Source organism: Acomys russatus, chromosome 11, assembly GCF_903995435.1.
Source record: "Acomys russatus chromosome 11, mAcoRus1.1, whole genome shotgun sequence".
Taxonomy (NCBI): Eukaryota; Metazoa; Chordata; class Mammalia; order Rodentia; family Muridae; genus Acomys; species Acomys russatus.
This window is the reverse complement of record NC_067147.1, coordinates 9,353,143-9,416,476: the sequence shown is the minus strand read 5'-3', so window position 1 is coordinate 9,416,476 and position 63,334 is coordinate 9,353,143. Positions and strand designations below refer to the sequence as shown.

Below are 63,334 nucleotides of genomic sequence, written 5' to 3'. Positions count from 1 at the left end.
CAGAAACAGGTAAGGAAACTAAATGTATCTCTGATACTTTTGGTTCCTGTGATAAAATACCAGGACCATAAGCAACTGGTGGAAGAATTTATTTTGGCTTACGGTTCTAGAAGGCTAGAGTCTATGATGTGAGCAGTGGGGATGGGGTATGGCACAGCCCCTCCTAGGGGTGGGGGCAAGCGGGGAAGGGCTGTAGCAGGGAGCTGAGAGATCCCATCTCTAACTGCAAACACAAAACAGAGAGGGTGGGTGAACTGGCCCGGGGTTAGGCTATAAACACTCCAGGCCAGTCCCCAGTGCTGTAGTCCCTCCAGCCAAGCTGAACCTCCTAAATGTTCCATACCTTTCTCAAACAGTGTCACCAAGGGATCAAGTGTTCAAATACCTGAGCCCGAGGGACATTTACGCCACTGCACTGGGATAGATCCCCATCGGATGTTCCACCTGATGAGAGCTACCTAACAACCAGAGCACCACCATTGTGGAAATACTACATGCCCGCCTGCACAAACCCTGCCTCTCCTTAAATGTAGCCCTACAGAGTGCCTATAGGCAGACAGTTTGTTTCGTTTTGCCTGCCGTAGCAATGCTGTGTGTCTTACATTCTCCCCACCTTTGACACCTTCTGTCTTGGTGAATTCTTTCACTAGCCTGTCGATCTCATCCTGCTAGCACAAACAACCCCAGTGCCCATTACTAGGGGTATGGTTTGATACAGCCCAGTTCATCCATATTGTAAGAATTCTAACTAAAACAAGAAAGAAAGAAAAAGAAAACAACAAGGAAGCATCTCTAAACACACCATTCACAGGAGAAAAGTAAGAGATAGGACTAAGCTAAAGGATATTGGTGAAAAAGAGAAATGCATACAATTACAAGCGTTGTGAAATTGAAAAAGCACCCAAAACCAAATAGCATCAATTGATTGCCTGTGGTGAGGCAGGGATGGAGTGGGAGGAATCAGGAGAAAGATAATATTCATGAAGGTTTTCTTTACAGGTTTGAATCTTGTCAATGTATCTAAAATTAGATGCAAAATAAAAATATTATTTTTCCCCTGAAAGTACAAAAAGTGCCATAATCCCTTCAGAAAAAAAAAAAAAACAGTCTGGCTGTCTCATAAAACTAAACATACATCTATCTATACAATCAACCCACAAATTGTGCTGCAGAGAAAGGGAACCACGTATTGTTGACATTTTAATAACTGAAAACATATATTTCACTCATTTTAATTGTATTTTTTAGATTATATTATATTTGTAGCATGTTGGCTGCAAGTGCACTTTCCCTTCTGTTAATGACTTACTTATGAATTCATTGCTCATTTTTTTAGAGTTTTAATGTTTTCTTAGTCAATTCATTTGTTGTATAGAGGTTTAATAGAAAAATCTGATTTGTTTTTCTCCTTTGATGTTTCCTCTTCCCAGACCCTAGTTTGTGTCAAGTTGACAAAACTAATCAATACAGCAGCTGTAGTTCCACTGATGTAGGCGAGCGTAGGGCTGCTTGCTGACCTGCAGGCAGCTCCTCTTGGTCTCCTTCCCCATGTGTCAACACCTAGCATCTTCTCTCCTGTAGGGGATTCGGAGACAGGCATTTTCTGGTAGAAGGGCGTATACACAAGTCCATCTTAAACCAGCATTGGGTGTAAGTGCTGTAAGGGCAAGTTTTTCCTTGAAGTGAACTATTACAGGAAAATTGTTTATTGTCTCATGTATAAACACAAGGGGGCTATGTATAAAGTCAAAGAATGTGTGACCCACCAACTCAAAGATGGTCCAAAGCTATTGAACAGCCTATCTGTCCTTCAGGGCAAAGAGTCGACCTAATTTCTACCCAGGGAATCTGCTCTACCTAAGCTAATAAAAAGAACACTCCAAAAGGTCATGGGGGTCTTGGGTCTTATGCTTACTCAGGCCCAGCCCCATTCTAGGGAATCTATGCCACGAATGAATTTTTTTTTTAAATATTGTACACTTTGACTACTTCTATTCTGTGTCTTGTCTAAGTTATTGTTTGAGGCACTAAGAACCTAGGAACATATGAGATACACAAGGTGCTGACATTCAAATAGCAATTATTTTATTTTATTTTATTTTTGAAACAGGATCTCAAGAATTCCCAGACTATGTAACCACAGATGACCTTGGGCTTTTTTATCCTTCTAACGCATTTCCCAAGTGCTGAGATTACAGTTGTGTACCGCCGTGCCCTCTGGGTATTTGGGTTTTTGAGACTGTGGCTATGTAGCTCAGGTTGGCCTCAAGCTTGCTATCCTGTCTCAGCCTCCCCAGCTCTGGGTCCTTTCCTAACACCCGCAGCTCTGTCCTCTTTTATTTATTTATTTTTAATCGTTATATTTTATATTCTAAGCTATAACAATTCTATGTGACTTATTGCTAAGACTTCCAGGTTTGTTGTTTGCTTGCTGTTTCTATTTTGACATCCTCGTTTTCCTGTGTTTCAGCACCCAAGTTTCTGGCTCTGGGATGTTCCAGGCTGAGTTTGGCGTTGGATTGCCCTAGTCTCAAAGTCATGTACTTCTCTACGAAGCTCTATGTTCAGAGGCCAAGATCAGGATAGTTAGAACTGCCTTTGAGCAGGTAGGTAACTAAGACCCTGTTAAAACAAATTCTCAGGCCCCGGGCTCCGGTCCTGCGCTACACCGGGCCTGCCTCTCGCGCATGCGCGCGAGGGGCTGACGCAGGACCCGGACTTGGGCGTCCAGCAAAGAGAAGGAAGCCGGCGACCTTGCGCTCTCAGCCTGATCCGTCTCAGGCGGCCTGAACTTTCGCAGGTGACTGTGCCCGCGGTGCTCCCACTGCGCCCCATGCGAGCCCTTCCCGGGACCTCCCCAGCTGGAGTACCCCGTCCGGCCCTGCTCACGCCCCTCCGTGGTAACCCGCTTCGCCAACACCCCTCTTTAAGCCTGGCTCCAGGGAACTCCAACCTTGCTTGCCGCGCCCACTTCCTCAGCCCCTTGTCTCTGTCTTCCTTGGTGAACCCCCTCAGTCCCTGTTCCTTCCCCAATGTTCCTCCTCTTGCTCTTGCCCTCTACCCTTTCCCGAGTGTCTCCATTCTGACCCACGCCCCTCCCGCTCCCGAACGTCGCCGGTCCTAATCGCTTCTCCCGTTCCCCCAAGCCCCACCCCAGCTCCTGCCTCTCCCCCAGTATCCCCATCCTGGTTGTGTTACCCCAGCCTCCACCTCCTTCCCACTTTCCCTGTGTATTCTATCTTGGTTGTATCCCCCCCTCCCCCGCCCCTCACAGCTCCTTCCTCCGCCATCCCCAGTGTCCCTATCCTGGTTGCAGTCTCTTCCGGCTCCGCTTCCTCCTCACTCCCCCAGTGTTCCCCATTCTGACTACACACCCCCAGCTCCTGCCTCCTCTTCCTTCTTTCCCAGCGTCCCCATCCCGGCTGTACTCCCCTCCAGCTCCTGTCTCCTCCCCTGTCCCCAGTGTCCCACATTCTGGTTGTGCTCCCCTTCCAAGACTCTGTCTTTTCCCCGTCCTGACCCACCCTCCCCAGCCCTTCATGGTCTTCCTTAGTATCCTGTCTAGCCCAGCGCCCCTCTTTCCCAGCCCGAGAGTTTTGACTCCGGCTGGTGAGCTGGATTTGGTTAGGGCAGCTGGTTTGAGAAGGGACCCTCTAAGCCAGCTTTCCCAGGGTCTCTGCGGGGTTCTCCAGTGTTCCCTGCCACAATCTTATCTTCTCCTGTCCTAGGGTCTGGTCCAATCTCGGGCCCCTCCTCTTTCTCCAGGGTCCTTTCCAGGTTCCCCAAAGGCCCACATCTTGATTGTATTCTCCCCAGCCCTGCGTATCCCTTCCTTAGTGTCCCCTATCCTAATGGAATCTTCCATAGAGCAGCTTAGGCCTGACCCTCCCTCCCCCTTCCCCACCCAAGGCGGGCAAGGGTGGGGTGGGGGTGCTTCCAAGGAGGAGACTTCTCTGGCTCCTTCTGATAGCTCCTGTGTCCAGGCGAGGGACAAACACCCCACACCCCATCTCCCAGGGGCCCTGTTGCCCTGCTCTGCTGGGTCTTCCTGTTTCCCTTGCACTATCATGGTCTGTAGTTAAAATGCCTTTAGTTTAAGGTGTTGGATTGTACAAACCGCAACTCCTTTTAGTTACATTTTATTGTTATCCAGCTAGAGTGAGACCTTGGGAGGTCAGGGGCTTTTATTTGGGGTAAGTGTAAATTGTTTTTGTGTCTAGCTCTTGAGTGCAGAGTGGTTTTCAAAGAGACTTCATAAAGGCGTCATGTAATTCCCAGTGTTTTAGAAAGGTGGAAAGTCACAGATTCTAGAGACTAATTCAGAATACACTGGTTAATTCCTCCAAAGAAATTGTGTGTGTGTGTGTGTATGTGTATGTGTGTGTGTGTGTGTGTGTGTGTGTGTGTGTGTGTGTGTGTCAGTTGACTAGGGTAGGGAGGTGGCTCTCTTGTGGTAACCTGTTCAGGAAGTGACGTGACTTGTTCCACTTTACAGGAAGTGGTAGGGTGGCAACTGGGATTTATTGCTACTTACTTAGGGCAATGACTGTTGAACAATCATTGACCAAACATGGCTGTGTGTCTGCCTGGCCTGTGCTGTGGGCTTGCCTTCTGGAGTGAGGAAGGTCAGGTGGCTGGGCCTACGGTTGCTGCAGGTTCCTTTTTAAGGATGCTTGAGTGTTTCCTTGGCCCCCAAGAGTTTTGACTCTGGATGGTCAGCTGGGTTCGGTTAGGGCAAGCTGGCTTAAGAAGTGACCCTCTAGCCAGGCAGGTGCTTGCTTGGGTTTATCTGGTGTCTGGTGTTTATTCTGTAAATGAGAGATTCCCCACCGATCTTCCCCAGGGCAGCCACCAAAATTCTGTTAAGGTGTTATCTTGTCAGACACACAGTAGGTGTTCAGTAAATTAAGGGTCTTAGCACACTTTTGTAAGTAAATTTCCTGATAATAAAGTCTGTATTTATGAAATCAATTTCTCTATCACACACACCATGTCTGTCTGTCTGTCTGCCCCAACCCCTTTTTATCTCCTATCTCTCTAGCTGGAAACTAAACCTTTAAGTTGTAGTTTGCGCAGAGAACCAGTGATCTGAGAGGGAGGCATGCTCACACTGTTGAATGCCCTCTTGTAAGTCAGCTGCAGGCGGAGGAGTTACAGGAAAGGGCAAACAGAGGCAGCCCACCATTCCGACTCAGTCTTGCCCCTCTGGTCAGGTCAGGAGGTCAGCATTGTCCCTGAGGCTTATGGAACCTGTGCACCTCTCCTTATAGTCCACACTTCGCCATTGTGGCCTCTCTGTTTAGCTTGGTTTGGACACTTTTTCCCCACCCCGAGACAGGGTCTCTCCTTGTAGCCTTGGCTGTCCTGGACTTGCTTTGTAGACCAGGCAGGCCTTGAACTCACAGTGATCCTCCTGCCTCTTCCTCCTGATGCTGGAATTAAAGGTGTGCGCCACCACACTTGGCTATGGTTTGGACACTCTTATGAATGCCGAACTCTGAGTTCCTCCCTGTCCCACCAGGGCCAGGGGTTAACTCAGAGCTACATACCGTGGTTAAGGTGTCAGTACAGTTCCTTTCTACAACATGGATGGCAAATGTGTCCCTGTGTCCTTAAAATATAAAGTATACATGGCGCAGGGCTTGTCTGCCCTTCCTGACTCTTTTCTCTCCCTATCATCTGTACTACGCCTTACTATGAGCACTGTATCATATGGTCCGTGGCATTCTGCTGCCATGCATTTCGCTAATGCTCAATAGGGTTTCAGACCTGCAAGGAACTTCCTAGAATAAGGCTGTTTGCTACAGTAAGCAGTTATGCTGATGAGATGGATAAAGAAAAGCCAGTAGTTTCCCTGAGGCCTGCGGGGCTGCAGGGCTGTGGGGCTGGAGGCGAGAAGACTGGGTCAGAGCCGAAGGAACTTGTGGGTGTTTTTGGTTCTTATACGAGAGACAGTTTGATAAACTGCCTTAGCCTTCTGTGAAAGCTGAACTGGTTTTCTTTAATTTAGCACAGCCTATAAAAGCAGCAGATTCTTTGGCAGAGTCTGTCTCGTGGTCTCCTATCAGAGTGGCTGCACAGATACTTGCTCCTGTAGCACTAGCTAGAGATGGGGTGGAGGGGTAGGTTCTCCTTGACGCCTGAGAGCTTGACTGTGCTTTTGGTTTGTAGTCATATGTGGCTTCCTTGTTTTTTCCAGCCTTTCTTCTGCATTAGTGGATGCCCCACAGATTAAAGAATTGATTAGTGTCAGCAACTACCCGCACCTGCATAGGACAAACTGAGGGAGGAAAGATGTAATTAGACTGATATTTCTTCAACAACCCAGGACCACCTGCTCAGGGGCGGCTACACCCACATTGGTCTGAACCCTCCTACATTAATTTGTTTGTTTGTTTGGTTTGGCTTTTCGAGACAGGGTTTCTCTGTGTAGCCTTGGCTGTCCTAGACTCACTTTGTAGATCAGGCTGGCCTCGAACTCACAGTGATCCATCTGCCTCTGCCTCCCCAAGTGCTGGGATTAAAGCCATGTGCCACCACCACCTGGCTATTTGTTTGTTTTTTGAGATAGGGTTTCTCTATGTAGTCTTGGCTGTCCTGGACTTGCATTGTAGACCAGGCTGGCTCAAACTCACAGAGGCCTGCCTGCCTTTGCCTCCTGAGTGCTGGGATCACAGGCGTATGTTAGTACGCCTGGCTCCCACATCAGTTATTAAAAACAAAAAACAAAAAACTCCTGACAGACTTGCCTACAGGCAATTTGATAGCGGCTTTTTCTCAATAGAGGTTCTTCTTCTTCCCAGGTAACTGTAGCTTGTGTCAAGTTGAAAAAATGAGACAAAACAAAAACAAGACATACACCAAAACAAAAAAGCCAATTTAGATAAAAATCTATCTACTTTATTTTCTAATAATCCTCTTTGCTTTCAAATTGAAAGGAAGAATTTTAGTGACTGTATTATGTCGCGCGCACCTTTCGCCGATAAAGGAGACGCGGCAACTCAGGATTCTTCTGACAGCATTTTATTGTACAGCTCTCTGCAGACTGATGGAGAAGGCCCCACTCCCCGTAAAATCCCTGGCTTATATAGGAAATATCAAGGCGTAGAGGGACGTGTCCTCCCGTCATTGGTGCTCTAGAGAATACCTAATTAGCATACCGCCCGCGTAAGCGGGTTATGTAAGGGTGACGTGTTTGTGCATGCGCACTGGCCATAAGGGCCTCCGTGAAGAATCAGGAAACAGGAAGCCAGCGCCATCTTGTAATGGCGGACCGGCTCCCGACAGTATTATAGCAACTGAAAATCAGGAGACATGACTATGGTCATATATTTTTAGATTCATAAAGACCAATGTTTTTAAGTATAGACTTTGGACCTAAAAGGCTTGTGTTCAAATTCTGCCTTAAATTAGTCATCTTGGGGGCAACTTACTTGACTTTCCAAGCTTTTTTTTTTTTTTTTTTTTTTAATCTACAAAATGAAAATATACCATCTACTTGACAAGATTTTGGAAAATAGGCTGAAATAATATACAAATGTTGACTTGGTACCTGACAGAAATATTCAACCCAAGGTAGCTGTTTCTACAGCAAGTTCAAGTACCATGAGAGACAATGTTAAGCATAGATACTGTGACCGTTACTGTGGACTGTCAACTTGACAAGAATCACCTAGGAGACAGACCTCTGAGTGTGCCTGTGAGGGAGAATCTAGATTGCCTTCATTTTGGTGGAAAATCTGCGCTCTAAATGTGGATGGCACTGCCCAATGGGTGGGGTTCTTGGATGGCCCCGCCCAGTGGGCAGGGCTCTGCAGTGAATAAGAAGTAAAAACTAGGCTGGGCATGAATGTTTACCTGTCTGCCTTCTGACTATGGATGCAAGGTTCTGCATGTCCCTATGGCATGCTGGAACTTCCCTGTCACAGTGGACTCTGTCCCTTCTTCAACCTGTAACTGAAATAAACCCTTTCTTCATTAAATTGCTTTTTGCCTGTTAGTTTGTCACAGCAGTTATAAAAGTAGCTAATACACTCACGGTTAGGGAGAGTACAGCGTCCCTCCACCCCCATCCCTGATATATGAACAACCTTGGAAGAGCAGAAATGTATTTACTTACTCACTTATTTATTTATTTCTACAGCTAACTCTTTTTTTTTTCTTTTTCTTTTTTTTCTATTTTTTGCGTTTTGCTTGACTATGTGTGTGCGATGTGTATGTTGCACATGCGTGGACACACGTTCATGCAGATGCATGTGTGTGATGCAGGTATCCTCTTGAAGTCTCTCCATCATGTACACTGAGGCAGGGTCTCTTACATGAACCAGAGCATGCCAATGTGACCAGAGCAAGCCAGCTTACTCTGGAGATCCCATGCTGGGATTACAGTGGGCTACCATGCCCAAATGGCGTTTATGTGGATGCTCGGAACCCAAAGTCTGGTCCTTGTGCTTACAGGGCAAGCCTTGCTCAGCCCTCTCTACAGTGAGGGATCCCAGTTTCCTTTTCTGGGACACTTTGAAGCATTGCATGTATCAGATGTGTTTGTATGTCTTTATTTTATGTATTTTTTCTATCTATCTATCTATCTATCATCTTTTTTTGAGACAAGATTTCTGTGTGTAGCCTTGGCTGTCCTGGACGCGCTTTGTAGACCAGGCTGACATCGAACTCACAGAGATCCGCCTGCCTCTGCCTCCCTGAGTGCTGGGATTACAGGCGTGCGCTACTACGCCCAGCTGTTCATACGTCTTTAGATGTGTAAGTTTCTGTCTCTCTCCGTTTTGAGTGTGGATTCCACTCGGTGAGTGGTTCTTTCCTGTGAACGCATGCCTAGAAGGTAAATAAAACAAACACATTGATTTTTGTCTTTAGTGTCTCTCAGTAACTGCTGGGAACTCTATCGAGAGAATGTTTATAGTTGCCGGGAACCTATTTCAGTCCAGTTTAAAATACAAACCTCTGCTTTTACTTAGCATAAAGCCCTGGATTAGGACGAAGTATTAGTTACTTTTTCTGCTTCTGTGGACCAGATACCTGCCAAGAGGCAACCTAAGGGAGGAGGCCTTACTTTGGCTCCCAGCCTGAGGGATTCAGTCCGTCATGATGGGGAGGCTGAGCAGCAAGAATTCGAGGCAGTGGTCACATATGGCATCTGTAGTCAGGAAGCAGATAGGTTATTTTGGCTCCTGGCTCACTTTCTTCATTCTTTCTGGGACCCTAGCCCAGAGCACAGTGCTGCCCACATGTAGGGTGTGTGTGTGTGTGTGTGTGTGTGTGTGTGTGTGTGTGTGTGTGTGTGTCGTCGTCGTCCCCCCCCCCCTTCAGTTACCTAATCTGCAAATTCAGACACGCCCAGAGGTTTTTCAGCCAGGGCATCCCAGATCACATCAAGCTGATTGACCATGCGAAATTAGCTGTCACAGATGGGTTTTAGGGTTAGCTCAGTGAGCACAGCTGTCTTCAGGGTCAGCTGCCTTTGGGCTGCATGCATGCATGCATGCGCATGTGCACACGCATGCACACACACGCACGCCCCAAGATGGCTGCCAGCAGCAGCGACTATTTCTCTGTTCCTGATCTCTGGGGGGAAAAAAGATAGAGGTTGGTTTTCTAGATGCAGTTTGTGATTGCGTGCTTGGGTCCTGACATGAAAGTGTAGGTTTAAGTAGAAGGCCAGACAGCCGGGCGTGGTGGCGCATGCCTTTAATCCCAGCACTTGGGAGGCAGAGGCAGGTGGATCGCTGTGAGTTCGAGGCCAGCCTGGTCTACAAAGTGAGTCCAGGATGGCCAAGGCAACACAGAGAAACCCTGTCTCGAAAAACCAAAAAAAAAAAAAAAAAAAAGTAGAAGGCCAGACATACTCATAGCTTTCCAGTCCTGGTCAAGGAGTGCTTCTGCGGGGCGCTGACCAGGTCTCTCCTGACAGCTTGTCACACGGTGGGGATTCTCTTTTCTCTTCTGGCTACACCAGGCTTCAGCCTTCAGCCTTTCCCTTCCAGAGTGAGATCTCTGGGAAGATCCTAATTCCCCACGGTGTCTTGTTTCACAGTCTGTTCGCCAAAGGGAGGGAGTGGGTGTCTTTTTGGAATATCCTTGCCCTACCTGGCCTACAACCTCAACGCTCCCTCCCGTGTTGGCAGTGGAGTCAGGCTATTTTGACAGGTAAAACTGTCAACTTCGCATTGGAATTTTGTCCTTAGGGTTGAAAGAAAATAGAGAAATTCTTTAAATTTTATGTCTAATTTAATTTTAATGGGCACCTATTTATTTCATTGTTGGGTATGTGCACACACACGACATGGTGTGCACGGCAAGGTCAGAGGACAAGCTAAGGAAGTTGGCGCTCTCTTTCCACCGTGTGCGTCTTGGGGATTGAACTCATGACTTTGGGCTTTGTGACAGGCCCCTTGACCTACTGAGCCATCTTGTTGGCCCAAGCTGGGCCTCTTACGAGTTTACCCACATTTGTTTGTTTTATTGTTTTGGGTGTGACCATGTGTGTGTATGAGAGAAAAATCAAAATTGCTTTTCCCTTTTGGTGTCTGAGCTTAGTAAGTGAAGGAATGAAGACACGGCTGCCGTCTGTTTGCAATGATTTTCCTAAGTTGTCTTTAGTCTTTTGACACCACCACCACCCCCTGTTGCCCCCACACAGAAGTCCCTTGTTTTTAGAATTCTGTTTATCGTTACTGTGAAGGGACACACTTGTGCTACAGTGCACAGACAGAGGTCAGAGGATAACTTGTGGGAATCACACTTTTCCTCCATCTTGTGGGGCCTAGGAATTAAACTCACGTCTAATGGCTTAATGGCAGCCTCCTTTACCATCCAGTGACCTCACTGGCCCAAGGCAGTTTTAATTTTTTTTTTTAAATTTTCATTTTATGTGTATGGGTATTATTCCTGTGTGTGTTTTGTTTTCTCTTTTTGGTTTTTCGAGACAGGGTTTCTCTGTGTAGCCTTGGGTGTCCTGGACTCTCTTTGTAGACTAGGCTGGTCTCAAACTCACAGAGATCCCCCTGCTTCTGCCTCCCGAGTGATGGAGTTAAAGGTGTGTGCAACCGAGACCCTCTGCCTGTGTGTGACACTCTTCCTGTGTGTATTTTAAGTGTACCGTGTGTATGCAGTGCCTGTGGAGATGAGAAAAGGGGCTTGAGATCCCCTGAAACTGGACTTAACAGGTGGTTGTGAGCTGCCATATAGGTGCTGGGAAGGAAACGGGTCCTCTGCAAGAGCAGGAAGCGCTGAGCCGCCTCTCTCATCCTCACATTCTTTATTTTTATGGAATTAAATATATCAGTGATTATTTATTTTTTTAAGACCCAAAGTTTTCTGCCTTGATGTAGCCACTCTGTCAGCTGACACCAGTGAGGCCTGACCAGAGCTGTTAGTCTGTGGAACATGTCGGGGCCAGGCTGTGGCAGCTGGAATCCAGGTCTCTAGGACACTGAGTGTGTCAGCATTCCTGGGGCTGTCCCCATGCCTACTGGGACTCTGGAGGTGGGAGGAAGGGTGGGTGGTATAGACCGTGGAGGAGGCATTTGATAAATGTTGGTTAGTGTGAGGCCCGCTGTCTCCGGGTTGTTCCTCAGCTCACACTGGAGGGGAGGGGAAGATGAACTCTTCTCGCCCTGACTCCTGATTCTGAACCTGTGTGCTCTGTCTCCTGCAGCTGAAGCGATGGCGTTTGTGAAGAGCGGGTGGTTGCTTCGACAAAGTGAGTAGAGCTGCTTGGGTCTGCTGAAACAGATCACATGTGCAGAGTCACGTGTGGGTAATACTGTTGTCCTGCTTTCCCTCTGGGGGTTTGTTAGAGCTCTGTGAACTCTCTTTGTGAAAACATGGGGTTGACCGGAACCAGGAAGCTCGGAGCTCCCCGCTCCTTTGCCTCTCTGCGGTCATGTCCAGTACTGTTAAGGGTTGGCTTGAAGCTGCTGAGCCTGACCACACTTGGCTTCCCTGTCGCCGGCTTCTGTGGGGGGGGAGATGACCCATCTCATCTGGGACCCTGAGAAGGATTGGTAGGGGGACTTGCCTCGGTGGGTGCACCAGTTTAGCGAAGTCAACCTTTGTCTCCAGAGGAAGCTTTGTTCTTTGGCCTTGAGGTCCAGTCAGTGTCCTAGACCTGGCTGCTGTGGGCCACCTGCCACTCTAACGTGCCGCAAGCAGGAGAGCCCAGTTACCTGTCCCCAAACCTGGAGCTGCCTGTACTCCCCAGGTCTGTGGGGCGTCTTAGCCTAGGGAGTGATGCTGGATTGGCCTGGTGTCTCAGAGGGTAGCCTCAGACCTTGAGAGCTACCTTCTCTTGAGTTTTGTGTCCCCAAGCTCCTGTGGACAGAGGGGCTGGGGCACCTTGCTCAGACTGGAGGACAAGGTCTTTGCCAGTCCTTTGGTGGCCTCTGGTTTTGTCCTTAGGCATTGCTATGCTCTTGGAAGGTGAGCTTTTTTTTTTTTTTTCAGAAGTTATTATCATTTTCTTTTTAAATTTTTTCTTTTTTAAAATTTTTTATTTGTAACCAGGCTGGCTTCGAACTCACAGTGTTCTGACTGCCTCTGCCTCTCAGAGTGCTGGAATTATTTTTACATGTTTTCTCCATCATCAATGGAATGTTGAAAGCCGGGTCTTGTGTGGGTCTTGTGCAGGTGTCCACAGCTGCTGTGTTCCTGAGTTCAATGGCCACGTTAAAACCAGACGACACTGTTCTGCAGCCTTTTCTCCACCCTTCGGCTTTTATATGAGTTCTGCCCCCTCTTCCTTCATGGTCCCTTGGAGAGGGACAGTCTTGTCATTCAGTCTGCCTTTTCTCGTTCATCTCACAACTTGTGCTTTGCCTGGCAGCCTTCCAGGGCCTGCAGCTTAAAGTGGGAGTGGCCAGGCCATGTCTGTTTGCACTGCCAGTTAAGAGGATTGCTTCCACCAATTCTCTGTGGGTGGACAGTTTCTTCCCTGCCTGCTGTGCACTGGGGCCAGCCTCTGTTGTTTTAACCCAATGCCAACTTCCCCTATTTCCCGCTCCCAGGTACTATTTTGAAGCGCTGGAAGAAGAATTGGTTTGACCTGTGGTCAGATGGGCACCTGATCTATTATGATGACCAGACCCGGCAGAGTATAGAGGATAAGGTCCACATGCCTGTGGACTGCATCAATATCCGCATGGGGCATGAGTGTCGCGGTAAGCCCAGACCTGCCGTGCCACCCTTCCCTAATGAGTCTGCTCCCACTATCAGACTAGTCTCTGGTCCAGGCAGGGCAGCACAGTGGGCACTTGCATCCTGAACATCAGGAGGTACAGATTTTTTTCCCACTGGAGTTAGGCCCAGCCTGCACTGCTTCATCTAGGGAACCAGACTGCTAACAACCCCAGGAAAGATGGTGTCCCTCTTAGGTCATGCTGATTTAATTATCTAGACACTGGATATGTGTGGTAGTCTGGCTGGTTTCTGTTTGTTTGTTTTTGTTTTGTTGTTTTGTTTTTTGAGACAGGGTTTCTCTGTGTAGCCTTGACTGTCCTGCACTCATTTTGTAGACCAGGCTGGCCTCGAACTCACAGAGATCCACCTGCCTCTGCCTCCCCGGTGCTGGGATTAAAGGTGTGTGCCACCACTGCCTGGCTCTGGTCAGTTTCTTGAAACCATGATGCAGTACACTGGATGCGGGGACCAGTCATGGTTTCTCCATGCTCACAACACTGGATGCGGGGACCAGTCATGGTTTCTCCATGCTCACAACACTGGATGCGGGGACCAGCCTTGGTTTCTCTATGCTCACAACACTGGATGCAGGGACCAGCCATGGTTTCTCTATGCTAACAACACTGGATGCAGGGACCAGCCATGGTTTCTCTATGCTCACAGGGAGCAGCTGTGTCTTCCTGCCAGCCAGCTTGGTTGGCTCCCTTTGGCTTCTTAGTTGGGCCCTGGTTATTTCCCATGCAGTGATGGGCTGTCTCCATCTTCACTCCTCTGGGTCGTTAGGTCCAAGAACGTGTAAGGAGGAAAGTCCTTGATTCTGCTGGTCTCTCCTAGACATCCAGCCTCCAGATGGGAAGCCCAAAGACTGTGTGCTGCAGATCGTCTGCCGAGATGGGAAGACTGTCAGCCTCTGTGCAGAGAGCGCCGACGACTGCCTGTGAGTGTCGGTGTGTGCTTAGTGGGCAGACAAGGTGTTTTCCTCTAGTTCCCCTTTGTTAAGATGGGAAGAGAGTCTAACTTGAATTTCCCTCCAGGCTGGGACTGTAAGTCAGAAACTGTTTCTTTCGTGTGTGTGTGTGTGTGTTTAAGTGTGTGTGTGTGTGTGTGTGTGTGTGTGTTTGCATGTGTGTGAGTGTATGTGAGTATGTGTGTGTGAGTGTGTGTGTGTGTGTATGTGTGTGTACAATGTATGTGTATGGGTAAGGCACTCATGTAGCGTGGCAAGGGTGGAGGTCAGAAGACAATATCAGTATTGGTCCTTATGTTCGCCTTGTTTTTGAGACAGGGTCTTGTTGATTTTTCATTGTATTTTTCCTTGAGCTGCTGGAGAGTCTCCTTTCTCTCCTTCTCATCTCTCCATAGGAGTGCTGGCTTATGTACCTTAATGCTACACATCTGAATTTTTTTCTTTTTTCATGAGTCCTGGGGATTCAAACTCAGGTCCTTATTTTTTCATTGCCAATGCTTTATCCATTGAGCCATCTCCCTAGGCCCCTTGACTCTGGTTTCTGTCCCTTCTGCTTAAGCAGTGTGGTGGTTTGAATAACAGTGACCCCCAGAAGCTCGTGTGTTTGAGTGTTTAGTCTTCAGGGAGTGGAACTATTTGAAAAGGATTAGGAGATGTGGCCTTGTTGGAAGAAGTGTGTCACTGGGACTGGAGAGATGGCTCAGAGGTTAAGAGCACTCACTATACTTCCAAAGGTCCTGAGTTCAGTTCCCAGCAACCCCATGGTGTCTCACAACCATCTATGATGAGGTCTGATGCCCTCTTCTGGCCTGTTGGCTCATGTGCAGGCCAAAAAAAGAAGAAGAAGAAGTGTGTTACTGGGGGTGAGCTCTGAGGTCTCAAAAGCCCATGCCAGGCCCAGAGTCTCTCTGCCTATGGACCAGGATAGAGCTCTTAACTACTTCCCATGCCTGAGTGCATGCTGCCATGCTCCCCTGCCATGGGGACATGGACTAAACCTCTAAAACTCTGTGTGTGTGTGTGTGTGTGTGTGTGTGTGTGTGTGTGTGTGTGTGCGCGTGAGAGAGAGACAGAGAGAGAGACACACATACACAGACACTCTTGGAAAGCACTACTTTTAAACTCTATTTTATTTGCAGTTCCTTAAGCCTCTACCTCCCTTCTAACCCCCTAATCCTAGGGAGAAAAAGAAGGTCAGTGGGGAGGAGCAGAGTTCTCTGTAGCTACTTCCGGCTCTTTGGGTTCTTTAGGGCAACCTCTGTCATCAGGTTATCCAGCAGTCCAGCTAAACAGCCGTCCAGGAGCCTTCTTCCTCTTCTGACTGTCTCCTCTAAGCATCTTTTCTCTCTCTGTCTCTCTCTGTGTCTCTGTCTCTGTCTCTGTCTCTCTCTCTTTCTCTCTATGTGTGTGTGCGCTCTGATATTTATACCCTCTCAGAGTCCTCAGAAGTAAACTAACTGCAGTTGGCAAAGATCACACCCCTCTCTGAGCTGCACGAGGCTGTTATCAGCTGTGGGCAAAGTAAAAGCATTCCATATCCCACACTTGGGATTAAAACAAAAACCTGTTTACATAACATAACAGTTTTTAAAGAAACCAAAGCTTCCAGGACAGAGACTGACTTGCTCGGTAGCCCTGGGTGCTCTGAAACTCCCTATGTAGACTTCAAACTCAACAGAGTCCCAGTCACCTCTACCTCCCCATTGTTGGTATTAAAGCCATGTGCCACATTGCCTGAATAAAGTTTTTAGGATTTATTTTTAAATTTTTATTAAAATTAAAAAGTGTGTGTGTGTGTGTGCGTGTGTGTTTGTGTGTGTGTGTGTGTGACGTGCGCACATGCCTTCACAGGCCAGAAGATGGTGTCAAAATCCCCTGGAACTGGAGTTACAAATGGTGGAGATCTAAGCAACATGTTGTTGGCAGTCAAATGCCGTCCTCTGCAAGAGCACTGTTTAGTCTCTGAGCCATCAGTGAATGGTGGCTTAGATGGTAGAGCTATGACTTCCTGGAGAAGTAACTGAGCACCAGACTAATTTACTCCTGCTACACCGTGGAACGGCATTTGCCATTTGAGCCGACACAAACCAGACACTTGGTTTCCTCCAGGCATTCGGCTAACTGCTCTAAAGATGGTGTTTAATCATCACCGAGTCTGACAGTGTGGTTATTGCTTCAGGCATCAGAAACTGGGGGCACAGATAGGTTAAGTCACGTCTGTTGGTTGTTTTACGCTCCTGTAAGAAGTCACTGGAAGTTTGGTGACTCCAAACAGTGTTGCAGGTAATTTACCAGTATTGCTTAATGATGTTTACTATTAGGCCTATAGTTGTTATTACGACAACCTACTAGCAGTCAATTAAGACAGACACCTTTATATTTCAAAATAGCCTTAATTAACCTTGGGCAGGGCAGATATTAATCCCCTAAATTACTTCCCTTAGTGGGGCAGGCGTGGGATCCCTGTCCCAACCCCACACCATCTGGTTCTAATACTCAGTAATGTTCTTCATCTGGGCCAAGTCTCCATCCACGCCGGCCATGTGCTTCTCCTCTACCTAACCCATGATGGCGGCTCTTCCTTCTTCCTGTCTCCTCCGGCTTCCTCCCCCAAGTCGATGGTCTGGTCGGTTGCAATACAGAATCCAGGCCCCTGTCTTTTGTCTTGGGCCGATACTTCCTTCCTCTGAGTCTATACTAAGACGCTTACCAGTTTGTAGGGACAAAGTCTCAGTGGGGTCAAGCATCCGAGACTGTTTTCACCTTGGGCCCAGACTAAGGCAAGGTTACGCTCTCTTCACACATCCCCCTTTTCTACTAAAAAATAAAAAATAGGCAAAACCAAGAACTACATACATAAATATACATATATACAGAATCACCAGGTACAAGTTTCATGTACATAACCCAGTCTTTTTGCATTTGACAATCTTTTAAATAATTCATTTGTCTTATGTGCACTGGTGTTTTGCCTGCATGTCTATGTCTATGTCTATGTGAGGGTGTCAGATTCCCTCAAACTGGAGTTGCAAACAGTCTGTCAACTGCCATATGGTTGCTGGGAATTGAACCCTGGTCCTCTGGAAGAGCTCCCAGTGCTCTTAACCCCTGAGCCATCTCTGCAGTCTCATGAGACCGTGTTTTACTCTACAGCACAGCTTGGCCTCAAGCTCACGGTAGTCCTCCTGTTTAAGCCTCCTATGTTCTGGCCTTAAATGTCTCTCCTTAAGCAAGCCTTTCCAGAATGCTGCTGCCTGCCTGGATTTAAGAATCACTGGAATGTTGGTTTGCCTCAGAATACCCTGTTCTTTATTTTCCCCAGGGCGTGGAAGTTCACACTGCAGGATTCCAGAACAAACACAGTAAGTTACCCACGGTCATTTGGTGCTTCCAGTCGTTTGCGCAGCCCGGATCTGTGTAGCCAACTGGAGGCCAGGAGATGGGGGATGGAAAATGGAAGGGGGGGTGGGCAGCGGGGGAATCCTCCTGGCCATGTACTGCTTTGTGGGCAGGGCAGGGTGCCTCTGGCTAACAGTGATCGCGTCATATATTGGTCAGAGGCACCTGTTGTGGTCTGAGTGTGAAACACCCCGCCATTGACTCACTTGCTTGACTCTCAGCTGGAGGAGCTCTCTGGGCAAGTTACAGAACCCTTAGGTGGAGCCTCACTGGAGGTCGGGGTCAACAGGGGTCACTGGGGGAGCGGGCCTTAAGCCTGTCTTGACTTCCTAGTCAGTCCTCCTTCCCTGGGTGTCACCATGTCCCCCCCCCCCCCAACTGTGACGGACAGTTTCCCTGAGAACTGTAAATCAGAACAAACTCTTTCTCCTCCGAGCTGTTCTCATTGGGACATCTTGTAAGAGCCGTGAGGAAGAACTAAGACAGCAAACGCCTCCTCGGCCAGGCGTGGTAGTTCCAGGCGTATCTGCCCCTAATCACCTTTCTTCAGGGTTACATCACCTTGAATTGTCTTCTATTTTGAAGTGAAGGTTCAAAGAGAACCGTGGTGCCCACTTTATCCATAAGGTCTCAACCTTCTTGTCCCCGTTCTTGTCCCTAATAGTATTTCTGAGCCCAGGAGACACAGAAACCATAGCCCTGTTGTAACCCTGGCAGTGCCTCCTCCTGCTCAAGACCTTTGTGGTCAGCATTTTCATTCTTAGATGGGACTCTATTTTTTTCCCAATATCTTTATAGGAAGAAAAGGGAAAAATAGATAAGGCTTACAGAAGAATTTGTGCAGGTAGGAAGTGAAGTCAAAGGAGCTCAGTGTCCACTGCTTTTGTTATCCAAAGATACTTTCCCTCTTAGCTCACTCCAGTTCCTTTTTTTCCCCCATGAACAGCCCGTGCCCATGAAATTAGTATCAATAATCCACAAAGTGAGCAAAACCCAGTGCAGTTCTGCATGTGGATTTTTTTGTTTTGTTGTTATTGTTTTTCAACACAGGGTCTCTCTGTGTAGCCTTGGCTATCCTGGACTTGCTTGTAGACCAGGCTTGCCTCAAACTCAAAGTGATCTATCTGCCTCTGCCTTCCGGGTGCTGAGGTTAAAGGCATGCGCCATCACCACGTCTGGCTCGATTTTTTTTTTTTTTCCTTTTCACTGGAGCATAGTTTTTGAACTACAGAAAGGGCATGCTCCCAGTACACTTCTGATTATGACCAGATGGACTAATGACAGTGGTTACTCTTGGGTCTAAAAGGCATTGGCAGCAGTGGCCTTGGGCACCCCACCTTCAGTAGGCTGGAGCAGCAGAGGCCCTTCCTCCTCAGATTGCTGAGACCTTTTGATGTTTCCTTTGCAGAGCGAATGTGCTATTGGTCCTAGCTCTCTTGTCTTACACAGGCTTACGTTGGCTCAGCAATCCTGTCTGAAGAGACTGCCGTGGCCGCCTCGCCGCCCCCCTACGCCGCCTATGCTGCACCGACCCCCGAGGTAGGGAGCAGAGGTCATGCAAGTGCGGGAATCTGGGGCTGTCTGCTGCTTTTCCAGCTCTGCTGGTCTCTTGGTTTCCGTTGTAGTTTTCTTCTTAATCTTGAGTCAGTCTAAAGGAAATTAGAAACACACTCTAGATCTTCCTTGTTATCGCAGAGTGTTCCTCATCCTCTTTGCTTAGAGCTGGTGATGTAGCTCAGTTCATGGAGTGTTTGCCTAGCAACCTAGAGGTCCTGGGTTCGGTCCCCAGCGCTGCATAAACGGGGAGTGGCAAGCTGGGGTCCCAGAGGTTGGGAGGTGGAGGCGGGACAATCAAGAGATCCAGATCACTCTTGTCTACATAGGAGGGCAGCTGATCTGAGACTGTCTCAAGCAAACAAAAATCCCTCTCTCTGTGTGTGTGTGTGTGTGTGTGTGTGTGTGTGTGTGTGTTGATGGTGGTGGTAGAGATTGAACTCAGGGCCTCACACAGGCTAGGTGAGTTCTTTACCACTGAGCTATCTCACTCACTTTTTATATATTTATTAATTAATTAAAAATATACATTACGTTTATTGTGTGTGCATAAGCGTGTGTGTGTGTGTGTGTGTGTGTGTGTGTGTGTGTATGCCATGATGCACAGGTATGGGTCAGAGGACAACTTATAGCAGTTGGTTTTCCCTTTCCACTGTGTGGGTCCTGGGGATTAAACTCCGGCCACCAGGCTTGGAAGCAAGCGCCTTTATCCGATGAGCCATCTGGCAAGCCCTGAATCCGTTTAATCTGTGTTTTCTGCAAAATCTTGCAAGGCTTTTGACAAAGGCTCCTCTAAGCCAGTGGATCATGTGTAGAGACCAGCATCATTTGCTGCCCTGAACTTCCTGCCCTTCTCTATTTGCCTCTTTGCTTTTATTGTGTTTCTTTAGGGTTTTTTCTTTTCTTTTCTTTTCTTTCTTTTCTTTTTTTTGTCAGCATTGTACAGTTTTCAGCATAATAATTTAGTACATATTTGTTAGATTTGTAAGTATGTAATTATTTTATCTCTTTCTTTTTTTAAGATTTATTTATTTGTTATTATGTATACAGCTCATTATTTGCCATGTATACCCAGATAACAGAAGAGAGCATCAGATCCTATTAGAGATGGTTGTGAGCCACCATGTAGTTCATGGAAATTGAACTCAGGACCTTTGGAAGAGCAGGCAGTGCTCTTGAGCACTGAGCCATCTCTCCAGCCCCACGTTTCCATTATTATCAAGTGATTGTATATAACTATATTTTTTAAAGATGTATTTTATTTTGTGTGTGTGAGTGTTTTGCCTGCAGCCAGCTATGAGCACCACATGTGTGCAGTGCCCACAGAGGCCAGCAGAGGGCATCAGATTCCCAGCAGCTGGAATTAGGAACAGCTGTGCACTGCCATGTGGGTGCTGGAAATGCTTTCTGTCAACTTCCCGAGTTCTGGGATTACAAGTATGCAGCACCACACCCTGGCTAGTTCTAAAATTTGTGTTCTTTATGTTTTAATATATAAAAATGTGAATATATATCATACTATTTTTTTTCCCTATAATTATTTTTTTACTTTGGGTGGAGTTTTGATTTTTTCATTTAACTATGTTCATTTCATAATTACTAACTGAAAGCTTTTTTATAATAGTTATTTTAAATGCTTTCCAGATGGCTGGACGTGGTGGCACATGCCTTTAATCCTGGCACTTGGGAGGCAGAGACAGATCTCTGTGAGTTTGACAGAGTTGAGTTCCAGGACAGCCAGGGCACATAGAAACCTTGTCTCAAAAAACTAAAAAAAACCAACCTAACCAAGAAAAAAGTCCATTCCAAATCTGTGTGGTGGTACACACCTTTAATCTCAGTCCTCAGAAGGCAGAAGCATGTGGATCTTTGTGAATTTGAGAGAGAGAGAGAAAGTGCTAGGCCAATTAGTAGATACACACACACACACACACACACACACACACACACACACACACACACACAATTTCAGTGAGAGACCCTGTCTCAAGGGAATAAGGTATGTGGAGAGAGGTGGGGGGATAGAGACAGAGACAGACAGACAGACAGACACACACACACACACACTCCACATATACACATATGCAGAGAGAGAGAGAGACAGAGAGAGACAGAGAGTAGCGCATGACACCCAGTGTCGTCTTCTGGCCGCTGAATGCAGGCATAGGCATGTATACCTTCCACACATTTGTTTGCACCCACCATAAATTGCACATAGACCACCCATGTGTGTGTATATATCAGAGCCCAATATGCAAATCCTTTCTGGATAATTCTAGCATTTTTCCTCTCAGGTGCTGCCATGGGATCTGGGCTGTCTCCCATGCCTAGCAAGCTTGTCCACTGAGCTGCCCCCGCCCCCAGCCCTTACGCCGACATCTCTGCTAACTTAGTGTGGCTGTTTTCTGTTGTTATTCTGTTTGAGGTTTTCTTGGCTGTTTGTGGTGGGGGAAAAAAAAAAAAGAAATGCCTTCAGATCTGAACCTTGAGATCTTAGGCGGTTTACTCATGTGTTTGGGTGGATCTCTCACCGTCTTGCTTTCTGGTGGGGATGAAATCGCCCGCTCCTCCCTTTCCGGCTGCACTCTAAGGGCACAGGGCAGGCTTACTACAGCTGTATTGAGGTTGTTGTCACAGATTGGCCTCCACTGCTGCTCTTAGTGACAGGAATAGAGTGTTCCTGAAGGTTCTTCCGTGTCTTCGTAGAGCAGAAAAGTTACTGTCTGAAAAATTTCCCTCTTGTGAGGCTGTCTTTTCCTTTCTTTGGTTCTTTGGGCAGAGCAGCATTTTCCTGGGGCCCCCCGTTTGTTGTTATTGTTTTGTTTGTACTCATTGGGATTTCTGCATTACTAGCTTCTCCATTATCCAATCTAGGACATGCCACAGCCACCTGTGGAAGTCAGCGGGCATCCCTTTATGCATGCGTGTGTGTATGTATTTAAATTAAAATATAATCACATCTTTTCTCCTCTCCCCTTCCCTTCCCCAGTACCTCCCATGTGTCTCACCCCTCTCCATCCCCACACACCCCTGCTCCTGGTCAGAGGACAACTGTTAGGATTCCTTCCTGCCTTCCACAGGGTCAGGGACGAGGGGCATGTCATCAGCCAGGTGGCAAGTCCCTTTACCCACTGAGCCATCTCTCCAGCCCCTCAAAAGTGTATTTCTCATGGGGCGTTGCTCTTTTTCAGGTCTATGGCTATGGTCCATACAGCGGCGCATACCCAGCAGGAAGTCCAGTCGTCTATGCTGCCAATGGGCAGGCATATGCCATGCCGTACCAGTACCCATATGCAGGTGAGCCGCCTGCTCCTGCCGCTGCCCCTGGACTCTGCGCGCAGCAGGGGCAAGGAGGAGTTTACTTTTCAGCTTAAAGTTAAATGAGTTGCACTTCCTCTTGGAGACCCCGAGTCACTTTGTCACTCTGGTTTTCGTTCATTTTCTCATTAATAGTCTTTTGGGTTTTCGTAGATCTTTATGGTGCTAGAGTAGGTTGTTATTTAAAAATTACATATGTATTTATCTTGTGTGCCTGTGCTGTACATATGTGTGTGGGCATGTGTGTGTCACAGCTCATGAGGGAAGGAAGGCCGGAGGACGATGGAAGGGAGTCAGTCCTCTCCTAACCCTGTGTGGGTCCCAGAGATTGAGCTCAGGTTGTCAGATTGGCAACACCTACCCATTGTTTTTGTTTATTTAAAGGCTTGGTAATCTTTATTTAAAATGTAGCCAAATACACCTTAGTTGCTTACCTGTCCTCTGTGTCATTCAACTTCCACACTTTTTAAGATTTATTTTTAATTATGTGTAACCGTCTGTAGGTGCGTGCCCATGAGTGCAAGTGTCTGTTGGGGACCAGCGTAGGGCATTTGATGCCTGGGACTAGAGTTACAGGTGGTTGTGAGGTGACTTGTGGATGCTGGGAAGTGAACTAGGGTTCTTTGGAAGATCAGAGCACTGAGCCCTCTCTCCAGCCCCCTCACCATTCAGTCTTAAACATCTTAGAGACTCCATGGCCAGGCACTTCAGAAAATAAAAGGCCCATTTCTAGCTTGGAGATAACACTTTGGCGTTTGGCTCCATGGTGACTCATTCCAAGTTAGAGTCGGGAACTGCTAAGTCTGCTTCTTCCTTTCATTAAGCTGCTGGGGGTCTTTAGTGTCCCGGTCAGCACATCTTTAACTATTACACGTAGGAGTCTATCTTTTGTTAGTGGTCCAGGCTGATGCCCTTAGGGGGACTGTGTTACTTGAGCAGTACAGCCCAGAGTACCGACGGAAGAGGACCAGGAGGTAGAGGCAGAAGCAGAGGAGGAACTGGGTGAGGAGGCAGAGGTGGGGGTGGGGCAGAGAAAGTGGAGGAGGAGGCACAGGATGGCTGGCTAAGGCAGGGCACCTCCTCCGGGGGAATTGTAGCTCAGAATTCTCCAGGCTACAGCACAGGCAGGCACACGTGTAGCTTTGTGTGACACAGTCTAGCAATTTGGACAGGGAGATTTTTTTTTTTTTTCCCTCCAAGGCACTCCTCTGGGTTTCTTGGAGCTGGCAGAATTAATTCTGCTAACTCCTAAGAGCATGGCATTCCTGCTTGGAGATTAGTGACTTGAAGGCGGCATCTTTCGTACTTCCGGCTTCTGGGCACCAAGTGAATACACACCATGTTCTGTGTACTCTTTGATGACTTCTCTGATGTTGGGACGTTTTGAAGTGGCCAGATGGCCTGGGTGGGCTTCTCCTTTAGTGTGTATCTGTTGAAGAAGTGACTATGTTTTGGGGCTGGCGGGGGTGGGGGGCAGTATGGAGAAGAAGGTGTTCGTAGCTCACTCTATGAATGAGAGAGAGTCTCTTGTAATATTTTAGCGGGAGCATGACTGCAAGAGTCCGTAACAGAGTCAGAACAGCGCCCTCCCCTGCCCCCAAATTCAGTCCTCAGGAGAGACCTGTCTTGACATTAGAGCTTCACTTGTGCCTCCTTCTAAATATCAAGGCAGCCTTGAGTTATCTCTCTTCCTTATGGTGCCTTCCTGGCTTCCGGCAGGAGGGCTAGGTCCATTGTGTGGAAGAAGTTTCCCGGTTTCCCAGGAACGGAAGGGAACCGAAGGCATTCTCCCTGCTGGCTACTTTTCTATTGCTGTGATGAGACTCCATGACCTAGGAACTTAGAGAAGGCTGATTAGGTCTTACTGTCCCAGCCTTATCTGCCAGTGGGAGGGAGGGAGGGAGGAAGGGAGGGAAGAAACAAGGGAGGGAGGGAGAGAGGGGGGAGAGAGGGAGGGAGAGCGCACTAACTGGGAATGGTGTGGGCTTTTGAAATCTCAGATCCCATCCGTGGTGACACAGCTCCTCCAACGAGGTTGCACCTTCTAATTCTTCCAAACAGTTCAGCCAACTGACGACCGAGTGTTAAAGCATGTGACCCTATGGGGGTTACCCTCATCTGGACCAGCACACTCTTCTAAAACGGTTTCTCTGAAGGATGATCAGCTTCCCCTCTGCAACCATGTTCCATCCTCTTGCCGTTCCGATAGGCTCTCACTGGGAATCCCTGGCCGGCCTGAAACTCACTGGGCAGACCAGCCTGGCCTCGAACTCACAAATATCCTCCTCTCACTGTTCCCCAAATGCTGGGATTAAAGGTGTGCAGCAGCATGCCAAGCCTTACGTTATCATCTTTTAAAAATATACATTTTTAGGTAGATTTATTTACTATGCATGAGTGTTTGGCTGTATGTGTGTGTACCAAGTGTATGGCTGGTGCTTGCTGAGGTCAGAAAGGGCGTTGGATCCCCTAAAGCTGAAGTTATGGTGCTTAGTAGGTACCATGTGGGTGCCGGGTCCTCTGCAAGAGCAACAGGTAGTCTTCATCACTGAGCCATGTCTCCAGCCCTCATGTGTCATCTTTTATAAACTGCAGCAGTGTCTTCCTTAGCATGCATGTGCTGGGTCTTGGAAAGGGTTGGGTTGGGCTCACTGGAGCCACATGTTAGCACTTTTCTGATGGGCCTCGAAGGCCACCGAGTGAACAAGCTGGTCACGTGGAGAGACTGTGTCCATGGTAAGGGCGCAATCTCCTCAGTGAGTGTTGAACTTCCAAGTGACATCTTAAAAGATCTCCTTTTCTCCTCTTTTCTAGGAGTTTATGGACAACAGCCTGCCAGTCAAGTCATCATCCGTGAGCGGTACCGAGATAATGACAGTGACCTGGCCCTGGGCATGCTTGCTGGGGCAGCCACAGGCATGGCCCTGGGGTCTCTGTTTTGGGTCTTCTAGAGCCTTCAAGTTGTTCAGTGCATAGCTTCTTTTAGTCCTGTGTGCAATAATTTGATTTGCAGGGCATTTCTATTTGTGACGTGTGTCTTCTGTAATAATTTCAATAGTTCTTTGGAAGGTGGTAATCTGATGGTTGTGGTTGACCGGCATGGTACTGAAGTTCGCAGGGACTGAGAACCTGAGTTCTTCAGGGTACTGGCTTGCACCAAGTCTTTCTTCTGGACTCTCAGATGGCTTTGTGTAAACACACCCATTTAAAAGGAAATTTCCTATTCAGTTAGGTGCAGCACTTCATTAAGGGATGACTTTCCCTGCTATGCCAATAATAACCGTGCTGAGGGAAGAGGATGCAGATGAGTGTAGGGGGAAGACTTGCAGCTACTTCTAACTGAAATCTCATTCTAGACCTGGCCGCATGTTGCCCTAGGAGCTGTGGGCTGGTGGCTTCTTTAGGGCGGTGGTGTGAGAACCCCGTAACCCACCCCCTGGATCTCCCAGGCATCTGCAGGACTGACTGCTCAAGATAAAGAGGGAGCGTCCCCTCTCCCGTTAAAAATCCCGCTTCGGGAATCTGCCCGGTGGCATGACTCTCCTCTCAGTCTCCTGTGTCCTTTTCCTGGGCGTGATCGGAAATAGTCTCAAGTTAGGAATTGATTTGAGCTGCGGAGTTTGGGCCTTTACCTTTAAGCCCTGCCAGTGAAGGAGTGAGCCGGTGGAGGTGGGCTGGCGGCTGCCCAGTGGTGCGCTTTCAGTGATTGCCTTAGGTGTATTGATTGCCAGCTTGGTCTGTGGAGATTCTATTTTTCTACTAGTAAAGAAAGTATGGTGAGGGGGTTCGGGGAGAGCCTTAGTTAGAATGTTCCCGCCTCAGGCCCTCTGGGGCACAAGCTGCAAAGGGATTCTCTTTAGCGCCCTGAGAGGCTCTTCCTGAGCAGTGGTAGTGAGGGCCCTGTGGCTGTCCTGAGAGTGGGGTTGAGGAGAGCTGGGTGAGACTCAGGTTCTGGGTGAGAGATGGGGTCGGGTAGAGTCTCAGGGATTTGTTCCAATCCTTCATGTTAGTGGGGGTCGGTCTTGTTTTCGTTCCTAACCTACTCATGATAGAAAAACTTAAAACGTTTCTAGTCCCCAAACCCGTGATGCTCTGGGAAGCCCACAGTCCTGCCTTTCAGATAGAAATTTGTATTTCCAATATTAGAAAATACATGTTCCACATATGTGAAGTTTCTGTTCTTTGATGTTTTACACACTCCCAATCCCAGTGCTGTGACTGGTGTGTTTTAAACAAGTGCTGTCTCACAGAGGCGGGCAGCACAGTGAAGGCCTGCCCTCTACTTAGCATAGTCTCTTTCTCCAGAGCACTCCCAGAAAGCCTAGAGCGTGTGTGCTGCATTGCTGTACTGCTGGGCAGCTCTCTCTTGGTCAGGTCAAGTCTTGAACAGATCTCCATGTGAGATAGTTGTCAAGTAGATGTGATGGTGGTTTTCTAGCTATACCTTGGGGACCTGGGGACCGGGGACCCAGCACTGCCCGTTTCTAGCTGAAGTTTGCATTTCTGTCTCCTCTGATAGGTAGGCTGTGTGACAACGTGGTATTGATGGTTTCTAGTGCCACTTTAATAAATGTAATGCTGACTTTACATCCTGTGTTATAAGAATGGCTTTTCTCACAATGTTATCATTCTTAAAGCTCTGTACTTTACTCATGAAACATTAAAACCAGTTTTTAGTGTTGCAGGGGATTGTTAATTTTGAACTGAGTTACTGGGATTCCTAAAAGCCACAGAGTACTGAGTTAGGTGTTCCCCCCACCCCACAAGGACCAGTGAAACGGAATTATTTCCTACTGTCCCATGGGTGTGCCCTGCCTAGCTCCTGACCTCAGTGGGACTAGCTGTAACAGGCAGCCATAGTTGAGCCTGGTCATTTCCTGTCACTCTTTTGGAATGTATGAAGATGAACTCAGGCATCTGATTTCCTAAGCCCCTGTCCTCACAGGCGCTGCCCTTTTGGTTGTCTCATGTCCTTTTGCACCCCAGTGAGTTACGAGACTCCTGAATCGGAGGGAACCGCTTGTCCAGGGCTCAGGAACACATCTCTTCCACGGTTGCTGTGAAACCATGACCCACGGCTGGAAGAGGTTGGCTGCTGACGCTGTGCGCTGTGCGTGGCTGATTTCATTGCTCCTTTGGCTCTTTGAGTTAACCTAAGAACTTTCCATGTGACAGAGGGAAGCCCGAGGTTCACGTCTCAGATCCTCACTGTGGAGAAAGGCCAACTCCGCGTATTTTAGGTCATCAGTGCCCACAGTAGCCTTCTGGAGTGCAGCGAGTTCCTGTGGTTGGGACAGAATGATCCAGATTTATTTCCTACATCTGTTGTTGGTCCCATGTGACCTTTCGTTCTGCCTTCTCGTTTATGGAGATGAAAGGCATAGAATGCAGGCTGTCTTCTTTGTGATTGCTTATTATTCGGTTGTGTCTAAAAAGCCTGTTTTCTCCCTGTATGTGCTTATGGTATGTTTATAAGTGAACTTGTTAAAATATTAAATGACCATTAACCTTAAACTGTGTCTCATTGTGACCTCTGCTGTACTTGTAAGTTATTTTTGGGTGGCTAGAGAGATGGTTAAGTGCCTGCCATGCAAGCAGGAGGATATGAGATCAGATTCCTGCCACCCGTATGAAAGCAGGTGTGGCTACAGACACTTGGAATAATAAAACTGGGGGGGGGGGCAGGGCTCGGAGAATGGACAGACCCCAGAGCTTGCTGCCTAGCCTTCTAGCTAATCAGTGAGCTCTGGGTTCACTGAGAGACCCTGTCTCTAAAGATAAGGTGAAGGGTGATAGACAGTCACCTGCCATAAACCTCTGGTCTTCACACAAACTCACATGCACACCACCTTGCACTGGCCAAGGCGGAAGATGCCTCTGATCCCAGCCCTAAGAGTTGGAAGCAAGAAGATTATAAATTTGAAGCCAGTTTGGGACCACATAGGAAGAAAAAAAAAATAGTAATGCATCATCAGCCTTTTCTGTTGTCAGCAGCAAGAATTCCACTTATTCGGGACTTCAGGTGTTAGAGATGGACTGTCACCTCAGAAGGAGGATCTCAACAGTTCTTTTTCTTTTATGACTTAATTTTACTTCATTTTATTTTTGAGGTATGGTCTGACTGGCCTGGAACTTGCAATACAGATTATGCTGGCCTTGAACTCACAGCCATCCACTGGCCTGAGTGCTGGAATTAAAGATGGGTGTGACCATTTCTAGGCGTGTTACTATTTTAGTTATACTTGTGTCTTTGTGCATGAGTGTACAATAGTTATGTGTAGAAGAATACAGCCGACTGCAAAAGACAGCAGGATTGGATTCTCTGGAGCTGGAGTTACAGGCACTTATGAGCTGCTCAGTACCCATGCGGGACTTGAACTCAGCTCTTCTGCAAGAGCAGTACATGTTCCTAACGACTGTGCCACATCTCTTCAGCTCCTGGCTCACTAGTTCTCACACTAGCTGCAAGGGAAGTTTTGCTCAGGTTGTAGCAGTTCAGGCTCAGAAGCTAACTATTCACTGGGGAGCAGGAAGTCAGTCATTAGAGCGTGCGTCTGCACTGAGGGTACACCATGTATGACCTGGGCACAGGCACATGGTGGCCTTGTGGTCAGCCTTTTACAATGGTGGTTAGGAAACTTGCCTTGAGCAGACCCTACCAACGTCTCATCTCTCTGGGTACATGTTCTGTATGGTCCAGGGAGTTGACAAAGGCCACACTTTTGTTTTTGAATGAGTGGGTCTATAAAATAATGTAGTAAGCCAAAGCAAAAGAATGCCAAACCAAAACCAAAGACGAGTGGAAAGAAATAGCGAAACATCCAGCAAAATCTGACCAAGGAAACCCCACTGAGGAAGTGTGGGAGTCTTAGGTGGAACAGAGCATCCCTTGGATGAGGCGTCTGTGTGAAAGGACATAACGGACAGAAAGGCATCAGCTTCAGGCTTAAAGAGCATGAGGCTGAAACAGGCTAAGGAACTAAGGCTGCCAGCTGCAGTTCCCCAGGGAAGACAGGTGTCCTCTCAGATGAGGCTTCCAAGAACAAATAGCAACAGAGAGGTGACGGGTGTGTGTGTGTGTGTGTGTGTGTGTGTGCGCGCGCGCGCACACCCGCGCATGCACGCTGAAATTGTTTTAATACTTATTGCCCTGAATTAAGGCTTGCTATTTTTATGTTTTTCTTTAAAACTTTGTATTGGTTCTTTGTGAATTTCACATCACACACCCCAACACCACCCACCTCCCCATTCCTTTGTACTCATCCTCCACCCTTGCAACCTCCCCTGCCCAAAGAAAGATAATATATTGTAGAAACTGTAGTGTGTCACAGTGTGTCATAGTGGGTCCCACAGTGTACTCTTTTGTCCACACTTTCTTTACTTGCAAATGTTCATTGCAATGAGTCATTGGTCTGGTTGGAGGCCTCTGGCTTCTGCTATACTATCGATGCTAGATTCACTGAGTCTCCTCTCAGATGCCATGTTGTTGCCCTGTGTCATGAGAGCCTGCAGCTTTGGGTCTGTAGAACCAGTCCCTTCATGTACTCCAGCAGTTCATAGATGGGGTAGATGTTGGGGTGGGCCAATTCAAAGCCCTGGATTTGGGCCTGCATGGTAGGTGAGCTGGTCAGCCCCCCACCTCTCCAGAACCCACCCCACCAGGACAGGCTCTCCAACAGTGCCTAGCTAGCTCATCCAATGCTGCAGCTGGCAAGGGGCATAGCCAGCTCTCCCACTTTCATGACCTTGGGGCCAGCTCTCCCATTGGGGGAGCAGCTCTTACATGCCACCACATGGTTAACAAGTTGCAGGGCCAACTCTCCCATACTCACACCCTTGCGACTGACTCACCCTTACCCTGGCCATCATGGCCAGCTCTACTGGCCTGTCTTGGGAAGATGCAGGGCCCACTCTCTGGAGTGCTGCAGCAGGTGAGGGGCAGGGACGGCTCTCCTGCCTTCCACAGGTGGCAGGTGGGAAGGTCGGGGCAGAGAGATGACATTTTAAGTCTGGTGCTCACAGCATCCCACAGAGACTCTGGAAGTTGAAGTAGTCAGCTTGCATTCCTATTGCATGTTCTTTCTGTGACTGGGCTTCCTGTGGCCAACCGAGCTCCTGTTCTGGCTTCTCTTTGCCACGGGACTCACTTTTATATCTGCTGGAAACGGTTTATCTTATAGTTATTTTAAAGGGTACACTGATTTTATTTTGGGGGCTGTTTTTCCTGTCTTGTGTGTGCTGTTATTTTATAGACATGGGACCATGGAGGACAGTTTCGACAAACATGCTTGGGCCTGGGATGGGAGTAGGATGCAGCCCCACTTCCAGAGCCAGATTTGAGGTGAACTCAAACAGTAAGCACATAGTAGTTTACCAGTATAATGTGCATTACAATTACTTGGGATATTTTTTCTTATATGTATGTGTTTGCTCATGTGTGTGTGCATGTGGAATCCAGAGGTCAACAGCACTGGGTGTCTTGATACACAGCTTTCCAGCTCAGTCTCACTGAGTCTCACTGGACCTGGAACTCACTGATTGGGCTAGACTGGCTGGCTATTGAGCCCTCAGGGTTGATGCGTCTCAACTTCTCCAGCCTTGTGGTGACAAGCATAAGGTGCTGTGCTCAGCTCTTTGTATGGGAACCAACCCCGAATCACCATCGGCAGTAGGAAAGAGAAACAGGAAAGCTGCCCAGAGGAAGCAGGTTATTCAGAAATTAGAGGGGTTTTTAAATACTTGTTTTAAACAAAAATAAGAACCTGGGGAGATGGCTCAGTATAGCCCAAGTCTGATCCCTGTAACCCGCATAAAAAGGTTGGGTATGATTAGTGTGTTGTTCAGCCCTTCAGAACCGCTAAGACCTTCCTGCAGTAGAGGGTAAATAGCCCGCAGTGGGACAATGTGCTCAGTGAGGGAGACTTTGGAGCACTCAGGCCTAAGTGGGAAATCCTTCTCAAAGCCTGCTGCTCAAGGCTCAGGGATCTGTGTGGAAAAGGAGACTGAAAGATTGCAAGAGCCGGATGCGGTGGACAGCTCCAAGGAAGCAGCGCCCCTGAGGCTTAACGGGGCTGATGCACATAGGAACCCACAGAAGACTGTGACAGCACACACATGACCTTCACAAACCCAGGCCAGACAAAATCCCAGCACAGGGGAGGAGGATCAGGCACAAAGCCTCATCCCTAGCCAAGAAGGTTGCTAACTCCTGGGAGAGGGAAGGCCAGCTTTCCCCAGCGGAGTGACACATGACAAACACGAAACAGACTCCTTTTTCTAAATTTTTGGTATTTTTAATCATTTTAAAGTTTTTAAAATGTGTTTGGTTTTGACATTTTGGCTTTTAGAGATAGAGGGAGGGGGCAGAGGGAGGGAGGGAACAAGAAACTGGAAGGGTAGGGAAGTAAGATGAATTGGGAAAAGAGTAAGAATGTGCTCAAAATATAAATCAACAAATAACAACAAATAAACAAACTAGCTAGCTAGTCAACTAATTACTAACTGGGTGTGTATGGTGTGCACCTGTAATGACACAGCAAAGAGGAGGAGACAAGCTGATCCCTGGGGCTCACTGGCCAACCAATTTAGCCTAATTGGTGAGTTTCAGGCCAACGAGAGACCCTGACTCAAGGAAGATGGACAGTGCTCCTGAGGAGGTCACTGGAGGTTGTCTTGCCTTCTGGCCTGTACACTCACACACATAAACACATATGTGAGTATATATGTACCCGCCGTGCACACTTGAACACGCACAAGCTCACATTTTTATTTTTATTTTTATTTACTTTTTATATTTATTAATATTTTATTATTTATTATTTTTATTTTTTGTTATTTTATTTTTTCAAGACAGGGTTTCTCTGTGTAAAAGTCCTGGCTTTCCTGGACTTGCTTTTGTAGACCAGGCTGGCCTCGAACTCACAGGGATCCACCTGCGTCTGCCTCCCGAGTGCTGGGATTAAAGGCGTGCACCACCACCCCCAGCTCAAGCTCACATTTTTTTTTAAGACAATGATTGTCTTCTTTCTCAATTTTAAATGGAAGCCATGTTTGTATTAACCTTCTTTTAGACAGCATTTGCTGATCAGTAAAACTAGTGGTGTAAATCACTTGTCATTTGCTGGTTCTGCCCCAGAAGTGTCACTTGGTCGGTTTGGGGCTTGTGGCCATAGCTTAGTAAAGTGTGAAAATGCTGTGTGCAGTGGCACCCTCTCATAACCTCGGTGCGGGAGAAGCGGACACAGAGTCCTGAGGCTTGATGACCAACTTCCACAGCCTGCTCAGGCCAGTGAGAAACCATGTCTTAAAAGAAGTATGGAAGACCCCTGTGGAATGATGCTCGAGGTTGTCCTGCACTGGTACTAACACCCCCACACCCCAAAGACAAGATCGGGGAGTCCCGAGACTCTGGGCTTGGGTGGGGTACCTTTCCTAACCTCCCCTCTAGGTATTTCTGTGCTTTCTGCCCCAAACCCAGGCCCTGCCTAGTGCTTCCGACATATGCCTTCCCCTGCCCAACCCAGGAGTTCCCCGCCCCGCTCCCATATGCTGAGGTAGAGGGTGACTGTCCCCTTCTGGGCTGCCTTTCCCACCTTCCTCCAGCTCCATGAAGGACAACATTGATGGATACGGTAGACCCCAGTCTGCCAACCGCGGCCTCCCACCTCTGCTAAGGACAGTCACCCAGTCAGTGGGAAGGAAGTGGGTGCCTAGCGCTGACTTTACAGGGCTCTGGGTGTTATTGGTAGAGACCCAGATTCAAAGGGCACCTGCTAAGGTTTCCAGCCTCTCATGTTTCTGAAAAATGATTTGGACAGATGCACAGTTAATAACAGAAAGAGAAGGAAGAGGATCTGGAAAGAGAGAAACATTTCCAAGCTTAGAAATGATCACAGCTGAAGGCCGATCCAGGTTCTAACGATATATTTTTATTTTTATTTTTCATTCCTAGGGGATTAAACTTAAAGTTTTGTGCATGCATCTTTTTGTTAAACATAGCCTGCAATAATGGTGGTGGTGGTGGTGGTGGTGGTGGTGGTGGTGGTGGTGGTGGTGGTGGTGGTGATGGTGGTGGTGGTGATGATGATGATGATGACGGTGGTGGTGATGGTGGTGATGGTGGTGGCGGTGATGGTGGTGGTGGTGGTGGTGGTGGTGGTGGTGGTGGTGGTGGTGATGGTGGTGGTGGTGGTGGTGGTGGTGGTGGTGATGGTGGTGGCAGTGATGGTGGTGGTGGTGGTGATGGTGGTGGTGGTGATGGTGATGGTGATGGTGGTGATGGTGGTGATGGTGATGGTGGTGGTGGTGGTGATGGTGGTGGTGGTGGTGGTGGTGGTGGTGATGGTGGTGGTGGTGATGATGATGATGATGATGGTGGTGGTGATGGTGGTGATGGTGGTGGCAGTGATGGTGGTGATGGTGGTGCTGGTGGTGGTGGTGGTGCTGGTGGTGGTGTTGATGGTGGTGGTGGTCATGGTGGTGGTCATGGTCGTGGTAGTGCTATGTGTGCAGAGGTATGGTGGAATGGCTATCTCCTGCAATTGGTTTCTTTTCTATGTTATTTTTGATGCTTCTACTCCCCCACACCCCACCCTAATCTCCTTCCAACTGAGACAAGGACACCTGTCCAGTGAGTCTCAGACAGAGGTCACTCACCTTGGCCCCAGGAAAGCTGGCAGCTCAGTAAGGCCCATCACATCTTGGAGATCGGAGTCATCACCAGTGGGTCGTGGGTCAGGGGTTCTCTTAAGCAGCCCTGCATGCCATATGGGCACCTCATGTGTTCCTAGGGCAAGAGGTGGCTGAGCAGTGAGTACAGACTCCACAGAGTGCACATGCTGCAGCAATACCTATGGGGAGATAGATAACGCTGCTATGGGGGCTGCTCAGTCCTTCTGCAGGACCTGCCTCAGTTTACCAGTGACACTTAGAGTGGACTCTGCAGGAAGGACCACAGTGGGGCAGTGTACTTTGTGGGGGAACTGAGTTCAATTCTCCATGGCTTTTCTAGACTCAGGCAGGCATCATGGTCTCTCGCCTGTTTCCACCTCTGTGTAATAATCCCATTTCCCTGGTGTCCGGCAGGCACACAGACTTCTCTGTTCTGGCCTCTCCATTGCTCTTCTGGGCCTGTGGTTTTCAGGGATACCAGCTCCATAGCTCTTAAATCCCCAGGAACTCATCAGACCTGAGTTCAAACCAGCCCTAGGCACCATTAGAGTTAAGTTGGAGAGTTAAGTTGAGGGAGGTCATCTCCCCTCTGCACAGATCTTCCCGCACCCACTCTGGTCTTCCTCCAGGCAGCTGCTGCTTCTGGGAGCTGCCACTGGGTGTCAGAGTGGCCCCAGGAAAACATCTCTTCTTGTCACACAGCCCCACCTAGCCCTGCTGAGGCCTAAGGCTGAGGTGGAGGCTTAGCACACAAGGAGAGGAAGTGTGAGGGTTGAGCACCTGAACTGACTTTCTGATCTGAACAGTGTACCCCCTTCTTGTCCGCAAAAGTCAGCCTGTGTGGTGCTGACATTTTAGGTGTAAAAGGATGTCTGATGGATGCGGCGCTCAGCATAGAGAGGGCTGTCACACTGGTGTTGAGGCCCTAAGCTGAGGCAATTGGGTCCGTCCACACAGTAGACACTGGCTGCAGTGGACAGTTGGCTTCCTTCTGTATTCGCACAGGTGGCTACCTCAATCTCATGATCATTTTCATCATCAGTGTCAAGTTGGCATGCCCCACCTTTGTGAATAGCCTATACCTGGTTGTTTTTGTTGCCCACATGCTGTGTAGGGTCTGTAAGGAACATGGCCACTAGCCCAAAGGGATAGCATCTTGTTCAGCGGAGTACAGAAACAAAGAAGAATCTTAGAGTAAGAAGGGCCGAGCCACCTCTGTTCCCTACTCATATCTTCCCCCAGCTCCAGAATCATCTTTTGTGCAGTAGGTGACCACAGTATCTGGCGGAGATGGGGGTGGGGGTGGGGTAAGGGGAAGGTTAACAGCGCGCTTAACACAACCCGGACTGAGAGGAGTTTATGGCCAAGAGTGTAAGTCCAGAGAGAGGGAGAGAGAGAGAGAGAGAGAGAGAGAGAGAGAGAGAGAGAGAGAGAGAGAGAGAGAGAGAGAGAGAGAGCCTGTGTCCAGCAGAGCATATGTGCTCCACAGACAGCAGACACTGCAGTCTATGTGGATTCCCTCACGGGCTTATTTCTTCTCTCTGCTGCGGATGCCTGCCACCAGCTGCTGACTGACCGCTTCCGGAACACTTGCCCCCAAGGGTTCCTGTACCTCTTCCTAAGTCACTGATCTTATTACTCGGGCAGTGCCCTGGGGTGACGGTCAGCTATCAAGACAGGCTTTGCCCTGACAGGTCTCCTATGGGCCTGGGAGGGGCTTTGCGGAACTGCATCTCAGGGCTCTGGTGAGGTGTGGCCATGCAGGAACCCGGCTGGCCTTTCAACATATGTGCACACCTCTTCAACATACGTGCGAGAGCCCCAAGCCCAGTGCCCACATGGACTTGAGTTTTCTCTCTGCAGCCCAGTTTACACAGGGGGCTGGGGGAGGGGGGAAGGGCAAGAGCAGAACCTTCCGCAGACCCGCCGGACTCTCCAGCCCACCCACACCTGTACAACCTGCAGACAAAATGGCTTCTCTGCCTGCTGGCCAGATGGGGGTGTGCAGCTTGTTACCTAGGGCACCCAAGGAGGGTTAAAGGACTGACGACCTGCCGTAGCCATGAAAGGAAGGCCCAGCTACCAATCTTTTGCACTGAGCTAGGTAGAAGCTGGGACCAGAAGTAAATCCAGGACTTCTTTGTTCAGTGTCTTAGGGCATCCTTTCGTTATTGTAGCCATCATCTATCCTTGTATCCACCTCTCTTCCCTCCCATTCCCTCCCTCCCTCCCCAGCCTCCCATTCCCTCCTCTAAGCAGCTGCTGTAAGCTAGGCCTGGGCTGGAGCTTGTACAGCAACAGTGTGTGGTTAAGAACAGGAGCCCCTTACTCTGGTCCATGTCCCTGTACTGGGCGTAGACCAGAATCAGGGTGCATTTGAGTACCCCCAATCCCAAGGCCCATGCTCTGTAAACGAGGCAGGCATCCTATGCAGTCAGGCAGGTACCCAGCTAGGGAGAGAGATACTCAGACAGCAGACCTGTCCGTGCCTGGCTCTCACATCATGGGTGGCTGCCTGCTGGATGGTATAGCGGAGCCCAGGAACCTGACTTCTTCTCTGACTTATGATCTACTCCGCCATGCACAGAGCCCCTGCCAACATCTACTTTCGGGCTCTGTGTTAGTTTTTTCTTCTCTCTTTGTTGTGATAAAAATACCTGCAGAAGCCACTTAAGGAAGTGGGACTTGTGGTTTGCTCACAGTTCGAGGGGATCCAGCATTATGCTGCATGTGGTGTGCAGGGGAGGGGGCGACTAAAAGCATTTTTTTAAATCAGAAAGGGGATGAGGGTGCCAATCTCTCCACCATTATTTAACACAATGCTCAATATTTAGGCTACAGAGCCAGACAGACAGAGCCTTTGTCAGACCTGATTTCCTAATGCTATATCTCAGTCCTGAAGGTGCCATCATTTCACAGTAGCGCCCCCTTGTGGACAAAGCTGCCATAAATGAGCTTTTGGTCTTTTAGAGTACATTCAGGTCACACCCAAGCCATAGCAAGGGCATTTCATGGAGGGACATCATCTTACTTAGTTACTTAAGGCACATATTCTGCCTTGTGAGCATGTGGTGTGTGTGTGTGTGTGTGTGTGTGTGCGCGCGCGCTCTATACTTCACGTGTGATGGTCAGAGGACACCTTTTGGGAGTCAGTTCTTTCTTCTGCTATGTAGATCCTGGGATTCGAACTCAGGTCCTCAGGCTTGGCAGCAACCGACTACCTGATCAACCATCGGCTGACTTTCTGCAGCAGATAAAATAAATACATCTTAATTGTAAAGCTAAACTATCTGGTCTTCAAGCCCGTCTGAGACTTGAGAAGGAATAAAATTAATTACCCAAGTGTACATTCAGAATTTTAGATGCACCAAGTTAGGAAAGATGTTTTCTTCAAGGCTGCCAAATACAAATAGCCAAAACACTATGGATGTAACATTTATGTAATTCCTGATTGTTTCGTGGTTCTTCTTGCTGTAGGTAGTTTATTGTATATATGTGTAATAATATAAATGTATATGTAAAAAAACAAAAAAGAAAAAATACATCTTGTGGCAGTGTGTCACACTTTATTTAATGGGTTATTGAGTCCAAGTTGCCTGAAACCCTGAGCAGGCAGGTGGGTGGCATTGTTCTTATCCTGGAAGAAACTCCAGGGACCCTTGCCAAGCTCTTTCCTTCCTGTCACCTCTGTGCTTGGAGTTTCATCTTGAGCTCCTGTCACACCTGTTCCTGAGTTCCCTCCTACGTCCTCCAGCCCTTTGATCATCCATGTCGCCTGCCTAGTGTACCACTTGTGTTTGGTGCTAGGCTGTGGAGAAGGAGGATTCCCTGTCTGGGAACAGATGGATAGTCCAGTGAAGATGCTGACCTGCTGGGTAGGTTTGCCTGTTGCTCCGCCTCAGGTGAATTGACTAGCTGATGACTGTGGGTGGGTCTGCTAAAGAGAATAATCTAGAACAACCCTACAAAGAAGCATCTGCGTTTGGAAGGCCGAGGTCTCACTGAGACATGCACTTGTGTTGGATGCTAGAAATTTGCTTTCCCTTTTCTACCGTGGCCCAGGCCTGGGGGCTCTCCTGCACACAGTCTGGGGGCTCCTTTGCCATGGTTTCAAGGTAGGTGTGCTCAGTGGGTACCCGTAGCAGGGGATAAAGGTGGATGAGAGAACAGGGACATTTCCTTTCTCCCCTTAGCCTGCTGGACCATGTTTCTGGGTGCCTTTTAGCCTTGCCCCACATCAGCCTCCAGGATGGTAATGCCTTACTCTGGCCAGGCCCCTATAGCCTCCTATGTGAATCACCACTGTTAACTGTTTCCTGAGGGGAGGATGTGCGTCTCTGCACCGTGGTGGGCAGATTGGGACCGGGAAAGCGGGATTCCATGGTGTCCTGTTGAAGAATGGGCTGCATCACAGCCAGGGACTACAGCTTAGAGTCGCATCCTGTCTGGGGACTCCTGGTCACTGTATCTATGGAGGGAGGTCAGTGACTGTTTTAGGAGAACTGTCTACCCACACACATTCAGTGGGACACTGTTACCTCCTAAGGATGCTGACCTGCCCTCTGTAGGGGCTCTTACATGGTCTTTCTTACCTGAGCTGGTTAATTTCTTTTTTGGGAGTGAGGGCAACCTTTCAGATCTTTTCATCGCCAGAGCCCAGCCCAATATAGCCAGATCAGTCCATAGCGTTGCCATCTCGGGTCCTTCTGTACAGGTATGCACTTGTCTCTGAAGCGGCCAGAACCAACGGAAGCTGCCTCTCAGCACTTTATGCTGCCACCCATCAGTTAGCCATGAGCTTCTTTACAGAAAGGGCCTTTAAACCTAGCAGGGTACAGCATGCAGACAAAACACCTTGTCAAAATGAGCACAGGACAGACAAGTACGGGCAGGGACGTGGGGGATGGCATCCACACAGAAAGCGCAAGCCCAGGACTGTCCCTTTGAGGTGGAGATTAAAGGAAAGATGAAAAGACGGGTTGCGGGAATCACGGGGAACTAAGGAAGCTGTCTGTGTCCAGTGTCCTCAGCAGGTATCTCCACAGCATCTGACAGCAGAGCCTCTTGCCCCACTGGCCTGTGTATATAGACTCCTGCTTTTTCCCTTCCACCCTACCTCCTTTGCTCTTTCCCTCCACCCCTTCCCTTTTCCTTCCTTCTTTCTTTCTTTCTTTTCTTTTCTTTTCTTTTTTTTTTGAGACAGGGTTTCTCTGTGTAGCTTTGGCTGTCCTGGACTTGCTTTGTAGACCACGCTGGCCTTGAATTCATAGAGATCTGCCTACTTCTGCCTACCTGAGTGCTGGGATAATAGGTGTGCGCCACCACATCTGGCTCCTTTACTTTCTTGTGACCTGGCCTTCCCCCCCACCAGAGTTGTCCTCTGACCCATGACCCCTGCCCTTGCCCTCTGGCCTAGCCTCAGTTATGGCAGGCAAACACTTGCAAAGACAGAGAAAAGAGTGAGCTAGAGGGGTGGCTTGGTGCTAGAGCACCCATCTCTTTCCTTTCTCTTCAGCTTGTCCCTTCTCTTATAGGGGTGCTGGGGACGGAACCCAGGAACTTGTGCAAGGTCGATGTGCTATCACTGAGCCACCCTTCTGTCCCTTTTTTCCCTCCAACTCTCCAAGTACTTTTCTGTCATAATTAAGACCAGGCCAGGCATAGAGAGCAGGAGGCACTAATGGGTGAAGAACCTGGTGGTGGGGAGATGGAGAGAAATTTTAACCCAGCAACATGGCTGCTCTGGCAAGGGATCACATCCAAAGACCTTCTGGGTCTGTGTGATCCAGCTGGAATGCAGACACTCTCTGGATTACAGTATGATCTGACTGGAATACAGACAGGCCTTTAGGACACACCTTTAACCCCAAACAGTGAAAATACACTTAGTTTATAGAAGGAGGCAGCCATGTTTGAAAAAATGACAGCCAATAGAGGGGCAGACAAAGTGACAAATCAGAGAAAGGTTTGACAGAATGAGTCAGAGAGAGAATACACCCAACTCTTACCAGAGCAGGCCAAGAAAGAGAGGCCACTTAAAAGCAGTACAGGGTTGTTTTTTGTTTTGGTTTTTTAACCAAGAGTTGATGACTGGGACAGTTTTACAGAGACAGCTTGCAGAGAGAACAAGCTAGAAACAGGTGGAGACAGAATGATCCAGAGAATCAGAAAGAGCCAGAAGATTAGAACATACTGGCAGAATTAGTTTGGAGCCAGGCATAACAAGTCAGTCAAAAGCCAAGTGAAGCCAGTTTGAATCTGTTAGCCTGGAGAGGAGTTTAGGCCAGAACAGCTGAGTTGAACCAGCCAGCAAGAGTTCAGAAAGATCTAGAAGGGGTTGAGAGTGGCTCTCATCTCATCCTCTCACCTGAGAAAATACAATTACTACTACTAATAAATTTACAAAGAGGTGCTTGGGTCACCAGTAACCCCCAGGGCTGAGAAGTCTCTGCCCTGTCATAGCCTCCATGTTCCCTTGATTGCTTGTCTGTGCCGGAGGTGAGGTTGTCATAAAAATCAGGACAGAGAAGGAAGCTGAGACAAGCTCGGTGGCTGCACTCTGCCTGACAACCTTCGCTCAGAAAATACCTCTTTGAGCAAGTTAGAGGATCTGGCCTGCCCAGTGGAGCCAGCAAGCTTCAGAGGCCCATCTAGGCTTGGTGAATCTGTAAGCTGGGCCAAGAGCTGTCTATTTGGCAGAGGTTGGGGAACAGGCAGGGGCTCTGACTGTAGAGGTAGATCTGTGGAAGGGCAGTCCGGACATCATCCAGGGTCCAAGGAATGACTAAGAGCCACACGGGCAACTGCATGAGAGCATCTCATGTTCTGGAATGGGCCTTCTCATGCTGCCCTAGACAGCACACTCCATCCTTGCGGCCATCTGTTGACAGCATCATGGACACAGAAGTGGGAAGAGGGCATTCTCTGTAGATTATCAGGAGTCCCTGTGCTGGGCTACCCCTTACCTGTTTATAGAAGCTCCTTTAAGACTTCCTTTGCAAAAGGAATCCACTGGAGGGGGCGTATCCAGGGATGTAGGGACCCTGTAGACTCACCAAAGGCTGCAACCCATAATTTGACCTGAGCTCATTTGGGTCAGGGGAAGTGGAGGGCTGATGATCCAGTCATGGAAGTGGAGGACAGAGACTCAGTCCTCTGGTTCAAAGGCCAGGTATGATGGGAACATCTGTGCAGATCCAGACACTCTGGGAACCTGCCATGCCAGGTGTGGCCATAGCCCCAGTTAGTGTTCCTGGGCATGGGCCACTGAGCTCAGTGAGCCAGGTGCATCGCTTGAGCATCTGTGCCCTAGGATAAGAACCTGGGGTGCAGTACTCAAAGCCTAATGCCTAGAGGAGCCTCGCCAGGAGCTGGCAACATCATAAGGAATCTTCTATTGGATGCCTTTTGAGGTGCCATCGTGCACAAATGTGGAAAAGTTGTCTAGGTTTGATCATCACGTCAGACAGATTTCTCTGCGTTGCTCAAGCTGTCTGCATCCGTAGCTCCCTGTGAAGCTGAGGTGTTGGGAGGCAGGCCCTTTCATCTTGGTGACTATTGTGCATCACCTGGTGACAACCTCATAAATACTGCTGAAGGATAGAGGCCTCCCTCTGAAGAGTCCTACAAGCGATGGCAAACTGTTCCAGCCTAAAACGTACAGAGTGAGGAATGGGGCTTGGTGAGGGCTGGAGAGGCTTGATGCTTAGTTTGAGGGGCGAGTCCACCGCAGCTATAGGATGGGGAAGCTCCTGGGGCTGGCATAGAAGAGGCTGAGGATGCACAGCTCTCAGCAGGACAGGTGGTCGATACTGGTTATCATCTTGATTGGGTCTGGAACCAACTAAGAGACACTGCTGTGGGTGAGTCTGTGAGGCCGTTTGGTGGGGGGAATTAACTGAGGGGAAGAATGTCCCTTTGATTGGGCAGCACCTTCCCACAGCAGCAGTCCAGATGTAGAGGCCCCAGGGCAGGGCAGCATTATATTTGCCTGCCCTCCCATCCTTGATGGTGAGTGCATCTACACTGCTGCTGTTATGCAGCTACAGTCCCTCACTGATGCTAGAACTCAGCCTATTTGGCTTTATCAATGTCAACTTGGGGACCAGTGGCTCTCTAGAAGTCCCCTAGGCCTTCAGCCCTAGGTTGGAACTACTGAGGCACCTGGCCTTATAGACCGCACAGCTACCAAATTCTCATCCTCTGCAGCATGCAGATGGCCGTTGTTGTATTACCCAGGGCACGTCTAAGGCAATCTAATAAATCCCCCTTTACACTGTATGTTTCCTTTGTTGGTTCAGTTCCTCTAGAGAAATTTGGCTAACACGGCAGGACAAGGCGGCCCAGGTTATCTGCTGATGGTAGATACCCAACACAAAGAGAAAGCAGGGATAGGAAGAGGGTGAGCCCTGGCCTGGTGACCTAGTGTGAGAGGCAACTGGGAGCTTGGGTACAGAGCCTGTGTCCTCTTGTGCATGCCCAGGCTCCAGGCCTTGAAGTAGAGTGGTGCTGTGGCAGGCTGGCACAAGGTGCAGCTGGAGCTTTGCATGGCTGTTTCCCTCACTGTTTGCCACGAACTCTGGAAGTGATTGCTCCTGCTGCTCCCAGCTCCCACATGAATATGAAGCGACGTGCTCACGGACAGAGTTTGAATTCATATCCTGTCCACCCGAATACTGGCCAGTGTGTATCGTGCCGTGCCCAACCATGTGGTGTTATGTTTTAAGCATGGTGAGGAACTGGACTGCAGGTCCCCAAAGACTGCATCACACTATGCTTTGCTGTTCTGCATTGCACTGATATGGTTCTATTATTATACTGTCGTTTTCTTTTGGATGTATGTATGCAGATGTGTGTTTGTGAGTGTGTGAGTGTGTGAGTGTGCAAGAGCACACACACACACACATATGAGTGGAGGTGCCTGGACTGGATTCCCTGGAGCTAGAGATATAGGCAGTCATGAGATATTCAACATGGGCACTGGGAACTGAACCCAGGGCCTCTGGAAGAGCAGTAAGTGCTCTTAACCACTGAGCCATCTCTCCAGCCCATGGCCTGGCTATTAAATGTGGGTTTTAGTAATTGAACACAAGGTCTCTTGCTTTCAAGGTAAGTCTTCACCCTATTGCCTACTGTGTTGTATTGTACTGAGATGGAATAAACTGTAGAGTGCACCCCCATTTACAGTGGGGTTCCATTCTATTTACCTTCTCCTCCCCTATTGGTGGACCAACCAGAAGTCAAAATTCATCTAAATCAGAAACCCAGTGGATGCTCCAGCTCAGCCACACAGCACACGATCATGAGTGGCTTGTTTCTTTAGTGCCAGCGGGGCTGGGTGGGAACTGTGGCCCACTGTTGCCACTCAGTGCCTCACGAAGTCCTGTGGACCACGTATCACAATCCCCAGACTGTTCAAAATCCAAAATTTGGAGTATTATAGTTTCTCTTGAATGCATATCACATTTGCACTATCATAAAGCCAACATATTGTGCTTTGAATCACTTTGATGGTGGTGTCAGCTTAACAGAACATAGAATCATGTAAAAGATGGGCCTCTGAGGTGGTTTTGTCAGTATTTTTATCACAGCAACAAGAAAAGGGACTAAGACAGGCAGTGTGTGTCCAAAATGATATTGTGTTACACTGCCGTGTGTGTGTGTGTGTGTGTGTGTGTGTGTGTGAGAGAGAGAGAGAGAGAGAGAGAGAGAGAGAGAGAGAGACAGACAGACAGACAGACAGACAGAGACAGAGAGAGACACAGAGAGACAGAGAGAGACACACAGAGAGACACACACACACAGAGACACAGACACAGACACAGAGAGACAGAGAGAGACAGAGACAGAGAGAGACAGAGACAGAAAGAGACACACACACACACACACACACACAGAGACAGAGAGAGAGAGACAGAGACACAGAGAGACACAGAGAGAGAGTGTGTGTGTCTCATTGGTTGGCCTGGAGCTCACCAATTAGACAACTGACTGTCTAGTGAGCCCGGGCATCCACCAGTACTGAGAATACAAGCAAGGCAAGGACTTACTGATGGAGCGATGTCCCCAGGCCCGATCTCTTTCTTATGCTGTAGTATATTGTCTTGTATTGCCTTTTGTGATGTGATCTGAGGACACATCCCATGCATGTCAAAGGAAATGTACCAGTGCTGGTCCAGCCTTAGTCTATGGAACGGAAGACAAACTCCAGCACATGACAGGTGCACTGTATTAGTCTGGATGTCTCCGTGGGTGACAGATGCTACTTTAAAGGTCTATGAGGTGTCCTCCCCCACTTACATTTGTCTTAGCAAGAGTCTCCGTAACTGTATCAGGCTCCTAAAGGAAGGTCTGTCAGATCTCAGCAGCTCAGAGGGTGAGGCTCCCAGGAGGAGCACTGTGCTTCCGGGATGTCCTTTGTGTTAGTCGATGTAACCTACTTTTTCACTGCTGAACTTTCCTGCAATTATCAACTCTTGAAGTTGGAAATTGCTGGGATTCAGACTTCTGAGGTAAAATGATTCATTGGGGCTAGAGAGATACAGCTCTGTAGCAGAGTGCTGGCTTAGCGTGCACCAGGCCCCACAATAAATAACTCTCCATAAAATGGCATTTGTCTTACTTGCTTTTCTGCTGTGTGATAAAATACTTTTTCTCCAGGGTTTGGTTCAGTTCACAGTGTGAGGGTATAATCAGCCATGACAGGGAGGTCAAGGCAGGTGCTTGAAGCAGCTGATCACATCACAGCCACAACCAGGAAACAGAAAGAGGCGGATGCGTGCTGCTGCTCACTTCCACTTACCTTTATACAGTCCCAGATCTCAGCCTGGGAATGGTGACACCCATAGTGGGTGAGTCTTCCATAGCAATTAATGAAATTGAGATAAGCCCTCCAGAGACGTGCCTAGAAGATCTTCTGTCAGGCAATTCTAAACTTCTGTCAAGTTCAATTCATCACACTCTTTCAAATAGTATATTTATTGTTTAAAAATGTCAGCATGTATGCAATGTATTTTGAACATACCCACTTCCCTCTACCTCCCTCTAGCTCTCCTTGGGACTCTTAACCTCTCATTTTGATGTCCTCTACCGTGACAATTCCTGAATGTCTTAAGGTGCCTCTTCTTGGAACAGGACCTGGCTTCAGACAGGCTGTGAAAACATGGATGAGTCTCTCCCAAATCCTCCCTTCTCTCGCATAGCTTTATTTATGTTGCCTTTGCTTTTATAGAATGTTTTGTACACGTGTGTGCCATGCATACGCACAAGTACATGCATGTCTGTGTACATGTATATTCCTGTGTGTGCGTGCATACGTGTGTGTACCTGTGTCTATGTACACATGTGTGCATGTATGTATGTGTCTGTGTATGTATACATGAGTATACATGTGTGTATGGATGTGTACAAGTGTATACACATGTGTGTGCATTTGCCTGTGTGTGCATGGGTACATGTGTATATGTGGACACCAGAGGTCAACATAGGCTGCTGTTCTTCAGGAAGCCATAGACATATTTTAGACAGAGTCTCTCACTAGCCTGGAATACTTGGCCTGTATCAAGCTCTGCCTGTCTCTGACTCCCCAGTGCTGGGATTACAAGTGTGCACCATTATATTTGCCTTTTTAAATGCAGGGTCTGGGGAACAAAACCCTCATTTGCCAGGAGATGGTGGTGCACACCTTTAATCCCAGCACTCAGGAAGCAAAAGCAGACAGATCTCTGAGTTCAAGGCCAGCCTGGTCTACAGACAAAGTTCAAGGATAGTGGAGGCTACGCAAGGAACCGTTTCTTGGAAAAAAAGAAAAAAGAAAAAAAGTCCTCATCTTTGCCTTTTAAATACTTTACTAACTGACCTATAATCCCAGCCCCAAACCCCATTCTGAAGTACACTTTTGTTTTTGTTTTTGTTTTTCAAGACAGGGTCTCTCTGTGTAGCCTTGGCTGTCCTGGACTCGCTTTGTAGACCAGGCTGGCCTTGAACTCACAGCAATCCGCCTGCCTTTGCCTCCTGAGTCTGGGATTAAAGACCTGGGCCACCACGCCCAGCCCTGAAGTACATTTTTAAAAGCACCAGAGCAAAGATCCTTAGGTGTTGATATCATAGCTCTCTTCTCTCCAAAGTTCACTTGTGCCTGTGTTACCAAAAAGCCTGTGATTTTATGACATGCCTCCTTGCTCTGTCCTTGGGCACTGAGAGGCTGCCTAGGAGTGCGGAGAGATTCAGGATGGTCAGGGTTGCCCTGGAAGAGAACCCTTGCAGTGGTACAGTGCAACATGTCCTGGTTATGAAGGAGCCAAGAGACCAGAGACCTAGCTGCCGGCCAGGCTGTCTCATGTGGCATCAGATTGTATGTGTCCACATCCCACAGTGCCTGGGGAGCTCATTAAGGTGTCATGGCTAAGGCTGGTGTGGGGGCCGGGTGGGACTCTATAATCATGAACAGCTCCCGAGGGAGGCTGCTCTGACAGCCCTGGGATTTGTCAGAGCAAGAACAGAATGTGTTCCCGCTGCCGAGGCAGGCCCCTGGGAAAGAGTAGAGAGACACGATGGGCCACTCGGTGCCTCTGTCTCTCCTGTGAGAGCTGTCAATCAGAGAATAATCACTGGTTAAGGATGGTGGCATGTGCCTCTTGTCCTGGCACTTGAAGGGAGGCTGAGGGCAGAAGGATAACTTTTGAGCCCAGAAATTTAAGGCTGGCTTGGGTAAGACACCGAGACCATGCCTGAAAAGGAACCAAGTCAGTGAGGTCGCCGATGTGACACCCTGACAAAATGGAGCCCAACAGAGGACATAAAGGAAGGGCTGTTCTGAGCGAGATGCATGCAGGAGATCCCACTAAAGCCATAGCCTTGCACAAAGTTCTCAGTGCAATTGTGTTTAGAAAGTACCTCTGTAAGGAAGACTAGGTGGAGCTGCAAAATGCTTTATTACGTGAGGTAACCGAGGCCCAGAAAGAGAAAATACCTTATGTTCTTCATATGTGGATCTCAGCTTCTCCATTTTACACATGTGTATGTATGTGGAAGTAAGTGTGGGGAAAGGCCAGGGACTAGAAAGGGGTCCATGAGAGGGGACAAAGGCTTTAGGGGAGGGCAATAGAACATAAATGGTATGACTAGTGGAAGACAGCAGCACTAGGTGGTAGGAGGAGATCTCCGTGGGAAGATGGCTGGGGGAAAATGGCAAAGAGTGGCTCGAGGAATAGACTCAACCAAGTTGCGTGAAAATGCTACAAGGAGATCCATTATTTTAGCTGGCATTTTGCTACTTCATGGGTTCTGCTTTCTTCCACCCGTCTCTACCCCTTTTCTTCCACCCTTCCAACCCCCTAACACTAGATAGGAGAGGAAAAGGAGATAGAGAGGAAAAGGGGGCGTTGTTATTGTTAGACTACTGTCTTCTGATTAGGGGCATTGAGCTCCTCGGGGCAAGTTTGGCCACAAACCACAAACGACAGCAACCAGCCAACAACCCACTCTGAATGACCAGCAATCACTCCACCTCTTGGAGACCTAGCATTTATATAACCTCTGAATAGTCCCCAGAATTCCAAAGGTCCCACAGTTGAAGAAAAATCTACAGCTGGCAAAGCCACGCTCCATTCAGAGCATGAGGCAAACCATAGTCAACTGTTGTGAAGCAGTCCCCTATCCCCACACCTAGGATTAAAATGAAATGTAAGAAATAGTCTTACAGTTTGGTTTTTTTTTTTTTTTTTGAGAAACAAAAATTTTCACTACACATTATTTTGTATCCTAATTTATGTCTTAATAAAACAGATTTATTATGATAATAAAAATACAAGAAGAAGGGAATTCCCCTGGTTGGTAGTTTGAATAAGGATGGCCCCCATTGGCTCATATATTGGAATGCTCAGTCCCCAGTTGGTGGAACTGTTTGGGAAGGATTAAGGGGTGTGGCCTTGTTGGAGGAGATGTCTTACTAGGGATAGGCTTTGGGATTCCAAAAGCCCAGGCCACTCCCAGTTAACTCTCTCTGCTTCCTGCCTGTGGATCAAGGTGTCACCTCTTAGCTACTGCTACAGTGCCATGGCTGCCTGCCTGCTATGAAGGTCACAGACTCTAACCCTTTGGAATTGTAAACACCCAAATTAAATGTCTTATTTTATAAATTTCCTCTGCCATCCTGCAAGGGTTCCTGTCCATAGCCACTGTCAACGGATGTTGGCAACTCAACCCTCCTTACTGATCTTCATGGCCAAGAACTACCATTTCAAAATGTCTTAGGTAATCCCTATGATCTGATGAAAAGCCGAATGCTGGGCCTCTGGGCATTCTAGCTGCAGTGGTACACTAGTCTCATTGCAACAGTTTGTTATTCAGTATATACTAACCACACACAATAATGGATTCCATTAAGATATATTTTTTTTAAAAATTAAATTTTGTTTTATGTATATGAGTGATTTCCCTGCATGTATGTATGGTGTGCCACATGTGTGCCTAGGGTCCAGGCAGGCAAGAAGAGGGCACTGGGTCCCCTGGAGCTGGACTTATAGGTGGGTGTAGGTGTTGGGAACTAAACTTAAGTCTTCTGAAAGAGCAGCAAGTGTCTTAGTCCATTGAGTGGTCTCCAGCCATTTCATTATGGTATTCCCATACACATGTATAATGTATTCTGATCATGTTGATGCCCTCTTTACCCCCACGTTCCCCTCCTCCCCCTCCCCTTGATCTCTATCATGGCCTTCCTCTTTTGTGTCAGGTGAAGATGAGCTTCATCTATTCTGAGACTGACCCACACAAATGCAGTGCTGCCATGCCTGGGGTTGGCGGGGGCTGCATCTGACTCCCAGTCTGCAACTTCAGGGCTTCCAGAAAGCCGAGCCCAGCTGCCAAGAGCCCTGGTGGGTTCTGGCATGCTGTTGCCGTGAACAAGTGGGAGCAAGTGCTGCTGTCCTTCCAACCTCAGGTGGCTCCAAAGCAGATATTATTAAGGTGCAAATGAGAATGTGCCTCTGGGGTGTAGCCTACACAGATGCTTTCAGTTTTTTTTTTTTTTTCAAACAAGGACTTTTCTACTGAACTATGAAGGTAGTGTTCCAATCACTTGGCTGCAGCATCTATGTGGAGGTGTGGGGCATCTGTAGAGGTAAACTTGAAGTTGATAGCTAAGGGAGTGAGGTTGGGCTACATCTTGAGCATTCTGGTTCACTGCTCCACATCTTTGAGCCTTTCACTGTTGGTCCCCCTGACATGTACCCTCTTATCCTTTCATCTGCCCCAACCTTTGCTCAGCCATATGTCTCTGACAGCTGATATGGAACACTGTGGTGGCCCAGCTGGGACACTTGAGGCCATGTCTCCTCAGCCCTTCTGTCATCCCTGTAGGTGAAGGCAGTAGCTCGCTCCTTCCTGTCCCCACTTCCTTCCCCATCTGTTCCAGCGCCTTTTTCTCCTTCCTCACTCCCATCATCTTTCTTTACCATGGAAGCAGCATCCAGGGATGAAGTGGTCATCAGGCAGGAAGCCCCAAGTGTTCTGAGAAGTCCTTTCTTGGGCAGGCTCTGGCCTCATTTCTCTCCAAAGTGTCCTTGTCCAAGAGGCAAGAGACAGATGAAAAGGGGCGTAAGGAGAAAGTACTTTTGGAAAGAGATGCAACATCAGAGCATTGTAGGCAAAGCCCTGTGTCAGGTGGGTGCTGTGCTGTTGCTGGACCCTTGGGAATGCATCTGGTAAGCACGTGGAGGACCGCTTCCACCTCAGGTAGAGGAGTGGGAGCTCCAAAGGATCTGTCTCCCTCACCATCTGCTTCCAGAATGGGTGTCGTGCATTTGTGAAGGGGCATCACTGGCGTAGTCACCGAGTCTAAGAGTGGGCCCTCAGGGAGCCAGAGGATTAGTTCCTCTTTTGTGGACCACCTCCGCTGTGGACCACCCCTCTTCTTTTGTGGACCACCCTCTGGCATCTCTCAGTGCGAATGAGGCCTCTGTTCCCTGCTCTGCACCCCCAAAGATGTATCCCTGGATTCCAAGTCCTGCCTCCCCATCCCAGTGGTTACTGGTGGACGTGGGTGTGCGTGTAGAAGAGGAAGCCAGGACTTTAACCACAAGGCCCCTCCCAGCTGAGAACTGGCCACAGCTTGCTTCAGTTCCTGGCATGGAGTCGGATGCTGCCTTCAGAACTGAGAGAAGGTGAGCCCTGACCAGTTGCAATGGGATTCTGGAACAGTGGCTCCCTCAGCTCCTTCCCAGAGTGCAGACTGAGTTAGCTGCATCGCACTCCATCCATGCCCTGGGCCCCTTGTCTTGGAGACAAAGCTTTTACAGGGGCTTCTGACAGGTCCTGGGGGGAATGTCACTTCTGTGTGGCTCTCCTGCTGTTCTAAACTCTGGGCTGTGAGGAGGCAGAGCCATGTTCCTGCCATGACGCCATGGGGGTGATGACTGAGCTGTGGCCACCCTGCAGTACTGCCTTGGGTGTCCCTCCTGTGTTGAGGGTGGCATTTGTGGCTCATCTCCAAACTGGGAAGAAGGTAGGCATCACAGGGGTGAGGAAATGCTGGTCTGGGCTCCATCTTTGGAACCCGTCCTTGGAAGGGCACTTGGCTTGGCGAGCTACTCAATGGCCAGTAGTGATGATCTCTCTTTTGGAGATAGCCCCTCTCATGGGAGTACTCTCGTGAGAATGCTTACCAACCTATGGGGTCAACAGTGATGGAGCCCCGTTGATTTCACTGTAGGACCCAGCTCCATTGCCAAGTTTTATTTCTGCCTTTTTTCTTTTTTTAGTTTTTCAAGACAGTGTTTCTCTGTGTAGCCTTGGCTGTCCTGGACTGGCTTTGTAGACCAGGCTGGCCTCGAACTCACAGTGATCCACCTGTCTCTGCCTCCTGAGTGCTGGGATTAAAGGCATACACCACCATGCCCAGCTTACTTCTGCTTTTTTAGTGTGTGTGTGTGTGTGTGTGTGTGTGTGTGTGTGTGTGTGTGTGTGTGTGTGTGTGCATTTACTTGTGTGTATGTATAGATTGTGTGTGCTCCCATGCACAGGCGGAAGCTAGAGAAAGTCACTGCTTCTCCTCCTTTGTCATTTGCCACCTCACTCCCCTGAGACAGAGCTTCTCACTGAGCCTGGAGCTGTTCTGGAGGCCAGCAAGCCCCAGCGGCCCTCCTGTCTCTGCCTCTCACAGCACTGGAGTTACAGATGCTGTTTTCATGTGGCTTCTTGGGATTCAAACCCAGGTCCCCACACTTGTAGAGCAAGTGCTTTTACCTGCTGAGCCATCTCTCTAGTTCCCTCCCATACCCCAGTTTCTTTAAGAGACAGTAAAACATGAAATTAGATAGGTCTTTGGAAGGTAGGCACATGGGAAAATGTGCTTTTATTTATTTATTTTTTTCCAGTTGTTAGTGCTTTTTAAAATTGATTACCAGCCAGGGCCCAATTCAATTCCTCTTAAGTGCCTATGCCGGGTAGTTAGGACTTTTCAAGTAGTTTAATCGTGGGACACTTGTAGCTTCCCTAGGCACTAAAACAGTAAATAGCAGCCTTCTGTCTTTGGGATCACTCTGTCAAGTAATTTCAATCAAGCTTCAAAAAGCTACACTGAAAGGAATTTGGAAATGCTTCAGGCAGACAATTTCAGTTCTTTTGGAATATGATTAATAAGAGGTTAAAATGTGAGTCTGTGTTCATTGAACTTGTTTGAACTAATTTCCAGATAATGTCTCACTGCCAAGAGAAAATTAAATTGTCTCCTCAGTAAAGGAGATAAAATGCAATTAGAACCATTAAACAAGGCCATTGGGAAATACATCTCTTGTCTATCACTTAAAGTGATACACACAGGTGTCTGTGAGTTATAACTACATAAAATCTACAAACTTCCTAAATATACCTTAAAAAATAAACAATACTATCCGTTCTGTGAGCGCAAGGCTCCTGTTCAGGGTCTGATGTTTTTCCAGGCTAAGGCTCTTGTGTTGTGTGTGTCTGTGCATGTTTGTGTGTGTATGGGTGTACAGGTGTGCAGGTGTGCATTAATGTGTGGAATGTGTGGAGGACAGAGGACAACCTCATGTGTTGTTCCTTAGGTGCTATCTCTTGCCCTCACTTTTTCTTTCCAGACAGGGTTTCTCTCTTGTATCCTTGGCTGTCTTGGAACTCTGCTTACCAGGCTGGTCTCGAACTCAGAGAGCCACCTGCCTCTGCCTCTAAGAGCGTGCCTGGCTATGCCTGTGCCCGTTTTTGAGGCTGAGTGTCTCGTGCTTGCTTAGAACGTTCCAAGTTGGTTAGGCAGGCTGATTGGCAGCTCAACCACTGAGCCATCTCTCTAGACTCCATCTTCTACTTTTTTTTTTTTTTTACAAAACAATTATTTTTAATTTGTTCACTTTATATCCCAATTGTAGCCCCTTCCCTCATCTCCTTCTGGTCCCACCCTTTCTCCCTTATCCCTGCCCCCCAACCTCCCCTAGTCCTCAGAAAGGGAGAACCGTCCTCCCCTACCATCTGACCCCAGCCTATCAAGTCTCATCTGGACTGCCTGCATCCTCTTCCTCTGTGGCCTGGCAAGGCTGCCCCACCAGGGGGAAGTGATCAGTGAGTGGGGGCCAGAGTCCACGTCAGAGGTAGCCCCTGATCCCTATATTATGAGACCCACAAGGAGACTATGCTGCCTACAGACTACATCTGAGTAGAGGGTCTAACAAAGCGACAGCCTACAGACTGGGAAAAGATCTTCACCTACCCTATATCTGACAGAGGACTAATATCCAAAATATATAAAGAACTCAAGAAGTTAAACATCAAACCAAGTAATCCAATTAAAAATGGGGTATAGAACTAAACAGAATTCTCAACAAAGGAATTTCAAATGGCCGAGAAACATTTGAAGAAAGGCTCAACATACCTAGTCATCAGGGAAATACAAATCAAAACAGCTCTGAGATTCCACCTTATACCCTTCAGAATGGCTAAGATGAAAAACTCAAGAGACAGCACATGCTGGCGAGGATGTGGAGAAAGGGGCACACTCCTTCATTGCTGGTGGGAGTGCAAACCTGTACGACCACTTTGGAAATCGATCTGGCGCTTTCTCAGAAAATTGGCAAAAATTCTACCTCAAGATCCAGTTATAGCACTCCTGGGCATGTACCCATCTTCTACTTTTAAAATGGAATAGACTGACTGTAATTGAGCCTGAGCTGCTCACGCATGCCCAATGTGCCAAGTGCTCTGTAAGCAAAACCCGAGGCAGAGCTTTCATCAGAGAGAGGGGCTGCCTGCCTGGTGCATGGACTCAGTGTTATGGTTGCAGCCACCTAGGGTGTAACTACATGACTGTCCCCAGGGAACACTGTTTGACTTACCTCCTCAGTTCCTTAACAAATAACATATACAGATGGTACCTTGCAGGCTTGGCTAACCTAAAAGTTCACGGGCCACTTGCACCCCAGAAAATGACCTAATACAACACAGTAAACTTACTTAAAACATCATGAGTTTTTGTATGTGATATTTTCTCTTTTTGGTTTTTTCAAGATGGAGTTTCTCTATGCACAGTCCCGGGTGTCCTGGAACTCACTCTGTAGACCAGGATAGCCTTCAACTCACAGAGATCCTACTGCCTCTGCCTCCTGAGTGCTGGGATTAAAGACCTGCGCTGCCACTGCCCGGCTTCTTTTTTTCTTTTTCCTTTGGCAGAGCTGTACACATGGCCCAGGCCTCACAGGTGTGTGTGCCTGACTCTTTGATGCTAGTTTAAGATAAGCCAGGTCCATGGAAGCCAGTTTCTCTTCCTCCTGACCCAAACTGAGGGAATGGGATTGGATCTGCTGCTGGCCAGACTTCTGCACCTCTCAGTGAGCCCCTGGGGGTTCTAGCTACACAGTGTCCTCTGCCTTCCTCTTTCTTTGCTGTTCCAATGTCATGGGGGTGGTTCTTGCACACTGGTACTTAATTATTCTGGGATATCCATGCTTGTGTACCCTCTGTGGAAGACCTTCTTAGAGTGGCTCTTTCAAGGCATCTCGTGACTTGAAGGGCAATACTCATGAAGAAGCCAAGGTCTCTTGTGGTAGGTAAGCTTACCGAATTCTCCTTAACCCAGACTTTTGTCAACTATATTTGATCATAGATAAAAACTGTGTTGTGTTCTGTTCTAACGCCATTCTGTCCCTGGGACCCACGTGTGTCTCTGAGTACTTCCAGCCCAGGTCATAGCTTTGTCCAGGCATGGTCTCCTTTTTGTAAAATGGTTTTATTAGTATGTATTAACTGCACATAATAATGATTTCACTATGACATCTCCAAAGATGTGCACCATGGGTCTTTATCATGTCTCCCTGTCTCAATCAGTGCTCTTTTGCTGTGAGGAGCCACCATGACCACAGCAACTCTTATAAAAGAACGTATTTAATGAGGGCTTGCTTACAGTTCCAGAAGGTTGGTCCATCTTCATCATGGCGAGGAGCAGTAGCTGAGAGTTCTACATCTGGATCTGCAGGCAAAGGAAGAAAAAGATATTGGCCACCCTCAGTGGCACACTGCCACCAACAAGACCACACCTCCTAATCCTTTCACATGACGCCACGCCCCTGGCAGCCAAACGTTCAAATACATGAGCCTATGGAAGCCATTCTTAGCCAAACAACCACACTCCCCTTACCATTTCTCATCCCCTCATCTCCTATTACTTTCTTTCTTTTTCCCAACTAGCCCCTTTTCTCCTTTCATGTCTGGTTTCTTTTCTTGGTCACCCAATCAGTTTTATTAGGGTTTCTTTTTTTCTCCCCTGGAAAGTTATGTCTTTTATTGGCGTTTCTTACAGGAACGCCTTACCAGTGGCTACACCACTGAAGAAAATGTCCTTCACCACTCCGTTTTTGGTTTTGTTTGTTTGGTTTGTTCTTTTTTTGTTTGGTTGGTTTTGTTTTGTTGTTTTGTTTTTGGTGTATAAGTCCTCAGGGAAGAGTGAAGTCCTGTGATAGCCTCGCTTTTCTATGGCAGGCCCACTCTTGTGCAGGTGACCATGTCTTCTGTGAGTCCAAGAGTACAACAGCAACGTCATTCCTGGAAGTAAGCACCACACAGTCCCCTCTCTTCTGTCAGTTGTATATGCTGCTCCTGCTCCTGCCATGCTCCCTGAACCTCGGCCAGGAGCAGCAGAACCCACATAGGGCCACGATCTCTACCAGGACTCATTTTAACTAGTTTTAAAAAAAGAGTTGTTATATTATGAATTAAAAGGAATTTGGGCTAACTTGACAGTCTTAATTAATGAGACCATGTACTTATTTTTGCCAATTTGTACAATGTAAAAAAAAATTTAAAACACAAAATATATATACACATGGTCATAAAGAAAACATTTAAACCATATTAGATTTTGGTTAGATGACTGGTCAGATCACATTTTTATAACATTAGAGATTTTTTTAAAAATTCAAAATCTGTATTTTTAAAGACACGACTTTGATATAAGGTAAAGGACCTTGGATCTTAGAGACATAGAGCCTAAGCTGATCACTGATGAGCAGGCTGAGCAGGCACCAGCAGCTTCTGTTTTAAAAGACATTTTTTTTCTTCATTTTAAATTGGACAGGAAAAGAACTTGGGAAAACGTGTTTTTAATGAGGAGAGCAGGTAGGCAGGCAGTGGTTCTTCCTCCTTGTCTCCTTGGTTGGGAGTCTAACTTTACAGGCTGAGCCGTCTCTCTAGCCCTTGTTCTTAGTTCTTAATGTTCTAACTATAAGTTGAAATTTATCTTAGGAAGGTAAGACATTAGTTATTACTATCCTAGGACTTAATAGCTGTCTTAGTAATTTTCTACTGCTGGGATAAAACAGCATTACTAGGGCAACTTATAAAGCATCTCACTGGGTGTATGGCTTCCAAGGTTAGAGCCCTTGGTGGCGGAGCAAAGGCTTGGTGGCAGCAACAGCTGAGAACACACATCTGGAACTGCAGGCAGGAGGCCGAATGAGATGCTGGAAACGACTGGAATCTCTGAAAGACTCAAAGCCCACCCCAGTGACACGCCTCCTCCAAGAAGGCCACACCTTCTAATGCTTCCCAAATAATTCCAACAACCGAGTCCAAGCGTTCAAACACAGGAGTCTATGGGGCCATCTTATTCAACTCTCCCCACCCTGCCCCCCCGCAATAGCACAGCCATCTCTATTATGTACAGGGTGGGGCTGCCTAGACTGTGAACGCTATTACTGCTGGTGTTGTGTCTGCTGTTATCCTCGCCACTCAAAGGAAACGGCCCCTAGATAGGTGACGAATATGCATCTACAATTTTACATAACATCTTACATCTCACATTCATATATTAGGAAAAAATCCTGAAAGAGAAGTCCCTGACTATTTCTTCAGTTACGATCTACAACTTACTTTACCCCAAATACTCCAACTAATATAAAGCAATTATATATTTTACCATTTTTTGATCACTTGTGAATATCCAACAAAGGAAGTGCCATAATTATTCATTTTACATCCTGGTCATAGCTCTCCTCCCTCTTCTCCCTGCATCCCACCCTCCCTCTCTGTTTCCCCCAACTCCCCTCCCCTGCTCCCCAAAGAAGGGGAACCCCCTACCCTATGAACCCCAGCATATCAAGTCACAAAGCACAACCATTTTTAAAATAAGCTCTTTTTAATTAAAATCTTTGTGTCCAATGTAGGCCCCAACTTTTCCAAATCTACTTTATTGAGGTTCTTTAAATGCTTACACCTCCCTTCCAACCCACCTACCCTCGATAGGAGAGAAAGGAGGTTTATGGGAACAGGGGAGTAGACCTTGTTGAATTCAGCTCCTGGGGCCAATTCCCCGGTGTAGTCAGCAGGATTTCAGCAGACCAGCAATTCCACCAATTGAAACCTGGAACAGCAGCTGGAGCCTGAGCCTCGAAGCCTTCGCTGGAGCAGTTCTCTCTAGGAGCCTTTCAAAGTGGAGTGATGAACAGCCAAACAATACCAAGACCCAAAAAGCCCTGTCTCCTGTTTTGGGCACATAAAAATATCTCCTTTCAGAGTCTGTACTAGAGGCAAAAACCAAGCCTCCCCCACCTTGCCCCCCATGAAGTTGTTCAACTTTTTTTTTTTTTTTTTTTAAGGTTTTTTGAGACAGGGTTTCTCTGTGTAACAGTCTTGGCTCTTCTAGACTTGCTTTTGTAAACCAGGCTGGCCTCGAACTCACAGCGATCTGCCTGCCTCTGCCTCCCAAGTGCTGGGATTAGAGGTGTGCGCCACCACGTCCGGCCCCATTGACTTCTAAGCAAATAAACATCACCTGTTCTCTCACAAGTCTTTTCCTCATTCCACACTTGGGATCAAAACAAAAACATTTTACATCTACGACATTCTAATGTTACCTGTTAAACCCTAGTGAAACTTTCATGACCCCAAAGGTACTTTGTTGTATGTAAACAAATAGGCTTTTAAGATTTTTAAAAACATTTAGTATATCCAAAGGTTTCAAGTACGTAAATCAGTGCCTTAGTATATAAAGATGCGCTTTTAAAGACTTCTGATAAAGACCTTATCGTACTGTCACGCAGACATGCACACACATAATACGTAGGCGAAACTTTGGAAAATTTCAGATGTAGTTGGTAATGTGCCCAAGTCACCCATTCTCTGTGTTTTGACCTGTTGTGGATCTTTGAAATGGTCTCTATCTGTTGCGAAAAGCAGCCTTTTTGATCACTGGTGAAAACTACACGTATCTGCCCTCCCTTTCTTTTCATATTTCTTTTCTGATGTTATGTGTAGGACTGTTTTGCCTGCCCACGTGTATGTGTACAATGTACGTGCCTGGTGCCTGAGGAGCTTGGAAGAAGAGTCTGGATTCCTTGGAACTGGAGTTATGGATGGTGTGAGCTACCATCTGGGTGCTGGGAATCTGCTCAGGTCCTCTGGTGCTCTTAGCCATTACACCATCTTTCCAGACACTCACCCCTCCCATCCTCCCATTTCCGTCGGGCTTCTCAGTTCTTTTGACCCCAGGCAGTGTCACACTGAAGTGAGCATTACCTTTTATGAGGGTCCCTGCCCCAGAAGCCGCCTCCATGGATCTGAAGGGAAAAATACAAGCCGTCACCAGCAGCTTCTCTAGACAGACTTCCAGATCAAAGCAAACTCCCAATTCTCAGCCTCTCTAAAGTGGGGAGTGTGTCTTCACCCACCGGGATGCCACACTGAGCACACTGGGGACCCTTGCTCATTGCTGGCCCCTCGGTTACATTTGTAGAAAGCTATGTTCAGTCTATCTTAATCCCCCTGGATGCCACACTGAGCACACTGCTGATGTCTCTCATGGCTGATCCCCTAACTACACTTTTCAAAGAAGTCATATTCAGTCTGCAGGATGGCAGACTTTTCCAGCCTGCATGGGTGCCTTCAGCCACACCCACTTCCCTTTCAGAGCTTGCGCTTGTTTCCCACCCTGCCCTGCAGCGCAGCCTTGAGCCTAGCAGCTATGGATAAGGTGCTCTTCCAGGGATGGAAAACAGAACCCACTCCAGCTAGTTGCACGTGCCTCCTGTGTTTTTGTTTGTTTTTTTGTTTTTAATTTTGTTTTTCGAGACAGGGTTTCTCTGTGTAGCCTTGACTGTCCTGGACTCACTTTGTAGACCAGGCTGGCCTCGAACTCACAACGATCGCCTGCCTCTGCCTCCTGAGTGCTGGGATTAAAGGCACGTGCCACTACGCCTGGCTTGTGTTGTTGTATTTTAATATCTTTAGGGGCAAATAAGTAACCCAGCCATAATCTTCTCATGTAGCAAAATGTGTCTACAACTAACTCAAAGGACTCACAGCAGGTCACACCCATTGTCCCTTTAGTGTGTGCCATGTGACAGCCTCATGTGTGATTCTTCAGAAGCTACCCATCCTTTTTCTTTTGAAACAGGTTATGTCACTGGCCTAAATATTATCAAATAGGCTAAGCTGGCTAGCCAGCAAACCCTAGGCTCCTGCCTCTATCACCCCCCGTACCCCCACTCCCACCCCTCCCCTGCATTGGGATTATGAGCATATGTTACCACGCCCCGTTTTTTCTTGTGATTCTGGGTGACCAAACTCAGATCATCCTGTTGTTAAGGCACGTACTCACCAACAGTCCCAGTTACCTTTCTATTGCCAAGGCAAAGCACCGTGCCCAAGGCAACTTATAAAAGAAAACATTTCATTTGGGGCTCATAGTTCTAGTGGATTAGAGTCTGTGAGCATTGTGACAGGGATTATGGCAGCAGGCAGGTCGGTGTGGAGGGGGTGAAGGCGAGGGAGACAGAGAGACAGACAGACAGACAGACAGACAGACAGACAGACAGACACACACACACACACACACACAGAGAGAGAGAGAGAGAGAGAGAGAGAGAGAGAGAGAGAGAGAGAGAGAGAGAGAGAGAGAGAGAGGCGCTAAGGAGAACTAACTGGGAATGTTGTGGGCTTTTGAAACCTCAAAACCCAGCCCCAGTGACACACCTCCTCCAGCAAGGCCACACCTCCTAACTTCTCCTAAATTGCTCCACCAACCAGGGGCCAAGCATTTAAATATATAAACGTATGGAGGCTGCGCTCATTCAACCTGTACACTAACTGAATCATCTCCCAGCCCCATTGTTTTCTTAAGTATGCCCTATACCCTCAATCCACTCGTAAATCAAAGATGGTACGGTATTTCAATAAATTAGACCAATAGAAGCTATATTTATCAGAGAACAGTGACTTTATAATTTTTATTGTGAAGTTGGTGATTTGGGGAAATAAATGACCAACCTATAAGGATGGGGCCAGGGGACAGAGATGGAATTACCAGTAGGTTGGATACTTCCTGTGTCATTGTAGAAGGCAGGGAAAGGCAAAGATAGAACACATAGTCTGATGGTGAATTGTAACACATGTCATTAGAGAAGAGGCCACTCACCCTATGTGGAGAGAGCTCGGACTATCTCCCATGGAAGAGCTGTGTCTATGTGCATTCAATTTTTTTCCCCTAAATTAAAGCAGTCATCCAATTGTTTATGAATGGGTGATATACCTTTGCATTTTCATTTCTTTTTGTTCTTAGAATTGGGCCATTGAGGATAGGGTGCGTTGAGTGACCTTTGGAAGATGGTGACTTTGCCTCTGACCAGGTAAGAGGTCCTGATAAGCTGCTGAAAAGTCCTGACTCAGGAAGTGCACCCTTTGCTTGTGGTAGCTTCCAGAAACAGGAAAAGCATGTTCACATGTGAAGCGGGGCTTTCTCCCTGCTCAAACCCAGTGAACAGAAGCTGTGACCAGAGGTCCAAAACAGCACAGAGTAAGGATGCTTAAAGAAAGAGAAAGGCCCAGCGGATACAGAAGTGTGACAAGGAAAGACAGCTTGTTCATAATCGTGTTTCTGGTCTGAGCAAAAGGACTGAACTCGTGATTTTCTTGACACTTACCATCCTCAATAGGGGCAGAAGAGGAAATACCCAGGAAGCATTTGGTGCTAGAAGGCAAAGGAGGAGGAAGGGAAAGTTTATGAAAATGCCTTAGCTTCTGAGCAGAGGAGGTTTGCAGGGCTCACGTGGGCACATAGGACTTAAAGTGGACGTGTGAGTGGATGATGATGTCTCACAATGATGAAGGATGCAAAGGACCACTGTGGACCACATGCCCAAATGTGGCCGTGGTGTCAGCGACAAACTGTCTGAGACTTAGAGCATCATTAAGCTCAATGCTGTGAGTCCAGTCGGAACCTCTTAAAATTTCTGTGTGAACTTAAAAACTCCTCAGGGAAGATTCCCTCCTCCTAGCTTCGAGCTTGCGTCAAGTTCGCAGAAATTGATGCGCACAGGCTGGCATGGGATTCCTTCAGGATAGATGAGCTTCTGAGCTTGCGTTCTTCTGTGGGGGAAGTGAATTCACAAAGCTCGGGAGACTCCTGGGGGAAGGGACACGGGCAGTGGGCGACTGCTGGGGAACTCAAGCCTCCTGAGAGAAAACGGGGCTTCTCAGAAGTAAAGAGAGGGTCTGGGGATGCATCTCAGCCGGTAGATTGCTTCTCCAACACGTAGGAAGTTGAGTGAGTGCTGGGTTCAGTCCCCGGCATCACATATCCCCGATATGGTGGCACACACCTATGCTTTCTGCACATGGGAGGTAGAGAAAGGAGCACCAGAAATTCAAAGTCATCCTCCGGCTACATGGTGAGCTGGAGACCTGCCTGGGCTTCTGGGCATCCTGTATTAAAGACAAGTAAAGTTCGGAGGGGACCACCCTTCAGCTCATAAGACAGTCACTACGGTCTCTTGAACCTTGAAGGAGAGATGAGAGGTCTTACACCCCACCCCCACCCACTGCGTAGGCACCCTGGACCTCACTATGTACACCAGGCTGTACTCAGACTCAGAGAGCTCCGCCTGCATTTGCCTGCCAAGTGTTGGGGTTAAAGGTGTGTGGTGTGTGCTACCCAACATGATGAGAGGTCTTGTATCTAAACAGTTTGGTAGCTAAAACTCCAAACATCAGAGCTCGGGCTGGCCTTAAACTTGCAGAAGCTAGCCTGCCTTAGCTTCCTGAGTGCCGGGCTCACAAGGTCAGTCGCAGCAGGTGATGTGCTGATGTCTGACTTTATTTGCTTCATCTCACTTCAGGAAATGAAGTTTAATAACCTAAAACCAGGGAAAGAGAGAAAGAAGCTTCTCATTAGTGTGAGATTTCAGCTGCTCCCTCTCCACCGAAGAATAAATCCAGCCTAACATGATTCTAGTTTCTCCTCCCCCAGTGTGCTATAATCCTAACAATATCCTCGAAGACTCTGTCTCTCTGTTTCTCTCTCCCCTTTTATAGCTTAAAACTTACTAGATAAAAGATACAGTAGGAAAAAAAAAAAAAAAAAACCAACAAAACAAACAATTCTTTTTTGTTGAGACAACGTCTCACTATGTAGCCCTGGCTGTCCTGGAACTTGTTATGCAGATAAGGCTGGCCTCGAACTCACAAAGATCCTCTGCCTCTGCCTCTCAACTGCTGGGAATAAGGCCCACCATGCCTGGCCACCACAGGCAATTTTTTAAAAGAGTAGGGTCTTAGCTATAGAACAATAGTGATGCTGATGGCATCGATAGATGGATGGGCAGCAGCCTGTGGTCCATCACTCTGAGGATATGGTAATGATGTGCACATCTGATGGAGAGGTGTGTGCACGCAGGTGTATGTGTGAGTGTATCTCTATTGGGCCTAAATGTTCTGTCTTGGGTGTGTGCAATTTTCTCTCCTGATTAAATTCTAAAGAATTGAAAATTAACCGGATCTTCAAATTTCAAATGTGTTTCCAGTTTTGACTTTGGGATTATGGTTCTATATCTTTCAAGACTATAAATATTTTACCAGGTTCAGCAGAGATATGAGCCCAGTAGGTTGTGAAATCATGCCTGTCATTGGGAATTTGGTATTCATGAGAGGCAGTGATACAGCCAGCAGAATTAGCATAATATAATGCCATTCTTCTTTCGCCTCCATAAAATCGAACAAGACACCGTTGAATACATAGGGAGTTAAGTGGAAGGAGTGTGGATGGTATCTCCCACCACTCCCAGTTTTTAATAAAAGCAACTTAAAAAGAAAGGGTTTATTTCAGTTCTAATTTAAGAGTACAGCACGGTCCATCATGGTGAGGATGTTGAGGTAGCAGGGGCTTGAAGCAGCTGATCACACTGGTTGTGAGGCCCTGTGTTGACCACTGTCCACCGATCAGAAGTTTTTCTGATGAGGTCTGAGAGCTACACTACTCTGTGGGTACACGGATACAAGTTTAGAGGGCAGTTTGATGCTATTTCCACTTAGCAGAATGATAGAAATAGGTTCGGACCTGTGAGCTCCATGGTGACAGGTTCTCGGCCAGATTTGCAGTAGCAGGTATGTGTTTCCTCCTATAGAGTGGGCATTTAAAGCTACGAAGAAAGTTGTTGGTTATTGTGCCACTGCTGGACCCATCATGGCACCATCCATATAGGTCATTATTCTAGCTCACAGGGTTCACAGCTGAGAAAGACTGCAGATGACATCACCCTCCCCATCAGCCTATGCTATAAAAGGTAGCCAGTAGGAAGGAAGGGGTGCTCCTCATCAGTAATAATGACTTGATTTCTTTATGTCCTGTGACTACTGTGTGTGATAACTTCAGCAATAGGGTATTAGCATTAAGTTCTGGCGTGCCACCCATATTTGCTCAGTTTTTATCTGTTAAGATAAAGCTAGTCATTACAACATAAACTT

The 63,334-nt window shown here is 47.8% G+C and overlaps 1 protein-coding gene across 1 annotated transcript; it reads left to right on the top strand.

Annotated features, from left to right (window-relative positions):
- Positions 1 to 2,723: 2,723 nt before the first annotated feature.
- On the top strand, positions 2,724 to 25,673 carry Plekhb2 (pleckstrin homology domain containing B2). The gene is made up of 8 exons (XM_051152815.1): positions 2,724 to 2,800; positions 11,675 to 11,719; positions 13,023 to 13,175; positions 14,029 to 14,131; positions 17,484 to 17,523; positions 19,010 to 19,099; positions 22,306 to 22,411; positions 25,247 to 25,673. The coding sequence occupies exons 2-8, from the start codon at positions 11,683 to 11,685 to the stop codon at positions 25,381 to 25,383; spliced, it is 666 nt and encodes a 221-aa protein (XP_051008772.1). The 5' UTR covers positions 2,724 to 2,800; positions 11,675 to 11,682; the 3' UTR covers positions 25,384 to 25,673.
- The last annotated feature ends 37,661 nt before the right edge of the window (positions 25,674 to 63,334 follow it).

What these genes read in the sequence shown, in the direction of transcription:
- Plekhb2 (XM_051152815.1), top strand. Translation starts at nt 11,683, where the DNA reads ATGGCGTTTGTGAAGAGCGGGTGGTTGCTTCGACAAA. An exon ending in AGGATTCCAGAACAAACACA is followed by an intron (nt 17,524 to 19,009) that starts GTAAGTTACCCA and finishes TGTCTTACACAG; the next exon opens with GCTTACGTTGGCTCAGCAAT. An exon ending in ATGCTGCACCGACCCCCGAG is followed by an intron (nt 19,100 to 22,305) that starts GTAGGGAGCAGA and finishes GCTCTTTTTCAG; the next exon opens with GTCTATGGCTATGGTCCATA.